The sequence below is a fragment of the Peromyscus californicus genome, unplaced genomic scaffold (genome assembly GCF_007827085.1).
Source record: "Peromyscus californicus insignis strain IS unplaced genomic scaffold, ASM782708v3 Scaffold_7__1_contigs__length_154581171, whole genome shotgun sequence".
In the NCBI taxonomy this organism is placed as follows: domain Eukaryota; kingdom Metazoa; phylum Chordata; class Mammalia; order Rodentia; family Cricetidae; genus Peromyscus; species Peromyscus californicus.
In genome coordinates this window covers 23,986,347-24,058,435 of record NW_026294595.1, presented here as the reverse complement: position 1 = coordinate 24,058,435, position 72,089 = coordinate 23,986,347, and the positions used below count along the sequence as shown (strand labels likewise).

The 72,089-nt window shown below is 37.6% G+C and overlaps 1 pseudogene; it reads right to left on the bottom strand.

Moving 5' to 3' along the window:
* Positions 1–29,529: 29,529 nt before the first annotated feature.
* LOC128100421 (protein FAM32A-like) lies at positions 29,530–45,250 on the bottom strand (annotated as a pseudogene).
* Positions 45,251–72,089: the final 26,839 nt, after the last annotated feature.

The following is a 72,089-nucleotide window of genomic DNA, read 5'->3' as shown; positions in this document are numbered from 1 at the left end:
TCAAAATCCTGATTAGACAGTGAGGCCTCCTCCAACTCTATGACAGAAAGTTAGCAAATGAGGACTTTTCTTCAGCCCTGGAATTATTGTATTTTATGCTGCAAATAGTAAAATGTGCAATGATTACATGTATTCGTTCATTTTATTTTATTTCAAATAACTTCTATAAATATAAAACTGACAAAGTGTTGATATGTGAGTGACATATCCTTCATTATTAATGAGCATATCCTTCATTATGCATTCATCTTCTCATACAAAGACACGTTTTTACTCATATATAACAGAAAATAAAAACCTTCTAGGATTAAAGAAAGACAAAATGCTGAATGGGTAGTTCATCTTTTAGATAACTCATTGTAAAATATGTAGAAATATACATAATATGTACATAGATACTCAGATATGTATACACCCTTGTGCAATTATGGATTCTATTTGTGATTATAAAACATAGTAACAAAACTGTTCTTTCAAAATACATTACTAGGATGACAAGATGGCTCAGAAGGTGAGGGTGCTTATAGCCAAGCCCAACAATCCAAATACCGTCCTCAGAATTTACTCAGTAGAAGGCAAGAACCAATTCCCACGAGTTTACTTCTGATCTTCAGACACATGTAGTGGCGTTCAAGTACCTACCTACCTACCTACCTACCTACAGATACAAAACAAATAAGTAAATTTGTAAGATTCAAAATACATTGCTAAAACATATAGTGAACCTCACTTCTGTAGAACTCCAAATTTTAGAGAGCTTACAGGCCTATGTTGTTTTCAAGCTCAATTTTAAACAGAAATGAGATCTTAACATAACTAGGTAAGATTCCACTAGTCAGTAGTGTATTGGTTGGGCTTACTCAGGTCATGAAGCTCCTGGCTACTATATTAATGCAGAATTTATTAGCATCATTCCTGTTGTTCAGTAAATGTGCAACCATTTTTCTGGCACCAGAAAGACAGTGAGGAGGGCTACATGAGACTGCCTGTCTCACGATGCTTGTGGGGCAGGTGTGCATACCCATAACTGGAGAGCTGGGGGGTTTCTGGAAAGGGAAGACTGATGAGCATCAACACACTTGCACTTGTTTTAACTCCCTGGAAAGGATGTCTAGCATTGAAATAGAGAAAAGTAAATCACTGGTACCAGATGCAATGGTTCAGTTTTGGAATCCTAGTAATCAAGAAGATAGGGCAGAGACGTCATGAGTTCAAGACCAGCCTGGGATACAAAGGAAGAATTTGTTCATAAAAAAGACACAAACAAGAAATGTCAAGTACAAACAAGATACTTTAAGATTAATAAAATTAGAATTAATGAATTAAATCCAGGCATTAGGTTAGGGGATTTGTACACATCCCTTCATGCATGTTTTGTGCTACGAGTCTGCTACTAATCTTATAAGCTCTGGGCAGGTCAAATATTGTGAGAAAACTTAATTTCCAAGGTAAATTGTCACTCAAAAGTGTCAGAGAAGTTTGTCTGTCTGGATCTTCTCATCTACACATGTTTTATGCTTCCCTAATACAAAAGTCTTATGTCTGATCAGCTGGCAAATTCTTTTGGCAGCCGGCAGCTGTTGTGGTCTTTTTCTGCATCTGAATTTAGCTCAGGCCAGGGATCTGCTTTTACATATATATATATATATATATATATATATATATATATATATATATATATGTATGAGTTTTGTTTTTAATTGTATTTGATTTTATTTTAAGAAAATGATTAAATTTTGGAGTGCAGTTCCTTAGTCTTCTGAGATGCATTTGAAAGTTTCCTTTCTGCCATCCTCCTTGTTATTCTTCATCCTGGAACTGCCTCATCTTCCTCCTTCTATATGTCTATCTCCCTGCTTCTTGTCTCCATGCACTGGTGTGAGCTGTAAAATTCTTCTGAGGATTTAGGTATACCCTGAGGAGGATAAGCATCCATCCTGGAATTCTCATTATCCCTCTACTGCACTTTCCCACCATAGCACTTCCTCAGAAGAACGGACCTCTTCTTGGCACCTGGCCAGTCGTGGATGTAGTACAAATTGGAACAAATACAATTACTTAAGTGATAATGTGATTAGTCTGATTGTCCATCCATCTTTCTATTTATAATATTCTAAACTTTTTTCTAGAAATTATCTGTCTCTAAAGTTTGAAGAGACTTCAAGTTTTATTTTCTCCCAGAAAAGAGGCTATAATGCCTGAGTCAGGTTACAACAGTGGTACTCCCCAGTGCTCCCACTCGTCTCTAATTTTATTGTCTCTAATTTTATTGTCTCTAATTTTATTGTCTCTATACTGAAAGTGTATTTCACACAGCATGTAACATGGGTTTCATTTTTGTTTGTTTGTTTATTAGTTGGTTTTTAGAATTCTTTGGATAATGTATATCTTTTTATGTGATAATGTGTCATTTACATGTAATCTGAGTATCAATATTCTACCATCCTAATCCATTGTGAAGAAAATAGTAAAAATCACAAACATTAAAAAGTATCTGCAAGAAAGGTACTTGCAGCAGATCTGTAGTCATGATTCTTGAGCTAACTTGATACCTTTCTGTCAGTTCTCCTTGGGTCATTTGCCCTTTCACTGATTCCCATATGCAAATGTGTAGAGCATGGTATGACAATTTCTGCTTTGAGTATCTAATTGACCCTTATGGTGAGTATTGACCCTTTAAAGTGAGTATTGGCTTAATAACTGAAATTAATGCTTCTTTTGTATTAACTTAATATTTTTCATGTTTCCAACTAATCGCTTCATTTGGCTTAGTGACTTTTGCGGGATATTTGATTACATTATGTGAAAGGCACCTTCTGATTGGTTTAATAAAGGGCTGAATGGCAAATTGGTGGCAAAAGAGGATAGGTGGGACTTCTGGAGACAGATAGGAACTCTGGGAGGAACCTGAGGTGCAGGGATTCACCAGCCAGACATGAAGGAATTGGAACGTACTGTACTGAGGAGAGGCAACAAGCCACATGGTGGTACACAGATTAATATAAATAGGTTAAGTTGTAAGAGTGAGCTGAGAATAAGCCTAAGGTAGGCCAAGCTTTCATAAGTAATAGAGAGTGTCTATGTCATTATTTGGGAGCTGGCAGTCCAAAGAAAGTCTGTGGGGCATGCAGGATGACAAGGGCCGCAAAGATGGTGCTGAGAGAAAGTTAAACAGATGGAGCCCAAGTTGTTTACACTGAGATTTGATACAAAAATCAGACAGGATGATGTCAGTACATAAACAGCTCATAGACAAAGGAATAAGTATAGGGCAATCTTTAAAAGGACTGGTTGGTTCCTTCCCCTCCACCCCAGGGTTCTGAGGTTTACTGCTATAAAAGATGCTTACTGCCTAATAATAAACGAGTGCCTGCTTGACATGACTCCCTGCTGCATCTGATTGTCTCTGGGTAAGAGGAAGGCTGGGAAATGGGCAAGTGGAGCACTTACCTTTCCTTGGTTCCAGACTACCTCCTCAGAGGCGATCTAAGCTCCCGGTGGGGAAAGACCCCACAAAAGTCTGCCTATACTTGGTGCCCAACGCAGGGCACATATATCCAAGCATAGGATCTGAGGTGGGTAGGAGGGATGGATTCTGGATGCAGAGTCAGACATGGCTTATTGCTCACGTTGTACAGAGGTACAGCTCCTTTAAGAGGACCTGATGTCCAGTCCAGCATTCAAGCAGCAAGTGTGGTACTCAGCACTGGGTAGAAACATCTACCTCAGTACAGACCCACCAATTTGCTGGTCCTGGGGCAGATAGACACAGCTCCTGACAATGCCCACAGGCATGAGGTTAGGCTCTCATGGAAAGGCAAACAGTAGCTACAGATCAGAACTAATGTGGTAGCCTTCTGGACCCACCAGAGGGAGGCGGAGCCAACTAACAATGCCATGTGCTAAGCAGAGTTCTGTGGCAGGTAGCCTGGCCATTTAAGGTTTGGCTCATGTGCTCAGAAAAGGCAGCAGTTATGCAGAAAGCCAGGTCCAGACCGAAAAATAATTCTGAATAGGTACTGTATGCTTGAAAATGTGCTTATATCCTAAAGAAAGAAAAGAAAAGAAATATAGACAGTCATAGTAAAAAATAACTAACTTAAAAATAATAAAATGAAATCTTTAATAAAAGAGTAAAGTAATATAAAAAGATTAAGCCACATAAGGGTGGGAAATACACAGGGCATCTGGATCCTATATAGTGCTTTCTTAACTTTAATTTTTTTAAATGTGAATGAGCAGAAAACATCAGCTACTGAGGGGCATTGGGTTGTGGAAAAGACTTCTGAATTAAACCATCTTATTTATTCTAAGGATATCTTAATTTCAGACTGGAAGTCAGAAAATGTGTTGCGTTGGGGGAGAGTTTATGCCTTTGTTTCCACAGGGGGAAAAAAGCTGTGAATTTTTTTCAAAATTAATAAAGATCATATTTGACTCAGGGGACCTGAAGATCTGGGCTTCAGACATAAAGGAGGAAATCATGGAAAAATAACCATACAGGTGATGCATATATGCTGATCCTTCTACATTGGAACAGCTCTGAATTGGATAAGACATGATAAATCTTGTTGGATACAGAATCCTTGTGATTTATTATTACATGCCATTCTTTCATATGGTGTGGTTGGAGATTTATATTACAGTTTTGATATGCAGCCCAAATTGACTTATAAAGTTTACAGGGGAGGAAGCTAAACAAAGGAGGTTAAATTAAAGGTTTCTTTCTTTCTCTTCTTTCTTTTCTATCTAGTATTAAAACATATGGGGGTTGGGGATGAAAAGAAAGAGAAAGGGGGATATAGGAGCTATAATATAAAAGAGTAGATTATTGAATTTCCTAAAAAAACAACTACTAGTTTCAAATATTTTACATTGGTATGGATTTTTTATATTGATACAAATTTAAGATTATTTTTGTTATAACATATTGTATGTATGTTCCTACTCTTGTTTAAGGTATTGTATCTATCAGTTCATTTAAAAATGTAATGTAAAGTTCTAATCCTTGAAAGTTATTATTACAAACTATTTAGGATAACTAAGAAATGCAGGTTATTACAAACAATGCTGATATGAACATAGCTGAACAAGTGCTCTTATGGTGTGGTTGAGCATTTCTTGGGTATATGCCCAAGAGTGGTATAGCTGGATCTTGGGGGAGATTGATTCCCAATTTTCTAAGAAAGCGCCATATTGATTTCCAAAGTGGTTGTACAAGCTTGCATTCCCACCAGCAGTGGAGGAGAGTTCCCCTAACTCCACATCCTCTCCAGCATAAGGTGTCTTCAATGTTTTTGATCTTAGCCATTCTGACAGGCGTAAGGTGGTATCTCAGAGTTGTTTTGATTTGCATTTCCCTGATGATTAGGGACGTTGAGCAATTCCTTAAATGTCTTTCAGCCATTTGAGTTTCCTCTGTTGAGAATTCTCTGTTTAGTTCTATAGCCCATTTCTTAATTGGACTGTTGGGCATTTTGATGTCTAATTTCTTGAATTCCTTATATATTCTGGATATAAGTCCTCTGTCAGATGTGGGGTTGGTGAAGATCTTTTCCCATTCTGTAGGCTGTCGCTTTGCCTTGTTGACCATATCCTTTGCTCTACAAAAGCTTCTCAGTTTCAAGAGGTCCCATTGATTGATTGTTTCTCTCAGAGTCTGTGCTACTGGTGTTCTATTTAGGAAGTAGTCTCCTATGCCAATGCGTTCAAGACTACTTCCTACTTGTTTGTAATAGCCAGAACATGAAAACAACCCAGATGCCCTTCAACTGAAGAATGGATAAACAAAATGTGGTACATATACACAATGGAATACTACTCAGCAGAGAAAAACAATGGCATCATGAGGTTTGCAGACAAATGGATGGATCTAGAAAAAATCATCCTGAGTGAGGTAACCCAGACTCAGAAAGACAAACATGGTATGTACTCACTCATAGCAGGATACTAGACATGAAACAAGGATGACTTGTCTGCTACTCACATCACCAGGGAGGCTACCTGGAAAACAGGACCCCAAGAAAGACACAGGGATCGCCCAATAACAGAGAAATGGAATGAGATCTACATGAACAGCCTGGACATGAGTGGGGGTAATGAAAGGCGAGGGTTGAGGGAAAGAGAGCTTGGGGGAGCGGGAGATCCCAGCTGGATCAACAACAGAGAGGGAGAACAAGGAATAGGAGACCATGGTAAATGAAGACCACATGAGAATAGGAAGAAGCAAAGTGCTAGAGAGGCCCACAGAAATCCACAAAGATACCCACACAACAGACTGCCGGCAATGGTCGAGAGACAGCCCGATCTGACCTACTCTGGTGATGGGATGGCCAAACACCCTAATTGTTGTGCTAGAAACCTCATCCAACTACTGAGGGATCTGGATGCAGAGATCCATGACTAGGCCCCGGGTGGATCTCTGGGAGTCCAATTAGCGAGAATGAGGAGGGTTTATATGAGCAAGAATTGTTGAGACCAAGGTTGGATAAAGCACAGGGACAAATAGCCAAACGAATGGAAACACATGAACTATGAACCAATGGCTGAGGGGTCCCTACTGGATCAGGCCCTCCGAATGGGTGAGACAGTTGATTGACTTGATCTGTTTGGGAGGCATCCAGGCAGTGGGATCAGATCTTGTGCTCATTGCATGAGTTGGCTGTTTGAAACCTGGGGCCTATGCAGGATCGTTTGGCTCGGCCTGGGAGGAGGGGACTAGACCTACCTGGACTGAGTCTACCAGGTTGACCTCAGTCTGTGGGGAAGGCTTTGCCCTGGAGGAGATGGGAATGGGGGGGGGGGGGTTGGGGGGAAGGTGAGGGGGACGGGAGGGGGGAGAACAAGGGAATCCGTGGCTGATATGTAGAACTGAATTGTATTGCAAAATAAATTAAAATAAATTAAAAAAAAAAGAAATGCAGGTTAATAGTATCTATAGCAATCAAACTTGTAGTCATGATGCCTATCTTTTCAAGTTCAAACACAGATATATTTTAGATATATAAGTGGTCTTCAAACACTTCAGAGTTCTACAGAATATGGCATTTAAAATGTTTTAATAACATAAGGCTTTTCATGACAGTGAGATACATCTGCTCCTGGCATCGCCAATCTACTTAAAAGAAGATGGTGGGTATAAAAGAACCTCCATATTATGCTTGCTTTAAATGTGCCAAAGCTAGCCACTGGGAAAGAAACTACCCTTTCCTGGACTGCTGACAGTATGCTGTTCAAATGTGAAAAGCAGGACACAAAGGAAGTTAGGTGCCTTACTTTGCCAACACAAGGTAGGTCAGTACTTCAAAATTCCTGATTCACAGAAAAGTCTGTCACATATTTTATGCCTATAGGCTGAAGATGGATGCCACAACATTGCAGAAGAACCTTGAGTGACTGTCCAGGCAGCCAATTGTCTCTGTCACTTCTATAGATTTGGAAGTTGCATGCTCTGCACTTCTTGTTTACTCAGGTAATATTTATCTTTCTCGGGCCTCTGATGGGATTGAAGACTATATAGTTATAGCTTTACAGTTTTTCTTGTTGCCAAATTCAAGAAAGTAAGCCACAAAAGAGATGTAAAGTTTATAAAGGTTGAGAGGCATAAAAGTTACATCCACAGATTGTTAAGCTCTCGCCCTTCATCATAGAGGATTCCTTTCACAGTAGTTGTAGACTATTATAGAAATTCATAACTGGTTAAAATGTAGAAAATAATGGCAGCTGGAAGGACAGACCAAACTGAAGCATATACAACTACACATATTACACCTAAGGCTCAGGGAACATCAAAGAAGAGGAAACAGAAAGATTCTAAGAGCTGAAGATCAGGGAGTTTGCTGCAAGAATATGTCTTCTAGATATGACAATGGGACATGAAATCTCAGAAATATGACTCTGTAAACAAGACCTGAACTAAAAGATGAGACAGCCTACAGAATGATGAATAAACCTTTGTGAAATATAAACGAAAAACATACAACCAAGCTATAAATGGGCTAAAGAACTCTACAGAGAGTTCTCAGAAAATGAAATATAAACACTAGTTGATATATCAATATGGATAGGGGAAATCTCCCAAAGCCCTACCCTAGTTGAAAATCTGCAGGCAATTAAACCTGCTGAGAGAAGGAGAATTAGTCTTGCCCAGAGATGAGCAGCCTAAATAGTTACTGAATCCCAAGTAGACAGCCCTAAAAATATAAATATAAGCAACATTATACAGACCCAGCATGTTGCATTTATGTATTTATTTGCTTATATATTTATATAACAATAATAACCAAATAAGAGGCCATGAGTTTGAAAAAGAGTAGGGTGAAACATAGGGTGGGGTAGGGAAGAAAGTGGGAGGGATGTAATTATATTTTAATTAAAAAGTTAAGAGAAAGTATAAAAAACAAGAAAAAATATGTTCACCATCCTTAGCCAGCAGATAATGCAAATTAAAACTACTTTAAGATTCTATCTCACCTCAGTCTGAATGGTTCAATATGAGCAAACAAATGTTGGGGAACATGTAGGAAAAGGGAAATCTTCATTCACTGTTAGCAGGAGTTTAAACTGTTATAACCACGATGGGAATCAGTATGGGAGTTCATTAAAAACTAGACACAGACCTATCATATTACCTAGCTGCACCATTCTTGAAGATAAACCCAAAAGATTCCACTATGAAGTGCGTGTTCATTGCTGTTCTATTCATAATATTTAAGACATAAAAATAGTCTAGATAGCCATCAATTAATGAATGAATAATAAAACTGTCGTATCTGCACACAATTGAACTTTAATCAGCCATGAAAAGTGAATTTATGAAATTTGCATATAAATGGGTAGAACTGGAAAACATACTAAGTGAGGTAACTCTGACCCAGAAAGACAAACATCATGTGTTCTTAATCATATGTGGATCTTAGTGTCAAAGTTTTATATTTCTGTGTTTAAGTTGGAGTAGCTTTAAATTCCAGGAAAATGGAAAGGGACTGTTGGTAGAGAAGGCAGAAGATAGATCTTAAGGGAATATGGATAGGAGAGAACACAGGTGACATTAAGGGAAATGTAGGATAATTGGAAGGATCATGTTGGGAGAGTATAGAGGAGGAAGAGATGAGGGAAGGATAAGTAATTAAGGATATCTGAAAAAGCTATATGGAGAATTACTATTTTATATTATATTTAAATATTTATATACTAAATTGGTTTTACCCTACACAGGGGATTGTGATCCTCCAAGGATCCATAGGTTACCAAATAAAAATCCCATTGCCAGATATGGGACATATGAGGGGACCTTCCCTCAAGTTGTTGGCCAGTGAAACCTCTAAAACAATACAAGCTCTTGTCATTGCTCTTGGTTACCCACCAGAACTTTACAAGACCCTTTTTGGTGATGACACCACACACTTTGGTCACAGGACATGGAGAAATCATAGTAGAACTGACCAGGCAGCTGTCTTTCTGCTGACTTACTTTCACCGAACTAGAAGGTGCTAAGCCAGGTGTTGGTTGAAAAAGGCAACCCACAGTCTTAAGCAGCTGTGAATCCAGAAAGTTATAACTGTCAGTGTAGCAAGAAATGCCCGTTGATGAAATGGTTGCATGAATGTCATGAGGGTAACAAAGTAGTTTCTGACAGAAGTTAAAACCCATTCCACAGGAGTAAACATATGCCTGGTTTTGTGAATCTGGCCAACAACCCATGGCTGGGAAGCTCATCAGTTCTGGGGGATGAACCAACTACAATTATTTTGTTGAGTGGTCAGGATCAAATTGCCTTTTAAATTTATTTCTCTCAACCAATAGATTAATGTAGCTCTCAAACTTCATTAGAGAAAGTTTTTGTTTTGTTTTTCATTTGTTTGTTTGTTTTTGCTGTAGGTGTCTAATTCAGAAAATCACACGAAGCCAAAGTAAAGAGAGTAAGTTTTGCTTGAGCGCTGAGCCACAAATGGAACAATCCATGTCACACCACTTTTCCCAAGCAAGATTCAGAGAACACGGGGGAAGAGGAAGCCAGAAATTTTAAGAGACCAGGAGAAAACAGTGTTTGCTGCACATGATATGACTGCTGCCCTCATTAACTCGTAGCAGCTGTGGTTTCCTGTACAAATCCTCAATAAGATCAAGCTAGTGAGGGTGGTACAAACCACCCAAGCCAACTGTGGCCCACACTCTCCTGATGTCCAAGCCAGCCTGCCATGCACTCGAGTGGGCACGGGGGAGAGCAGATGCTGCCCAGGCTGACTGAGTGCCACTAAGAAGGAATGTGTGATGGAGAGATGGGAAAGATGGAAGAGAGGAGTGGTGAATGGGCTGTGGAGAGAGATGGAACTGGAGTCGTGAGGGTGATGACAGGTGTGAGATAGGGTTAAGGTTGATGGAGGAACATGTCAATACCAGTGGGGCTAGTGGGCGGGTGTGCAGCAGCCTGGAGCTTGTACAGACATGGACTCAGCCCCCAAACATGCTGCCTGGCCATGTAATTGTCCTGGCTCCTTGGCAATAATGGAGACCTGAGGTGAGGAATGGTTCACTTCCTGGTCTGGACCTTCTCTAAGGACCACTTGTGATCAGTGATGCAACTGAGAGCCATGGGTAGGTCAGTGATCCTGATGCAGCTGGGGACAAGGTTGATATCCAAGGTCCATGTTATCACCTAACACCATTCGGATGTCCATGGTCTATGCAATGGCTGCCAACTGGGGCCGTGGTGATATCCAGCTCTGTGCTGCTGCCGAGGACTATGACTGGGTCCAGGTTGTGAGACCCTACTGCAGCCAGTCTGGGTCTGCGTTGATGTCTATGGCCTGTGTTGCTAACAAAGGCCATGCAGATTTCTGTGGTTTGTGCTGCAGCCTGAAACCATATTGATGTCCACGAGACATACCACTGCTGGGGGCCATACTGATCTGAGTGGCCTGTGTTCTTAACTGAGGCCATGGTGATGTCTAAGTCCTTGCTGCCTCCAAGGGCTGTGTCTGGGTCTGAGGCCTATTGCAGTTGGGGTTTGTGTTGATATCCATATCCTGTGTGTATGCCCATTGCCTGTGCTGCTGCCTGAAGTCATGTCTTCCTGTCTCTGGGCCATGCTGCCCAAGAGGATCATATTGATGTGAGTAGCTGTGCTGCCATCTGAGGCCATATTGATCCCTATAGTCCAAGATGTCTCTAAGGGCCTTGTCTGGGTCCATGGTCCTACTGCAGCCAGCAGCAGTGTTCATAATCTGTGCCATCAGCAGAAACCAGGCATAAACCCGTGATCCACGTCCTCACTGACTGTAAAGAGCAAGGAGGCTACTTTTGCAGTGACATTGATGACTGCAGATACATAGTTGAGAAAGGGGGACATGGAAGGCTTCTGTGACAACCCCTACCCCCACTCTAATGCCCTCCGCCCCCAAATAGGTAATCTAAATGGGAAGCCATGGAAGAGAACCCTTAAAAAAAGTATGATAAGGATGCTGAAGGGTAGCTCTCTACAGCTAATTGTTTCTGACAGGGGTGAGAGAAAGGAAGGACTCAGTTTTATTTAAGAGGTAGTCCACTGAGAGTTTGATTATGCTCCACTCTAGTGAGAATATAAATAACACAAATTGGACTTGTTTTTTCCCCCTTTTTATTGTTTTTTTTTTTTTTTTTTAGGGGGAGGTCACAAGGATAGGGGGCAGACATGGAAGGATATGGAAGTGAATATGATTGGGTGTAGGATGTGAAATTCCCAAAGAACTAATAAAAAATATTGTTATTAAAAAAATTAAGCTAGTAACTACTCAGACATGGAGGAAAGAGAGACTTAGGATGCCTACCCCTAGCCAGTGAGATATTGATGGTTGATGATTGCTGGAGGCTGGCAGTTTTCTTTAATGAAATGGTTCATGTTAGATGAACCATGACCCAGTGGATGTCCACACATTCATGAGCACAAATTTGATCTGGTAGATTATAAAAAGAAATAATAATAATAATAATGATAATGATAACAACAGAAACAATGAAGAAGACATAAAATTGGTAGGGGAAATGGAGGCGTGGATTGGAGATCACAGGATGAGGGAGGGGTGTGTTGTAGACAATTATTTTAGGGTGCGTTACTTTTGTTTACGTTGCATTTGTTTAACTCTGTGAAACTGTGTTACTGTGCCTGTCTAAAACTCTTGAGTTTTAGAACTGAATGGGCAGGAGCAAGGCAGGAGAAAGGGACTGACAGGCAGAGAATATATAGAGAAGGAGAAATCTGGCAGGAGAAAGAAGTAGCCAGAGAAGGAGAAAGACATCAGGGGCCAGCCTTTACAACAAGTCACTGAGTAAGAGTAAGATTTACAGAAGAGAACAGGGAAAGCCCAGAGGCAAAAGGTAGACAGGATAATTGAAATCAAGGAAAGCACTGGGTGGTGGTGGTGCACACCTTTAATCCCAGCACTCAGGAGGCATAGTCAGGCAGATCTCTGTGAGTTCGAGGCCAGCCTGGTCCACAGAGTGAGATCTAGGACAGGCACCAAAAACTACACAGAGAAACCCTGTCTCGAAAAACAAACAAACAAACAAACAAAAGAAGAAAAGAAATCAAGGAAAGCTGGCAAGAAACAAGCCAAGCCAAGGCCAGGCATTCATAAGTAAGAATAAACCTCCATGTATAATTTATTTGGGAGCTGGATGGTGCCCCCCACCCCCATACAAAGAGCAAAACACAAACAATAACAGGGGTGGAGGATGAATGTGATCAAAATACATTATATTTATGTGTGAAATTCTTAGATAATTAATAAAAATTGTGTGTTAGAATATCTTCATTTGTTCATATTTTTGAAAGTGATCACTTGATATAGAATGCTAGGTCATAGGGCTTCGCTGCTAAATAGTTCCACCGTGTTGCCCTGATGTCTTTCCCTTAGCCATATTTTTCCTGGGGTGGGGAAAATCTTCTTCTAACTCTGTAATACCTTTTCTTCTTACTTATGTTTAAGAAGGTTTAATAAGTTTATTTCTTGTAAAATGCCGTGTTTCACATGTGCAGTCTTGGTTTTCAGTGAGCTTCTCAGTACTCTAGAGAGTACTGTCTTTTTGCTTTTGTTTGTTTTTTTTTATCAGATTTGAAAGATATTTGGACCATTTGGTTTTAAATACATTCTGTCTAATATCGCTCTACAGAAATTCTTAATTATATACAAATAAACTACTTTGAAATGCCAAAAGGACCCTAATGATTTGTCTATTCATTTAAATTATCAATTTTTTTTTGCTTTTTTGTACTTAATTTTCATGTTTCTATTGGTGTATCTTCAAGTTTGCTGACATTTTGTTTTGTTATACCTGACTTGAATTTCATTTCATGCTGCGGGCCGCAGGATTATATCATAAGAATTCAGCTGGTTATGGCGAAGTCACTACCTGGAGGGATCAAGGATTTCCTCCAGAGGAAGCCAAATTCCAAGGAGCTTTTGGTGTTACTTGGTTTGTTACATATCAGCTGTTTTCTGTTATGAAAATCATGTGTGCCTTCATAGTTTTCCCAATTGACTTTTCCCTAAGAAGGGCTAACAGTGTGGACTGATCACTCTCTGGATATACACATTCCAGGTATTTGGAGAACAGCCTCAGAAAAGGCTTTCTCTGCAATCAGATATCTCTCTTAGCCACTTTTAAGGAGTAGCAGTAATAACTGTCCACAGGAAAGCCTCCTGATTTAAGGTAAATTCCACAAGGAGACACCGCCTAGGTCAGGTGGATGTTAAGGAATAGCTTTACACAATTTAGCTCGGTCCCTCCTTTCTTACAGCCTTACTAACTTTATAGACCTTTAACTCCTTTCCTAACCACTTCTAGGAATATTTAGATAACTTTCTGTGCTGACAGCTATGCTCAGCCAGAACCCCAGTTCAAGCCTCCCTGTAATTATCATCATTGGCAGCATCAGGCCAGGTCCATCCCCAGATGGAGGAAAGTACCTTATCAGGGATACCTCTGTACTCTCTAAGAACAGACTTAAGCATCCAGACTACCTGTTTGAGAAGGCCTGGCGGATGTGCCAATTAAGCTTTACTTCCTCCTTCCCTAAACCTTACCTTTAGTTCCAGATCTACCTTTTGCTATCACCAGAGGCATCTAGCTGTACACAGGTTGCCTAGCGACTGAGCACACTTTCCCCCACCCTGCAGAAAAATGGCAGATAGTTTGGACAGATAGGAGCCACAGGAAAAAAAGAAGACAGTTTTATTTTCTCCCATTGAACTAGCAACTTATAGATTCTTAACATTTTCACTAATCACTAAGACTATAATTGAGCACATAAGACTCCCTCTTCTTAGATATTACCCGAATTTAGCCCTTAGTCAATTCATTTTCCCCATTAGTCACTTCCCTTTGGGGTTGCAAATGATAATTAATGGTTATTGCCTCTCAATGTGATTCTTATCACCCCTCTGTTTGACCCTGGAAGCCTGGCTTTATATACCAGGACTTCCAGGGCATGAGGATGGAGAAGAGAAAAGAGAATGGAAGAACTAGACAGGTAAGGACTTGAGAGGAACAAACAGATAGGGAAGAACTAGATTGAAGGGCTAGAGGAGAGTACTAGAGGAACGAGATGGAAGATGAGGAAGAGTCAGATGGGAAAGTACTAGCTGGGTAAGAACAAGGTGAAAAGGACCTAGATGAGGCAGAATTAAGATGAGAAAATTAAGATAGAACTTAGAGGGAGCAATAGATAAGTATAGAAAGAAATCAGGCAAGAAAGGAGTTAGGCACGAGAACAGAACTGAAGCTGTGTATATAGGATGTTATGCCAGAGGAATTAAAGCAAGTGGACTATAGAGCTAGGTGTGCTGAGATTCCATTTTCCTGAAAATAGTCCTTGCCGTTAGTAGTTCTCTCTCCTGAGCCCCTGGGATGTATAATATTAAGGCTGGTACCTCTAATATTATACAAGAATTTCATACTTTGGTCACTGACACCTTTCTTACATGTTAAAATTTTCATCTGAAAGTCCAGTTTGGGATATTCATGTATTTCTTTCATGATTGAATCTCATAAGCATTTGAATATGTTATAAGAATCACTTTAATGTTTTTAATTAATGTTCTAAGAACATAACTTTGTGGTCAGCCCGAATTGATTGACTTAGCACCAAATTATTGGATATAGCAGATTCCTTGAATGTAGCTTTTTATGTTGAGGATATAATTGATATGTGTAAATTTTTGAATGCTGTATATTTATCATAATACTACAAATACTTTCAAGATATAGTCTGATAAAGTTGGATGTTTCAAAGTTTTATTTTTGAGGTTTGTTAGGCAAGACCTAATAGATATTCAACATGCATCTAATTTCCCCATACTGAGGCAAGATTTTGATCTGTCCAGTCAGTGCCCTGTGAAGGAATAGCATGTCTTTGCATAAAACAAACCAATCTATGACATGTTGGCTATAGGACACTAAGCACCAAGTTTCATACATGACCATGTAGTCAGTCTGGCAGGGTAGAAATGCACAAGTGAGGAAATGCAAGAGTTACAATCAGGAATTGAGGAAAAGGCACGTGAAAAGCAGGCTCAGGTACCAAGAGTAACACAGTTTGTGTCCGTGGCCCTTTATAGCTTAAGGCTTTTTTATAATAATCTTAGAAGTATTTTCCTTTATCCTCTCTTTTCTGCCTTTGTTACATTAAATGGCTCTTGTCCCACATTCATTTTTAATTTCATCCTTCTACCGTGTTAATATGTATATAGTCTCTTAATTTTAGTAGTGTGCATATTTGATTACAGCTCAAATATGAGCTATTTAAAATGTATTTCTGAAAAATGTCACGTGAGAAAAATGAGAGAACTACAATCTTTTAAGACAAAAAAAAAAGCAAAAACAAAAAACAAACAAAAAACCCAAAAACAAAAAACTAGCCAGGCTTATAGGAGTTTAAACATTTTATTTTATATACCTGTCATTGAGCATAAGGGTTTTGATGAAAAACATGAAACAAAACATTTTCTTCAGAAAGATGGAGTATTGTACATTTATACGTGTGTGTGTGTGTGTGTGTGTGTGTGTGTGTGTGTGTGTGTGTGTGTTCTGCTTCTAACATAAGCTGGGACACTTTTCATATTTACTTGATTAGGACCTAGTAATTAAGCAAATAGGCAAGTAGCACTTCCACCACACCACTGCTAGGCCATAAAATTCCAACTTTCCTTTCAAGCAGAAAAAAAATATCATCAAACATAAAATCCTGGGATAAAACCCACAATATGAAAGTTACTGCCTTAATGAAATATTAAAATTGCATCAGGAATACTCTTCTGGCATTAAAAATAAACAATAACATTTCTCCCTAGTTATGGTTCACTTTGATTCTTTAAAAATTAATTATTACCTCTTTAAATATTTGATTAAATTAGATTTCAGTGGGCTATGGCTACCCACAAAACACATGCTACTGTGTATAAATTCTCATCTCAATTCTGATATACTTTGTCATGTTATTATTTAATTCTATGATGAATTCCTTGAATTTTACCTCAGTAGTATTAAAAATGAACATAACCAAAGCTACTATTTTGAGTATAAATATTGTATCCTGTTAAGAAGCATCATAAAATATGAAGTATGACAGCAATGCCTGGTACCTCCCTATCATATATTATCTGAGTTTCTCAGTCATTAGCAATTGAACTTTTGAAAATTTCCCTCAAAAGTCCCAGGAGTCATTTTGCTCAGCTGTCTATAATACACATGGTTTTCACTGCCAAGTCAAACATTTCTGGCACCTATCTTCACATTAGTAATAAAACCACATTTTCAAGGAAAATGAGGATGTTTGATATTGCATTCAATTTTCCTAGACTCATGGAACATTGTCTACTACATTCTATATTTAAAATGTTACATACAGTTGTAATCTTACCCCTAGCACAAGGAGTGAGTATTTTACATCACAATTACTTTTCTTTTCAGAAAATTGTCTTAGTACAAGTCATAGCTGGCTTAGATTTTCACAACTGCCCATAAGTTGTTCGATTTCAGATGTCAGTTAGTGAACTTTGGCAATTATACTTCAAGGAAAGAAAAGCCATTCTAACTTACATCCATACATCTTAGGGAAAAGGGGAAGTGCTATAGATGTGACTGGAAAGTAAACATTTCTGGGGCCTTTGACTTACACAATATCTTATTCAAACCAATTTCCCATACATCGAAACCCTAGAATTCAATGATAAATGGCTATTTTCTTCAACCTAAATTAGCGTCACTCTTAGCATGTATGCTTCTAACTCTTCTCTCCAATCCAGTTTCTACTTTTTAACATTCCAGTTTTACCAATGGTGCTACAGTCTCCAAAATGACCGGACCTGTAAATGTTAAACTTATTACCACTGCTGGACTATCTAGGATCCCCCATGTTCATTCTGTTTCTTGGATGTTGCTTGAGTACCTAGCTCACTGTGAGAATGACTTTTACAGTAATGAGGCAAGAGCAGAAGCCATGTTACTGGTCTTAGCACTCTGGCCATGATGTCTCAATAAATTCCCCACTTAAAATTCATCAGTAAAAAAAAAAAAATCATTCCTCAAAGATGTGAAGTAGAAGATTCATACACATCTCTACTTTCGGTGGTTGGCCATTATAATGAAATAGTAGCCTTTTTCTGGTTAAAAAAAAGAAGTTAAAGAAGAGGAAGCTAAATTGTTACAAAGATATGTGAGTTTGGGCCAGTGAGGTGGTTCCATGGGTAAAGATGCTCTAACAAACCTGGGGACCTGAGTTTAAAACTCAGAACCCAAATAATGAAAGGAGAGAACTGACTCTAGCAAGTTTTCTCTGGTCTTCACCTGCAGGCCATGGTATCTATGCAGCAATTTTTATACACTCATGTAAAGTAAATAAATAATTGTAAAAACAATTTTTTAAATAATATGTGAAATTAAGCAGTTCCAGAAAGAGAGGTTGATTTTATTTTCTAACTTCTCAGGCTCCAAGTTCAGTCCCCAGGGAAACTCAGACATATATACATTTGTTTGCTTGTTCTCTGTTACCCTTGGAATAATATCTTATACTCAATAAGTATTCATTGGATAGTACTTGATATCCTGCTTAATACTAGACTGTCTTAGGGTTTGTACTGCTGTGAAAAGTCATCATGACCACAGCAACTCTTACAAAGGAAAACATTTACTTGGGTAGCTTACAGTTTCAGAGGTTTAGTCCATGACCATCATGGTGAGACATGGCAGCATGCAGGCAGACATGCTGCTGGAGGAGCTGCGAGTGAAGAAGGAGCTACTTTTTGATCCTGCAGGCAGGAAGTGGTCTGAGAAAGGGGCGTGGCTTGAGCATATCTGAGACATGAAAGCCCACCCCCACAGTGACACACTTCCTCCAACAAAGCTATACCTACTCCAATAAAGCCGTAACTCCTAATATCGACACTCCTTATGAGCTTATGGCAGCCAATTACATTCAAACTACCACATGGACATACTTTTAAACCTAGTGAATAGCATTAATTCATTTTCCCCTAAAGCTGGAATTGAGGGAAAAGATATTTACTAAATTTATTCTAGGAAATTGTATATTGAAGAATAGAAATAAAAATTCCAAAGAAAACAAATGCCTTTTGGTGAACATTTATAGCCAGAGAACTGAGGTAGGTCCAGAATAAAGGCATGTCTCCATATAAATGTCATTGTATCTGATATATTAAAAAAGAGTAGGTATATATTTGTGCATAAAGGAGCTGAACTGGGAAGTGTTTTAATAAAAAGCAGGAATAGTTTATGTAAAGTTTTCCCAAGTCATAGATAAGTCTGAAGGCCAAAACTCCAAAACATGAGCCAAATGGCAAGCAGACACAATGCAGCATCCACTGGAAAGATTGCACCGGGCAGTTTGGAATTTATCTTAAGATGGCTAGAATTCAATAAAAGGAATTGAAAGAAGTGACTTGAAGTAATATATTCAGTTTAAAATTTTGAAAATATTGTTCTACCTTCAACTTTCAGAAAGATTTGCTAAGAGACCACATAGAATATGGTGGACAAATTAAGTAGTCAGTTTGTTCTCTCCCAATGAGGGAAGCACGTTAACTTCTTTTTTTTTTTTTTGTATTTTATTTTTCAGAGCTGAGGATTGAACCCAGGGCCTTGTGCTTGCTAGGCAAGTGCTCTACTACTCTACCACTGAGCTAAATCCCCAACCCCCACCTTAGCTTTAAATCTAGGCCTTGCCTTGTGATTGTGGAAATGAAGATGTAGTTAGAAATCAATCAAGTAAGACTTGTTCATTTGTTTATAAAAACAAGGGAAAGATTGAATCATATAAAAATATGTCTATGCTTTCTGACAATTATGAATAAATTAAGGGTGGTATCTCTTATTTTGGTGATCTGAAATTTTCCTGGTTTTAACAAGTGTTAAAGGTGAATAAATATCCATGTGTCAGCAATTAGACTGTTAGATTCAATTTAATTAACTTCAGATTCCAGGAAGGCTTAACAGTCCTGCAGTGCTTTATGTCTTTGGTGTGTGTGTGTGTGTGTGTGTGTGTGTGTGTGTGTGTGTGTGTGTGTATGTATGTGTGTGTGTGTGTGTGTGTGTGTGTGTGTGTGTGTGTGTGTGTGTGTGTGTTTGCATGGTGCATGTGTGTATTAGTTAAATTTTTTTTGTTGCTGTGATAAAGACCATGACACCATGAGCAAAAGCAATTTTGGGAAGAAAGGATCTACTTGGCTAACAAGTCGAAGTCCATCATGAGGGGAAGCAGGGGCAGGAAGTCAAGGTAGAACGCTGAAGGAAGAAGATGATGTAATGACTATGGAGGACCTCTGTTTACTGGCTTCCTTCTTCTTGGAGAATTCAGCCTGCTTTCTTATACCACCCACAAACATCTGCCCAGGAATGGTGCCACCCACAGTGAATTGGGCCCTCCTGCTTCAATCATTATTCAGGAAAATGTTCCCACAGACTTGCCTTAGGCAATCTGATGGACACATTGTCTCAATTTTAAGTTCCTCTTCCTAGATAACTGTAGCTTGTTTTAAATAGGCAAATATCTAATCAGGACAAGAAGCATCATCACAGGGAAACAATCATTGAGTCAAAACGGGGAAAAACGAAAGGTAAGATGGGCTGGAAACATAGAAGAATATCTTCATATTCCAATGGCTAGACTTGTAAAAAAAAATAATGAGAAAAATCTCAGCAGGAGCCTGCCATGAAATCAAATCAAATGAGTGTTTCAAAAAAAAAAAAAAAAGAATAGTAAGGAATAAAAATGCTCAAAAGAAGGCCTGAAAGTCCCTTGTGTGTGGTGCTATGTCCTAGAGAAGGAATCTTGAGCTACGTAAGAATGGAGAAAGGAAGCTGAGCACTAGCATGCATGCATTTATTTCCATGCCACAATAGACTGCTGTGGAATGTCTTTCTATATGCTGTGAATATGTGTTGCTCTGATTGGTTAATAAATAAAGCTACATTGGACTATGGCAGGGCAGGATGGAGCCAGGTGGGAAAATCCAAGAGAAATAGAAGAGAAGAAAGTAGAGTAAGGTAGATGCTGCTAGCTGCTGCCAGGAGAAGCAAGATGTAAAGTACCAGTAAGCCACAAGCCACGTGGCAAAGTATAGAATTTTAGAAATGTGTTAATTTAAGACATAAGAGCTAGCTAGCAAGAAGCCTGCCATGGCCATAGTTTAAAAATAATAGAAGCCTCTATATGTTTATTTGGGTCTAAGTGGCCATAGGAACATCAGGACACAGAAAGTCTTCCAACTACAATAGGTGGCACCCTGGAACTGTGAGCTAAAATAAACCCTTTCTCACTTAAGTTTGTGGTTGTCAGAGTATTTTATCACTATAACAAGACTGAGTACTTATATGAGTTAAGTGATCATTACATATTTTCAAAAAGGTTGTCTTTTCTATCATATACCAGGAAGGTAATTCAACTCCACTGCTTCTTATATTCAGCCTTTAACTTAACCTGATCCCTGCATCTTGTTCTATTCATAAGTCTTGCACTTTATTGAATTCTTAGGACATTATTATTCATCACATTTTATACCTTTACCCTTGATCAGACCCTGAAAAAAGTGAGACTATTCCTATAAATGCTAACATAATGCCATGTATTTAATAAGCACTTGAAACAAGCTTGCTAAATTTAATTACCTAATTACATAGGCAAAAATGGGATGCATTATTAATTTTCACACATCACCTGGAAAGTCTTCTCAGTTATAAGGTGATGTAGGTGTTAGGAATTGATAATATTACTGAAGATCTAATTTTAATGGATGAACTGGTTATCTAAAAATTTTCCATCTCTCTTTTTAAGTGTATGAGGAATGGAAGTTATTAACCAATTACAAAAGAAGAGCACAGTTAACCTGTGTCAAATAGAAAATCATTTACTCTAAGGATACAAATGTGTGGGATTGCAAGAAAAACTCCAAACCAGATGCTTGGACACAAATATGGCCGTAGTTCTGGATTAAAGTCAGCACAAATGCCTCAGCCAGGGGTTCTTCTCTCTTGGTCTCTAACTGCCCCAAGTCACTCAATTATACTTGCAGATTTATGTGTCTACTCTTCATATTATTCTTATTTACCTCACTTCCCTGTTCAAAATTTAGTGGGTGTGACTATGTGTATATATTTATTCTCTTTGGCTTCATAGTTGCCTTAACTATGTTTTGTTTCTCCTCATTCCTACATTCTGAAAACATGTGGTTCAGTCAGAGCCTCTCCAATATCATTGGTGCCCTTTTAAGTTTTGACATCTGTGGATTTCCCCATCCATCTTTCCTCACTGATAATTTATACACCAGAACAAGAGAATCTAATTGATCCAGATAATCATTGTGAGCCAGATCATATTACAACTGGGTATAGAAACATATTTCATGAGGTACTATTGGTGAAATTATTAAGGCCACTCCACGTAGTTAAAAGGAGATTTATTTAATGGCGTAACTTACAAATTAAGGGATAGGTAGGTCGCGGGGTCTGGGGAAGGTGTATCGCAGTCCAGCGGTGTTCTCTGGAGCTCTGCTTGGTCCACCTCTCCAGTCCAGGGTCCCGCAACAGAGCGAGCGCCCACCGATCCAGATCTCGGATCCCCAGGCGCCTCCTTTCGCCCCGCCTTGTAGGCATGACAGTTGCCGAAGTCTCAATGGGGGTTGGAACTTCCAGATCAAAGCTGGAATGGCTACCCACTACAAGGTACTGTCCTTAGTTTTCCAAACAGATTTTACTAGTCAAGAAAACCTGTGTGTTTTATCTTATCCTTTCCTCTTTAAACTCTGGTGCTAACTTTAAATAGAAACAATATTGTATAAACTTTGAAGGATGCTGTTTAGACACTGAAGACTTTTCCTTTAGCATCAAATATTCTCAGGGTAAAAATAATGAATAACAAGAAATAACAAAGGGTTTTATTGTGACAATTCAAACCAAAGCTTTGATAATATGATTGTGAATAAATTATGAAAAATGCAGTCGTGGAGAAGCAGTGAAAGGTAATAGATTAAGAAAGATGAAATTTCAAAAGAGTTACCCTAAAATGGAGGAGAGGGAAAAGTTCTAACTCAACAACACACACTCCAAGTACAAGGAATGGATTACCTGTTTTTGAGTTGTTGGCCAGCAGAGTCTATAGATCCCCCAAAATATTACAGGATATTTTCAACGCTATTAGTTACCCTCTAGAACTTGACATCACTTACTTGAGTCATGAAATGGGAAAATCTAGCTCATGCTCAAATGGAAGCTTCATCCCTAAAAACTAGCTTTTATAGTGCTGGGAATTGCTATGTACTCTACCTGAGGAGAAAAAACAGTCATCAGTGTTACACAGCTGTGAACACAACAAGCTATAATAAATGACCTGCTTGATAGAATATACCCACTGGTGCAATAGTTATGGCACAAGTATTATAGGAAAAACCAACTACTATTTGATTGGATTTAAGGCTCATTCCATAAGATGGAACCCATACACAACACTGTCAATGAGACCAGGAACTGTGGCTGGAAAAGCTATGCATTGTCAGATAAAATCTACTATTGTTCTGCTAATTGGACATATCAATATAAATGGCTTCTGATCATATATTACCATATATAGACCATTCATTCATTGCTGAAACCTAATCAGAGAAGCTTCATTTTGGAGTAGATTCCAATTAACAAAAATCCAGAACTGGTCAATGTACAAAGAATATGATACATTAGAATTTTCAACTTTATTTTATTTTTTCTTTTTCTTTTTTGTTGTATTTTTTATTTTATAATTTAATTTATTTTTACATATCAGCCACGGATTCCCTTGTCCTCCTCCCTCGCCCCCACCTTCCCTCCAGCCTACCCCCCATTCCCATCTCTCCAGGGCAAAGACTCCCCTGGGGATTGAGTTCAATCTGGTAGATTCAGTTCAGGCAGGGCCCGTCCCCTTCTCCCAGGCTGAGCTAAGTGTCCCTGCATAAGCCCCAAGTTGCAAACAGCCAGCTCATGCCCTGAGGACAGGTCCCGGTCCCACTGCCTGGATGCCTCCCAAACAGTTCAAGCCAATCAACTGTCTCCACAATAGACTACTGGCAATGGGTTAGAGAAAGCCTGAACTGACCTACTCTGGTGATAGGATAGCCAAACACCCTAATTGTCGTGCTAGAAATCTCATCCAATGACTGAGGGAACCGGATACAGAGATCCATGGCCAGGCCCCAGGTGGAGCTCCAGGAGTCCAATTGGCAAGAAAGAGGAGGGTTTGTATGAGCAAGAACTGTTGAGACCAAGATTGGAAAAAGCACAGGGACAAATAGCCAAACAAATGGAAACACATGAACTATGAACCAATAGCTGAGGAGCCGCCAACTGGATCAGGCCCTCTGAATTTTCAACTTTAAATGGGAGGTCTGTATCATACTCCTCCCCTCAGTGTTCTGGGATCTATGTATAAGAGAGGGCAGACTGGGGGAAGGTGAGGGGGGCGGGAGGGGGGAGAACAAAGGAATCCATGGCTGATATATAGAACTGAACTGTATTGCAAAATTTAAAAAATAAATAAATAAATAAATAAATAAATAAATAAATAAATAAATAAATAAATAAAAGAGAGGGCAGAAAGATTTTCAGAGCAAGAGGTATTTGGTGGCTTCAAGGAAACAGTATTTTCCTGACACAAAGGGAAGATGCACATTTGAACTCACAGAGACAGTGACAGAATGCCCACGATCTGCAGAAGCTCAAGCCAGACAAAAACACAAACTGGATTCAAAGGAGAAAAAGAGAGACAGACAGACAGACAGATAACAACAGAAAGATTGGGAAAGAAGTTTGAGTGGGTAGAGAAGTGGGGTAGAATATGAGAGGTGCTGGGGAGATGAGGAATGTTATCAAATTACGTTGTATGGAATTCTCAAAGAATACACAAAAGCTATAATAAAAAGAAATGAAAGATGCTGCAACATTTATTATGTTATCTATTCATTTTATTTGTTGTTTTGTATAAAATACTGGAAGAGGAGATTGAATGAAAACTATTTCTATTTTCCAAGTACACATGACATGACAGTCAATACCGTCATGAAAGTGGGCACAGTCAAAAATGACCGCCAGATATGACATCCATGCACAAAGATGTTAGTATTTGACTTTGTTGTGTGTAGTCAGGCAGTTTTTTTATTTACTTATTTTAGTGTTGGAATTTTGATGTGTATAGTGATGTATTTTCCTACTTCCATGACTATCCTAAATATAGCATAAAATAAATATTAATTGTAAAAACTGTTAGTTCACAATTGACATCAATTTTTCCCCAGGGTGGTAGAGGCATCTCCATGGGTAGGAATGTAAGAATCTTTACTGCCCAAGCATGAGAATGTGGATTTGGATTCCAACATTCATGTAAAAAAAATATTGTTGTGTTTTAACTCAAGTATGTAACCCTAGAGCTTCTTGGGACAGACACAAGAGACTCTGTAGGGCTGGCTCCTCCTAGCCTACCTTCAGGCTCAATTAGAGAACTTGTCTCAAAAAATATGGCAGAGAGAAACAGAGCAGGGCATCCAACATCTCTTCTGGCCTCTGGGTGTTATAGGTATATATATATATATATATATATATATATATATATATATATATATATATATATATATATATATATATATATATATATATATATATATATATATATACACACACATATATATAGTATGTTTGTGTATTCACACAAAGTAATTGTTTTTCATTTTTATTTCATTTTCACTTTAATTTTTGACCATATTCATTTAACCATGAACTAAAAGTCTATAGAAAAAAAAACTTAAAATGTCTCAATCTATCTTCTCTGTAAGATACCCCAAATTAATCACAGTGAATGTCAATACTTTAGACAATGGTCTCAAATGATCACCATAACCAGTTAGCAGAAAGGTTTTCTAGGCTATTATTGTACACTGAGAGAATATATTCTTTATATGGGTACATATTGTTGCATGATAGCTTTACTTATTGAAAATCTGTCCTACCCACTTTTGATCCCAAGCTTTTACTTGGAAAACTACTTAAGATTATATTGCTTTATTTGGTCTCTGTACGGAGATATACTCAGAATCTAAACTATGGAATTTTGCCAGGAACAAAAGTGGGCTCACTGTTACTTTTTTTTGTTTTGGTTTGGTTTTTGTCTATTTATTTTTCTTTATTACGAAGTTTTTTGTTCATTTTACATACCAGCCACAGATCCCCCTCATCCCTCCTCCTGCTACCATCCAGCTTTCTCCCCTCAAACCCACACCCCATCTCCTCCTCTGAAAAGATAAGGCCTCCCATTGGGAGTCAGCAAAGTCTGGTACATTTAGTTGAGGCATGTCCAAGCCCCTCCCCACGCATCAAGGCTGTGAAATGTGTCCCACCATAGGCAATGGGCTCCAAAAAGCCAGCTCATGCACCAGGGATAGATCCTGATCCCATTGCCAAGGGCCCTTTAAGCAGACCAAACTGCACAACTGTTTCACTCATGCAGTGGGCCTAGTCCAGTCCCATGAGGGTCCATAGCTGTTGGTCTAAAGTTCATGAGTTCCCACTAGCAAACTTGGTGCTAGGGAAGTTCCCAGGAATCCACAAGGATGACCCCAGCTTAGACTACTAGCAATAGTGGAAAGAGTGCCTGAGCTGGCTTACCCCAGTAATCAGATTGGTGAATATCCTAACTGTCATCATAGAGCCTTCATCCAGTAACTGATAGAAACAGATACAAAGATCCACAACCAAGCACCAGGTCGAGATCCAGAAGTCCAGTCAAAGAGAGGGAAGAGGGAAGACAAACATATTTGAATCAGTACTTACTGAGGTCTTCCTAATACATACAGAATTCAGGGTAGGTTTTTTTTTTTTTTTTTTTTTTTTTTTGGTGTTTGTATTTTCCTTAAGAAGAGTGTCAGTGCCAGAAGTTCTCTTTTTCTAGAAGGTCTACCTATTTTAAAGGAGAGCTAATGAACCTGGAATAAACCTATTATATCGGGAGGCAGAGCCAGGCGGATCTCTGTGAGTTCGAGGCCAGCCTGGGCTACCAAGTGAGTTCCAGGAAAAGGTGCAAAGCTACACAGAGAAACCCTGTCTTGAAAAACCAAAAAAAAAAAAAAAAAAAAAAGAAAAGAAAAGCTCATGAAACTCCTAAAGACTAAACAGCTGTCCATATACAGACTGATTCTACATTTTAACTTCCTTTTTCTTATAGTATTTTACTTTTGTATTAACATAGATTAGGTTAACTATCATAAACAATATTTGAAAATTAAATTACAATCCTTTATATTTACATTATTCTTTCTAGAAGGATTTAGTTATGAGACATTGTATTATTGATATTCAGACTTGCCCTGAGAAAGAGGTAGAAATGATTGTGTTGAACCAAAATTGTTCTTACATTAATTCTACAATGGTAGATATATTTATTAGGAAAGATGTAAAGACTCATCAGGTATTGGAATGATGGCTCAGGGGTTAGCAGCCCTTGCTGCCCTTGCAAAGGACCAGGTTTCAGCTTTCCATATAATTACAACTTTCTGTAATTCTAGCTCCAGGAGATCCATTGCCCTCTTCTGGCTTTCACAGGTAACAAGACATGGTATACACACACCAGGCATATGAGTATACACATATACTTATAAAATAAAATTAAAATCAAAATTAAAAAGACCAGTCATGTGAGTCAGCCTACCTTACTGGCATATATTGAGCAGCTGATATTTACAGACAAGGATACTTGGACTATAAAAGAAAACAAACCAAGACCCCTGCTTCAGTGGACAGGAGTGTTTTCTGTTTTCCTTCATACTAACGCACTTGAGTGTAATGGAAATGAACATGATAATACTACAGAGAATGTGACCACTGAGTGGTGGGGATATTTAACAGGAACATCTAACATTACTTACCAGAAGAAACTTCATCAGGAGACCTGCAATTAGAAGCAGGAGGTGGAGAAGACATACTATCTAGGTAGAGGGTCTTAATATGAAAGAATCCCAAGATTGTCAATTCGAAGGTTCAGAAGTGACAAAGTAGTCACCATGGTTGAACCAGAAATCATAGAGGATAATGATGGTTTGAGCTAAAGCTCACCACCATGGTCTGAAGAGATAATGAAGATGCATCTGTTACATACATATATGTGCATATATAATATATGATTGTGTGTTATAGTCATGCATGTATATATTATAAATATATATTATGTATATATACATAATAAATAAACATTTATATATATTTAACATGGTCATTTGAAAGTCAGATAAGTCATTATATATATATACATATATATATATGTGTGTTTACATATAGTATTTAAGAGATTCATTTTTTTAAATAATTGTCTGTTCAGCCCTATTTTTCTATTGTCTGCATTCAACTTTCTCTGTATACTTTATCAACCAAACAATGAAATCACCACACTACTCCTCTCAATTATCTTATTTATCCTTTTACTGAATGAATACAATTATTTCCTAGTATACTAAATATCAATTTTATGATGCTGATGCTTAAAATTTTTTTCATTATCAAGGAGAATGTCCTCTCTCTCTTCTCTCTCTCTCTCTCTCTCTCTCTCTCTCTCTCTCTCTCTCTCTCTCTCAAAAGAATAGCATACCATTGCTTTTTGCTCTTTTACCATGCTGAATGCTTTGGGTATTCCAATTTATGAGCTTTTTTTCAAAATGTAATTTAACATGGTCACTTAAAAATTCAGATGCCATATTTGTTTTGCTTTATTTTAATTATTTTTCTCTAGCTTAACTATAAATCAACATGTGTCCTAAACCCTTACATCAGAATTAGTCCTTGTTCATATTTATCTAATGCTTCAAAGAGAACATCTAATAAAAACTTATGTGCCAGTTAAATCAATGAACTTTCCCCCAAAATAATTTCTGTCAGGAAACTATAGTTTTAGGTAGCAAATTGTATTCTTTATTTCACAGGCAACGACAAAATTTATAAAATAAAAATATGGCATGATATTGATTGTCAAATAATGGACAGACGTTTTTGGACTTCAGAAGAGATAAAAAACTGATGGGTAGGAAGGTGACATCCTTCACACACCCTTGTGAACCATGGTGTAGTCATTTACCACATACAGCACTTAGCCACTTCCACAACTTCTCTGACAAATTTTACCACAAAACCACAAGCTCCTACAACTGCTTGACAGAAGTTCAACTTGAAAAGGTTTCCATCACTGTGGATTTTCTTCATGTTTCCAGCTAGCAATCGAACTGAAGCCTGTCACAGCCTGGGTGGGCTTTATTCTCAAATACTCTGGGGTCCAAATAAAGGGATAGGAAAAACAAGGAGAAAATGAAAAAAAAAAAAAAAAAAACAGAGCCAACAAATAAGACAGCTCACATGGCTGTTGTTTGAGACACATATTTGACTGCTCTTTGTAAAACTGAATGTCTTGTTTTCCAAAGAGTATGATCTGGTACTGGAGGGCAGATGATATTTTCCAAGCAGTAGCAAGGTTCAAAATTAAACATGTAAGTCATCTATGTTTTGAGGTGGTCAGTATGGGAGAAGATTAAGCACATTCCTGGTAGCTGTTGAGTTGTGGAAAAAGATGAGGCAGCAAAAAGAATCATGCCTTTAGATGTGTTGGGTTCAGTCAGGGACTGTAGTATTGAAAGCAATACTTCATTCTCACAGAGATGAGGTTACTAGAATACAAAGAACGTGTGATCCTCAGAAGGAGAGCAGACTGCACCATTCTTGCCTTAGGTGGCTGTTCTGTTCTACAAGCTGTGTGGTCTCCTGCCCCAGATGGAGCACCACCGTGGATTCAAGCCTCCTGTGGTGGTCTAGTGGTAGAATGCTGGGAGGAGCTTCCTGTCCTAGAGTTTGTCATGTGGTGCCAGGACAGTTTCAGACAGCTTGGTGTCAGCAGAATGCCCAGGGACAGTGCAGAACTTTCTAGAAAGCAATGGGAGCAACATAGGCTTAGCCTTTGCTGCCCTGGCTGCCAGCCTGGCTGGGTATTCACTGGGTCCTGCTGACTGTGAGAATGCTGTAGAGTTGCTCTGTGAGCATGTCCAGGTTTCAGTTGAAGGTTTCTGCTCTCTGCTTGTGGGTTTTTGATGCCTTCTCCTGATTCTTTGAATTGGCCATTTCTCCTGCATCTTCTCCAAGGCTGCCCGGGAAGGCATGGCTTTGTCTAGTCAAGCTTCTCCTCCTCTTTCTTGCTCCACTTGCTTGTCATCATCCCCTCTAGCAGCGAGTTCCTATGTTTGTTTCCTTTTCGCTTCCTCCCATTGAGCTCTGTGACCCCTTTCAACTTTAGAGGGCCCTTCTGGGTCTGCTACCGGCCTCCATGGAGCATGCCAGCCCTTCTATGAATATCACAAATGGTTTTCATAATTAGATAGAAAAAACTGAATAGTCAATGGGTGGATAAGCTATATGAAACATGATAATTTTATTGCTTCCTACTATGCTACAACACCATGGGATTCAGACTTGTAATTCTTTTATGAATCTAAATAATTTCATTGACACCTGTCCTATTTCACACTAAAAAAATATGTGAAAAGATTTTTTCTTTGAGGAATATGAATTGAGGGAGGTAAATTTTTCCTTCCATCATTTTCAATTTTATCTTCACAAACTGCTGAAGTTCCCTGAGTCACGGTTACATCATAAATCATACGGCGAAAGTAGATTACTTTCCTTTTAGGAATAGTCTAAATTTTCAAGATTCCCCCTTGCTGTTGATTTCTAGTTTCTTACCACAGTGTTAAAAAAGGCATGCTTGATATTAGTTCTGTTCTCAACTCATTAAGGCCTGTTTGAGGATCTAGCATCTCTGTCTGAGAAAATGCTCTTTGAACACTCAAAATTAGTGTAGATTTTATTGCTTAATAGAGGTTATAAAATTACTTTGGAAATAAAATCAGTTAATTTTGATAGATCATTCAGCTTTTCACAAAAATGTACTATATGTTCCTTTTACAACTGAAATATAATGATTACAAAATGAATTCTGTTCAGTTTTATCTTACACATTACAAACAAGACATAAAACTGTGCATGTGAGTCCTCCAAATCTCCCATTTCTCAGCCAGAACCAAAAGATAGGGATGTGTGTGTGTGTGTGTGTGTGTGTGTGTGTGTGTGTGTGTGTGTACTGGCTTATTTAATAAAGCAATGCTAGTTCACACTTCATTTAGCTAAATAAAAGATGTTTACACTTCCTTTAAGACTATTGCTCTTCCAGTCTCTCTGGCAGCAGATGTAAGAGAATAACATCCTGTTTTGAATGGTCAAAGGTTCCTAGGCTGCAAGAATGTTGTACTAAATGTGTTTAAAGAAATAAATGGCACACTTCTTTGAGAAAGACTGGATGGTATTTAAGAGAAGTTCAATCTTTACCATTTGATTTTCTGTTCAGTTTATTGTTATCCCCAAACCTTCCTGCATTCCCAGACGGTAGGCAGCAGTTTTTGAACTGATACCATCCTTATAGGTCCAGCTGAATATTTTCATCTTCAATGATTAGCAGTGAGTTTGGTTACAACTGGAATATTTAATTCTGCAGAAATATAAATAGCCATTCTAATGCATGTATACAGTATGAATATCTTAGAAGGAATGTCTAAGAGAATTTATGAAAACCAAGAGTCAACATGACATAGCTTAACATCTTGTTCATTTTTCTATGATTTAGTAATCGATTAAGGGGATAACACTTTTAACATTTTCATTATGGTCATTGAAGTAATAAGACTTTTCCAGCCAATCACCAATCATCTCTTTTGAGAGAATTAGAAAATACAAGAAAAGAGAAATCAGTTAGTGCTCTTTATAATACTTACGTATTAAAACTACCTACAAAGGCAGTGCCTTATGACAAGCATTTGCTGTCAGGCATGCACTATGGGTCTTGAAGTTTGTGTTGATTTCACTTAAATTAAGTTTGTTTTGACTCCAGTAAATGGGCCTAATTCAGATCATTCTACAGGCCTCTGATCTTCTTTGAAATGCATTTATATTTAAGGTATGTTCTTCTCATGCCGAAATACAGGAGTACAAGAATATAAACTGAAATACAGGAGTGCAAGAATATAAACCTAATAATATATGCACATGTCAAGATTTATGCCATGTGCTGCTCTACAATCCAATGTGTCCAAATAAGACAAGAAATGGGGAAGAAAAGTAAACCAACCCTGACACCACAAAATTGGAAGCAGCATAGACAATTAGTGACACATATATGAAGCAAACTTTAGTTTCCAAATAAAAAGCATTACTACCATTGTTCCCTGAGTCTTGATAACAGTGCTTTAACTTGTCTTTCAAGCTCTTGGTCAGGAGTCCAAGCCACTCCCCAGACAATATAGTCTATTACCATTGTCCTTGATTGCCTTCCAGAACTTGAAGGTAAGATGCTATTGCTGAAGATATTGCACAATTCAGAAAGAGGACTTGGAAGAAACAAACTGAAAATGTCCTGAAAGCCTTCTCCATGAAGACTAGCTTCATAGTACCAGAAAGAGCTATAGAAGGTATCAGTGGAAAAAAGTAATCAATAGTCCAATACAACTGTAATATCTATAAAGAACAACTGATCAGAATGGCAAGATATCCCATAAGGTGCAACAGTGGCACTTCTATCCTGGGAGTAACCAACTCATCTAATTGAACTTAAGGCTCACTGAATAGGAGGAAATTATTCCCAGATACTGTAGTTAACCCACTGCCCATAGCTAGTGAGGTCATGGTCCCTAGAGGCAAACCTATGGTTGCTAATTCTCTAAACCAGTATAATTTCTAACTGCATTCTAAGAACTTATCTTTATCCACAGGCAAATGCAATTCTCAATTTTCATCATGGAAGCTTCTTTTTACAGTTGACAAAAACTACTACATGTTCCACAGTTTGTCAAAAATGCATAGGATAATGGCCATTGGGCCCCAAGGCACAACTGGTAAGTGTAAAAATTTAACTCCTATACCAAAGGCTCAGGGAACCTCATAGAAGAGAGAACAGAAAGATTGTCAGAACCAGAGCACCTGCTTCTGGATAGTATCTTCTACATATGACCGGGAAGTTGTACCCAGGAAATTGCAACAATATGGTTGCCAAAACATTACCTGAAGAAATGAAAATACCAATTGATACACAACGTAGATAGGGAAAATCTCACAGGACCTCAACCTTAGATGAAAATCTACAAGTTGTTAATGTTAAGAAAGGGATAATCAGTACACTCAGTTTCACAAAACAGACATTACTAAACGTCAAGCCATACAGAAACAACACATTGATAAACAGAGATTTAGATATCCCTTGAGCACTAGTAGAACATGCAGAAAAAAAGAGAAACAGTGTACCTTAATGAAGCCTTATAAACCCATGGATTTAACAAACACTTGCAGGATATTACACAAAAGCATATTCTTCTTAGAAGATTATGGAACCTCTCCAAAATAAACCACATATCAAGACACAAGGCAAGTATCACAAAACATAGTTAAATTGAAATAGCATCCCATATTCTATCCACAATGGAAGAAATCTCTCCATCAACAGTAAGATAAACTCCAGAAAGCAAACAAAATAAAGGAGACTTAATGACACATGATGAATGACGAATAAATCATTGAAGAGATTAAGATTGGAATAAAAATTCCCAGGACTGAATGAAAAGAATAACATAACATACTAAAATATTTGAAATATAATGGGCAATCCTAAGAGGAAAGTCTTTAGCTCTGTATGACTACCTAGAAAAACAAAATCTGGGAGCTCTCAAACAAGCAGCTTAATGATGAACCTTGAGGTGGGGCAGTGGCTGCAGGGGGACAGAGAACTAAACTTTTAAGCAGCAGATAGGGAGAAATATGTGAAAAAGTCAAGAATTAATAAAATAAAAATGAAAAACTACTAAGGTTATTGAAAGGTAGAGTAGGTTCTTTAAAAGAAAACAAGATTAAAAATAAAAACTCTTAGTCAAATTAACCAGCAGAAAAGGAAGACCCAAGCGAACAGAATTAGGTATAAACAGGGAGGAGACATTACAAGAAATGACAATGAAATCCAGGAAAGCACGAGGCCACACATTAAAAATCTGTAATCCAATAAAAGGATGGACAAATTTTTAGGTAGATATGACTTACCAAAATTAAAGAAAATGAACTAAGTAATTGAAATAGGTCTATAACCAGCAAAAAATTTGAGGTAGCCCTAATGAGTCTCCAAAGTAAAAAAAAAAAAGCCCAGATTTATTTATTGCAGAATTTTACCAGATCTTCAAAGATTAACTTATACCAATACTAATAAAATTACCCCATGAGACTGCTGGCAATGGTCAAGAGACAGCCCGAACTGACCTATTCTGGTGATAGGATGGCCAAACACCCTAATTGTCGTGCTAGAAACCTCATCCAACTACTGAGGGATCTGGATGCAGAGATCCATGACTAGGCCCCGGGTGGATCTCTGGGAGTCCAATTAGCGAGAATGAGGAGGGTTTATATGAGCGAGAATTGTTGAGACCAAGGTTGGATAAAGCACAGGGACAAATAGCCAAACGAACTGAAACACATGAACAATGAACCAATGGCTGAGGGGTCACCAACTGGATCAGGCCCTCTGAGTGGGTGAGACAGTTGATTGGCTTGATCTGTTTGGGAGGCATCAGGCAGTGGGACCGGGTCCTGTGCTCATTGCATGAGTTGGCTGTTTGAAACCTGGGGCCTATGCAGGATCGCTTGGCTCGGCCTGGGAGGAGGGGACTGGACCTACCTGGACTGAGTCTACCAGGTTGATATCAGTCTGTGGGGAAGGCTTTGCCCTGGAGGAGATGGGAATGGGGAGCGGGCTAGGGGGAAGGTGAGGGGGGCGGGAAGGGGGAAAACAAGGGAATCCGTGGCTGATATGTAGAACTGAATTGTATTGCAAAATAAAAATAAATAAATAAATAAATAAAAATTACCCCATGAAATAGAAAAGGAAGGCATGCTTCCAAACTCTTTTTTTTTTTGTATGAAGCCAGTTAAATCCTGATGCCAAAACTAAATAAATGCATATACATACAAAATTACAGAGTGGTCTCCCTGATGAATATCCCAATTAGAAAGATGAATTCAAGATGCTACCAGTCATCTGATTAAATTGGTTTCAAACTAGAAATGCAAGGATAGTTTACCACTTATAAATTAATAAAAGCAATGCATCATATAAATAGACATAAAGACAGACTTCACATTATTATCTCAATAGATACAGAAGAGGCCTTTAATAGAATCTAATATCACTTCGTGATCAAAATCCAGAAGAGACTAGAGATGGAGGGAGCATATCTCAATATAATAAAGGGTATGGATGACAAACATAAACCCAATATTATACTAAATAGGGAAAGATTCAAAGCATTTCAACTAAAATTAGGAATAAGACAAGGATGTCTACTCTCTTTGCTCATGTTCAATTTAAAGCTTGAATTCTTAACTAGAGTAATTAAAAAAAAGGTAAGTCAATAAAATGGAAACAAATAGGAAAAAAGTCAAAGTACCCCTATTTGAAGATAATATGATTCTATATATAACATATCCTAAATAATATACCAAAAAGCACTCTTAGAGGTAATAAATACTTTGAGTAATGTTGATGTGATACAAAATTAACTCACAAAAATTAGTTGTCTTTGTATATAACAATGATAAATATATGGAGAAAAGTTATGGAAAAAAATCCTTTTAGTGTAGCCACTAAAAGAAAAGTAACATGTATTGCCTAGGAATGACCAAGAAAATAAAAGATTTCTGCAATGGAGTCTTTGAAACCTGGAAGAAATTGAAAAAGATGCTAGAAAAGTAGAAAAACCTTCTGTGCTCATAGAAGAAAAGAATATATATTATGAAAATGACTATCTCATCAAAACCAATCCATACATTCAGTAAAATTCCAGGGCTTTTTTTCACAGATAGAGAAAAAAAATACTATTTAAAGATATAGGTGGGAGAACCAAAGGACAGCAAAAGCAATTCTGAACACAAAGAACAATGAAGAAGGTATCACTACAACTGATTTAAAAATATACTAGAGAGTAAAAAAACAACATCGCCCTTGCACAAAAACAGATTCATGTGTCAACACAGTAGAATAGAGAACCCAGATAGGAATATACACAACTATACCTACCTGCTTTGGACAAAGATGCATTAGCATCTTCAACATAGTGCTAGAAAAATTGCATGTGAAGAATAAATCTAGATCCCTATCTTTTACCTTGAACAAAACTGAACTCCAATGGACCAAGCAGTTCAACAGTAAACCAAATACTCTGAATATGCTGGAGATAAAAGCACTATGCTTCAACATAGGCACAAGTAGAATCTTTCTAAATATGACCCCAGGAGCACAAGAGAGATGACAGGTGACAAATGGGACCTAATGACATTTCATTGCTTCTACACAGCCATGGAAACTGCCAGTTGAGTGAAAGCAGACCCATAATATAGGAAAAAAAATCTGCCAGCTCTACATATAACAGAGGATCAGTATCTAGAATGCATAAAGATTTCAAAAACTAAGCATCAAAGAAAATAAAAAATCCAGTTGAATTGGTTTACAGAGAAATGAATATGGATGCTAGGAAACACTTCTTTAAATCTTCAATATCCTTAACTACAAGGGAAATGCAGATCAAAACTACTTTAAGATTCCATTTCACCCCAGTCAGTATGGCCATCATCAAGAATGACAACAGATGGTGGCACAGATGTTGTGAAATGTGAACCCTTATATGTTGTTGGTGGGAGTATAAATTAGTTTAAGCCAGTTTGGAAATCAGTCTAGAGGTTTCTCCCCAAGTTAGAAAAGCTCTACCACACATCCCAGCTACTGGGCATATATCCAAAGAAGTTTATATCCTATTACAGAATATTAATACATTCATTTTCATTGCTGCTCAATTATAAATAGCTAGAAAATGGAAACAGCCCAGATGCCTATCAACTGATGAATGGATAACAAAATGTGGTACATATACACAATGAAATTTTACTCAGCTTTAAAGAAAAGTGAAATTACAATTTTGCAGGCAAATGGATGGAACCATAAAAAATACTGAATGAAGCAACATAGACCCAGAAATATAAATGCCACATGTTCTCTCATATGTGGATCTTAGCCTCAAACCTTGAGTTTCATGTTTTACTTGGAGCATCTGTGGAAACCAGTAAGTTAGAAATCAGCTGCTATATGGAGAGTACTTAAGAGACTGAGGAATAGTACAGCGCATAGCTAAAATGAAAATGAAGAAAAGAGCACTGTAGGAGGAAGTTTCAGTAAGAAAGGAAATGGAGGATTGGGGAGATGACTGTGTGTTGGAGGGTGCGGATTAAACAAAATAAGCAGAGCATGAAAACTCCATATGGAAAACCACTATCTTATAGCACCTTCCCCAAACAGGCAAGCAAACAAATACAAAACTTCAATGGCAAGGCTAGACAGATGGCTCAGTAGTGAAGAGTTACTCGCTGTTCTTGCAGAGGTTCAGGGTTCAGTTCCTAGTACCCACATGGTGGCTCACAACCATCTGTAACTCTGGTTATAGGGAAATCTGTCCCTCTCTTCCAGCCTCTATAGGCAACAGGGAGGCATGTGGTGTATATATACAAATGCAGGCAAAACAACTAAAAACTTAAATAAAAAGTAAATCTTAAAAAAAACACTCAATGCCAGATATTAGATATTTCCATTTGAGTTATTGGTCAGGGAGACCCCAGAGACTGCCCTGCCAACAATGCAGGCTATTGTAATTGCTATTTGTTGCCAACTGCAAATGGATGACAAGGCTCTACTTCTGAAAACACCATACATTTGGTTGCAAGAAACAGAGAAATCAATTTTAATTGGCAAGGAAACTACGTCCTGGATGGCTAGCTTTCAAAACCCTGGAAGATTTTATCAGAGCTGTTGGGGAGAAGCCATCAGTGATCTTACCCAGTGTTGGCCATCACATGCTATAATATCAATTTTCCCGGCAAGATGTTACTATTTGTGCAACAGTGGCACACCTTTGCTGGTGCAAACAATCGTTCTCTAATCAGATTTGAGGACTGCTGAACAGGAAGGAATTCATACCTGGTACTGTAAACCTGCTCAAAAATCCCATGCCTCCAGTATTCATAGGCCCTAAGGGTAATTATACTAATATTGTTTTACTAAATGGTGATTTTGTCAAACTTCCATCTCAGTATCCATGTTTATATTTGTAGATGTGTTGTGCTTCACTTAACTTCAGTGAGAGAAGTTTCTTTTCCAGTGAGTAGCCCCTAATGTAAATATGCGTAATTGGTTGAAATGTTGAGAATAACTCACTGTAAGTGCTCAGCCATCCCTAAATGAGCCATCTATATCATCACTGCATACATACTTATCACTACACACACACACACACACACACACACACACACACATACACACACACACACACACATGCACGTGCAGAGAGGGGGTGAGGAGGGAGGGATGAAGGGGAGAACATAACAAAAGGGTGACAGAAAAAAAACGTAGAACCAAAGGATGAAAGGAACTTCTGTGAAATGCTGCCTTCAGGGCATGGCATAGCCATGAGTCTCACGAACCTACAGCAGCTATGGTTATAAAGAAGACCTGCACAAGATGAGTGTAGTCAACATCCCATTATAGATGGGAAAAGAGTTTCACAAGGTCCCATCCTAAGCTCTGTAGATACTGATAGTAGATGGATGCTAGGGGCAGAGAATAATTTGGGGGCCATATGTGACCACTGGTTAGTTACCAATGATCCATTGGATGGCCCAATACCCATGTATATATGGGCAATACTAATTGAATTCAGGGGGATATGAAAAGAAAAGTAAGGCATGAATTTGTAAGCAAAATGTGTTCAACAGAGATTCTAAAAGAGGTAAACAGGAAGAGTGTGGAGAAAAAGAAAAATGAAAAATTAGAAGTCAGAAAAAGGTAACAAAAATAAAAGTATACATATATCACATACGTATATCACATATGTGTTTCATATATGTGATATATGTATGTATATGCATATATGTAAGATAAAGGTAAGGGCATGATCTGAATTTAAGGATGCTGTAGTGAATGAAGTAAACATCTCTAAAGGTCACAGGCAGAGTAGCCTTGATGGTCTCAAAGCATGAGTCAGGACTTAGAATTAGGAAGAATCCCAGGTCTTTCTGAGAACACTCAGTGCTTCTGCTGCTGTGGAGCCTCTGAGGAAGGATGCAGAAAGAAATGGCGAGGCTGCGGTTGGTAGTGGAAATCAAGTGGGAAAGTTAGCGCAAACTCACTGCACTCCAAGGGAAATGACTCAACACTTCACTCAAATTTCATCGTTTTGTTGAAAGCAGGAGGCACATAATCTGTCAGTCTCTTTTCCTTCTAATTTCCAACATTTTTAATATTGTATAGCACATCAATATGTCTAAGACTATATGATCTTACATGAACAATATCGTGATTGAGAGATCCAGTAACTGCGGTTCACAGTTTCATGTTCTCATATGCCTCATCTCCATCACATGTAAAGTATGGTAATTAGAGTGTCCCGCTTATGTGGTGCTCTGGAGGCTTCCTTTACTTAATAACATAGAGCCTTCAAAACAAATACTAAATTAAGATTGCCTTCACTGTTTATAGTTTAAGAATTTGTAGATATTAGAAACCTAATATTCATATTGAACTTTCAGGAGGATGGTTTATTATATAAGAAAGGGGGACATTCAATTTCATATAGATGCTCATTTTAATCCACACTAGTTGTATAGTATTAGAAGCCCTCGATACTTTTAGTCCATGATACCCTTATACAATATCTAATATTAAATCTAATATTCAATCAAAAGCTCTAATATATATAACATTAGATCTAATATTAGATATTCTCTAAGAGTATCACTTTTTTTAAGGAGTATTTATAGAAAAATAGAAAATCTATTCTTCAAAATATATTAAATTGGAAGGGACTAAAGTATCTCAGGACTTTCTGCTTCATGTGTGAATAAGATTACTAGTAAATTGGTTATTGAATAATGTGTATTTCATAGATAATGATTTTAATTATTAGATACCATAATACACTTTATTAATAGTTTTCCAGCAGCTTACATGGAACCCTAAAATGGAGAACACATGACAATGATGAGATATAAAAATATTGATTAAACATCATTACTCTGAATATTTTTTATCACAAGTGCTATTCTGGGTAAAATCATTCATATCTGAATTAGGTAAATACAACTTTATCATTGGGTCCCTCTGAAAGGGGGAAAAAATCCTAAAATTTGGGAATTTTCGGTACTTTCATCCTTGGATCTAAATTTGAAAAATATTACAACAAAGGAATGAAGGCATGCTGAGTTTTAGCTGGAGCAAATCCATCTTTTATCTAGATTTTCTGCCTGTAAACTCTGTGATGAGCAAGTGCTTCATTTCTCCTGTCTTGAAATTAGTTCTCAAAATTTTTCCCATTACTCAGGTTCCCATGAAGCCCGAGTCTCATCATTCTTTATTATCCCTGGCTGTGGGCAGCAACTGTGTTCTGTGTTCTTTGAGTGATTACGGAGGTGACACCATAGTGATATTCTCTTACAGAATGGTCATTTTAAAGGCTTTGAAAGCTCAAAGGCTCAAGGATATCTATCAAGAGATTCTTGAGAACACAATCAAAATCTCCCTCAACACAACAGAGCTACATCATCTAGCCTTGATCTTTAGACTGAACTTACACATCAATGAGCATTTGAGGAAGAATGGAACTATGGTTTTTGTCCAGGAAGTAGCAGGGATAACTGTACCAGACCAAAATGCCACACTACTATTTTAAGTTAGTCTCAAGTAGTATCTTTAATTTCCAAATGAAATAATCTTGGAGACATTAGAAAGGACTTTTCTATTTTAATCAAGACTACACAAAGATGATCTGTGATATGGATAATATATATTTTTAGCATTCAGTAATCACATTTACTATTTGTTAACACATAATGCTATTTGAGATTATATTTTAAAGTGGCATGAAAAGTAAAAAGGAAAAGAGTTCGTCAGAAGTGTTGACAAGATTTTTAACTCCTTCTGTTTCCTTTGATAGTTTTCTTAAATAGAATACATAAGCAATGCAACCCAAGCGTAAACACATCTCAGTTTATGTTTATTCTGCTTTTATTGCACATTTGAAAATTAATAATTCAATGTTCTAATATTAGCTGTCATCTTAGCTGTGATAAAATTAATAATTCATCAAAATGATATCAAACAAATGGGGCCTTTTTGTTCTGGATGAGAAACAATCCCTTCAGTGTTGAAAAATTACAATGGTAAATTTATTTCTTTTATTTTGGGTCAAATAATATTTAATCCTTTCAGCTATAATTCCAATGTTTTCATTTTAAATATAGAAATCTGCATATGTCACAACTGATGCTAAGAAACAACCTTCGTCTTGTTCCAGAAGGTTGTTTTACCCTTGCTTATATCTTGGCAGATACGTCTTCTTCAGAAAAACCACAATAAAAGAGTCATGTTTTAGAAAAGTTGAATATAAATGAAATGAATTCTTTATTCGTTCTGGCTGATGTAATCTTCTCCATTTGCAGTCTAGAATTTGCTGTCTGCCTAAAACAGGAGCAACAGTTGCAACAGGCAGAGACTGAACAATATTTCTGAATATAATAAATTTTCTTGAATCTTTTCACATGTATTTTTAAGTTAAAATATGTGATAGAACAGTTAAGCATCTATATTTACTTATAAATGTGATCTTAAGACACGTGCTTTCAGGAGTTTTTAATTAAACATATTTTAAGGATAAAATTGTCTCCATTTAACCTATCGTGACTGTTCTGGGTTTCCTAGACTTCGAGTAGAAGCAGTAGTAAATCCTTTTACTTAAATCCTACTCGTTTAATTCCCATGCTGTTTGCTTAGAGGTTTCAGTGGCATAAAGAAGAACATTGCAGTTTATATTAAGGCCAGAGTTACCAAATCTTTTCAGGCAGATGTTATGCACTATATTTGTAAAACAGGAGTCTGTAATACATCAAAGGATGTTAGAGGTTTTACTGAAAATTCTACCTTACGAACTTGCAGGTCTCAGTGAATCATGACACACATTTCTGGGTATGCTAAGAACAAGTATATGCCCTTGGTGAGCATGAATAAAATGTAGTATATGCCCTTGGTGAGCATGAATAAAATGTGTCATCTGTCTCTTCACTGTGAGGTAAACTTTGCTTGGATTCTAACTTCTCTAGTATCAATGTTCATTGATACCATTTGGAACACTTGCTCAAATGTGGAGCTCCAGTCCAGTTTTAGAAATTCTTATACACAGGACAAGCAGTGGAGAACCAAATTCAAAATTTAAAAGGCTCACCATAAATATCCATACACCAGTGGTCTACATATTATAACCATCTATCACTTGACCAGACAGTTGCAGCAGAGTTTCAATACTAATATGAAATCTGTGCTTATGAGATTCTCTCTAGTTCTTGAAAATATTTTTTATTTGGATAGTAAATAAAATGGTTGCCCTGTCAGTGGTGGTGCATAGCTTTAATGACAGTACTCAGGAGACAAAGGCACGCGGATCTCTTTGAGTTAGAGGCCAGCCAGGACTAAACAGTGAAACCCTATCTCAAAAAAAAAAAAAATGGTTGCTCTGTTCTAGGTCATACTGTAAAGAGCACAGACTCATCACCTCTCACTGCAGCATGAATGCTTTGTAGAAAGCACACTGGTACTATATTCTAGACCAGTCTTAGCTTCTGAGCTATCAAACAGTTGTTTTTTCCTTTTTATTTCTTGTCACCCTACCTTCTGTATTACCATCTCACTTTCTCTTTCTCAATACACTCAGGTTTCTGTTGTTGTGTATGGAGATTATGCAGTTAAATGCACATGTCAAAGTTACTAGTATCCACACTAAGGCATAGTTGATTAAATTAAAAATTTAAATGTGAATCTGTTATGTGCAAAAGATCCTGATAAATATGTCTGTGAGAACAAAATAAAAGAGATACATTAATAATGGGAATTTACAGCCTTGTATCTTTTACTCCCATTTTTCACATATTAACTAGAAGTGTCTTCACAGCAACAAAACAGTCCTAAAATGTTTCCCTTTCAGGTAGAGTACTTTTCATTTTAATAACTCTTTTAATGCAAATTTTTATTTAATACTTCTGGTTTTTTTCACCAACTATTGAGCCAACAGTATATGGGAGGTGCTATGTTTTAATATCCCCTCCAGAAGAAAATTCAGTATAACTATTTTGCAATAGTTAAGAGGTGGTGGGTCATGATGGTTGTTGGAGGGGAGGGCATCTACATGACCCAAGATGTGTGCAGATCAGAGGATAACTTGTGATAGTTTGTTGTCTACTTCTATTATTTGGGTTCCAGGGACTGAGTTCAGGTTTTGGCAACAAGCACCTTCAACTTGCTATCTTGATAAGCTGGTTTTGCTTTCATGTATCGATTATTGCCATTATCATAGTAATGAGTAGATTATTATTGGAATGGGTTCCTGATAGAAGTACAGTTGGGCTAGAATTTTTCTTTCTGTACCCATATAGATTAACTTTCCCTTCTGCTATATTAAACACCAGAAACAGTCTCACCAGCCACTAGTACTGTGCTTTTAGATTTCTGGCTCAGAACTGTAAGGCAATTAAGAATTCTTGTTTTTAGGCTACTGGCAATGGCCAAGAGAAAGCCCAAACTGACCTACTCAGGTGATCAGATGGCCAAACACCCTAACTGTCATGGTAGAACTCTTATCCAATGACTGATGGAAGCAGATGCAGAGACCTACAGCCAGGCCCCAGGTGGAGCTCCAGGAGTCCAATGGGCGAGAAAGAGGAGAGATTGTATGAGCAAGAGTTATTGAGACCATGACTGGAAAAAGCACAGGGACAAATAGCCAAACTAGTGGAAACACATGAGCTATGAACCAATAGCTGAGGAGCCCCCAACTGGATCAGGCCCTCTGGATAAATGAGACAGTTGATTAGCTTGAACTGTTTGGGAGACCCCCAGGCAGTGGGGACTAGGACCTGTCCTTAGTGCATGAGCTGGCTGTTTGGAGCAGGGGGCCTATGCGGGGACACTTTGCTCAGCTTGGGTGAAGGGAGGAGGGGACTGGACCTGCCTTGACTGAATCTACCAGGCTGAGCTGAATCCCCAGGAGAGTCCTTGCCTTGGAGGAGAAGGGAATGGAGGGTGGGTTGGGGTGAGGGCAGGGCAGGGGAGGAGGGAGGACAGGGGAATCCGTGGCTGATATGTAAAATTAAATTAAATTATAAAATGAAAAAAAGAATTCCTGTTTTTTTAGTTTATCCAGTGTGCAGTATCTATTATTACAAGAGAAAACTGAATGAAAAACTAATATACTAGGTCCTACAAAGCACAGACGAAAATATAATCCATTCTTGAGAAGATAATTTAATATAAGAAGTAAATAGGTAAATTCTTCATATACATTGTAATGTACATTATCATATAGTCATATGGAAAAATGCTATGGAAAAACATAAGATGTCTAGTTAATTTAAGTTTCACTCTAAATAATCAGTAATATCTTCTTTCATTGACATCCAATTAATAGGACATTCTGTCAGGACATCCATTACTAAGCAATTCTAACTGAGGACTATAACAAAATAATATACAAATGAAATTTTCCTGAGAGTTTCATTCAACTTTCCATATACATTGATGAAGAGCCTACTACTTGGATGCTAATTTTCTTGGCAGTGAAGCTAACAGATGATATAAATCATGGACTCTGGCCTCAACAAACTTACAGACATGGTATAGAACATAATATAAAAGGTGGTGTGGAAGAGCAGCTTCACCTAAGGATTCTAGTTCTGGATAATGAAACAGAGAATAGACCTACATCCCTCCCTGTGTCAATGTAACAAGAGAAGGATGAACAAATAGGTAATTGTAGCTGGAGAGCTTCTCTCCAGGTCCCACCAAGCCCCTGCAGTCCCACAATCCACGTAAAAAATAATCACTCAGATGCTTATATTACTTATAAACTGTACGGCCGTGGCAGGCTTCTTGTTATCTACTTCTTTTTATCTTAAATTAACCCATTTCTATTAATCTATAAGTTGCCACATGGCTCATGGCTTACTGGTACCTTACATCTCACTTGTCATGGCAGCAGCTGGCAGCGTTTCTTTGACTCAGCCTTCCTGTTCCCAGAATTCTCTTCTCTGCTTGTCCCGCCTATACTTCCTGCCTGGCTACTGGCCAATCAGCATTTTATTTATACAGAGCAATATCCACAGCAGGTAATTTAAATTTAAAAAAAAGTCTTCATTTCTTTCTTTCTTTAATGTGTGTGTATGTCAGGGGAGGGAGGAAGGAGGAAGGGAGAAGAAGGGAGGGAAGAAGGGAGGGAGGGAGAGAGAGACTTCAGGTGTAGGAGTGTTACAATGAGCATGTGGAGGTCAGAAGGCAACTTTCAGAAATCAGTTCTTGCTTTCCACTTTGCCAAGGCAGGGTCTTTTGTTTCTGCTGCTATCTTCATGACAATACAGTTTGCACCTCCCACCTCACCACAGGCGTGTATCTACATCCTCACACCATCCCATCCAGCTTTTTATATGGGTTCTGGGAATGGAACTCAGGTAGTCTGGCTTGCACAGATAGCTTTCTCACCTGCTGCGTCATCTCCCAGGTCCCAGAATAAATTTTCTATTGGCTACAAATTATTTAAAACTGATAATTTTGGACTTAGGCTTCTAAAATATCAACCTAGAGACTTTCCCATATACATCCATATTTAAAATTGCAGTTTTTCCTCCCATGATTTTGTTTTCAAAGTATTTTTCTTATGATAATTTCTTACCAGATTCTCAGAACACAGTAATAGATTAGAATTTTATCTCTTCTTCTTCTCTTGATACACTGACACAGGATGGGTTATGGATCTATTCTCCATTTCATTATCCATTTCTATTTTTGCAGAACTCAAAAATCTGTTTTCTTGTGTCACTGAGCTCCGTGCAATATGTCAATTTCTGTTTCACCATGTGATGCTTTTTAAAGTCTTCAGTGTGGTGCCTCTCGCCAAAACAGGTGAGATAGTAACTGGGGATTCTGAAATACTTGTTATTTTAATTTTTTCTTATATATTTCTCTACTTAAAACTCAGTAAATATTGAACAACTGTCTTTTATCTGGAACTGATATGAAGAACTTAGAATTTGTGAGAATGTGCTTAGGAAATACAGAAAACAATATTCCTTTAAGTAATTAAAGAATTGTATGTCTAGAGTATATGGGGTATCTTAGCACACAAGTGAGCTGTTAGGCAATACGTATCCAAGAAATTATAGCTCATTCTGAGAAACAATATTTCAAGTGACACTGGTTTAAAAATTGAGCAGAATTCCAAGTTAGAACTCAGTATCCTCCTACTTTTTTCTGTTTTCGCCTAAGACATAAATAAGAGCTAACATGAAAAAGAATTTTAATAGCTAATAATGCAATGATTGTCTTCTGGAGACACAAATATTGCATGTCTCCATTATGTATCCTATATTCTTGGTACTATTACTTAGAATTATGAGTCCTTTATACTCTTAGGGTAAATAATATCCAATAACCCTCAAGTCTGACAAGTTAAACTTGCTAAGGAAATTTCCCAACTACAAACTTTCTGATCTGCTGTTTCATCTTCCTACCAACCATGCACATGTATTTAGCATTACTTTTTATTCGTATCCAAATCTATTGATTCACAAGATAAATATTGACCTGACCTTGCCTTCACCTCAGTTTATATCTACTTCTTAAGCCAATAAATCTAGAAACTGATCTGACAGCAGTCAATATTAGTTGAATTTTTTAAATAGCAGCTTTGCTGTGAAGTAATAATTCAGTATTTTATAGTTTCTGCCTCAAAGAAATAAAAATGCAGTGTAACTCACCAATTGTTTGAGTAAAACTATTCCTATGGCATTTGATGCCAAATGCAAAGCTCCCCTTGGTGCCAAAGAGCATCTCTAATGTCCATAGATCTTCTAATCTCAGATCCAAAGAGTTTGAAATATTTTACTATTCTTGCTGGTGGCAATTGTACATCAGTGTCCTGCTTAAGTTCTAATTATAATTAAACCATATAATTAGTCTTCAGGTGACTGATGCTGTTTTGTTGGTGCACATTTCCCTCTGGACTTATTTCTACCTGAGGGTATAATAAATAGATTCAATAATCATCCTGGACCTTAGAAGTTAAAGGCAAGAACACATTTGTTACTCCATTTATCAGCTTGTTTTGATCTTTTCAGAGTCAAGGAGATATAAAGCTATGGGTCAAGATTTGCATATATTTATACTGTGTGTCATGGAAGGAAGCTTAAGGGGTTGGTCATAACCAATGCACCATCTTTTACAATTTATTGCTGTTCTTAAGGCCATACCACTCATCTTTTACTCACACAGTTTCCCAGTGCTTTTGGGGATAGATGACATACTCATACTTCAGAAATCCATAATGAAATATGCCAAAGTGGTTTTTCTAAACTTTCATTTCCATGTAATAGAAAATAACCTGTTTGAAGATTGTATTTTGAAAATAATCAATACCTGGTTATGTTATAAAGAAACATATTGTAATATTAAAATACACTTAATCTGGTAATTATTTAGAAGTTGAGACTACATGTCATAGAAATAGAAATGATAATGAGTTTAACTTAAAAATCTTATATAGTTCATAATTCTACTCCATCAGTTAAAAACATCCTAGTACAGGCTGTTTCATAGTGTGTGGTATAGAAGACAATTACTAATAATCTTATTGAAAATTTCATCCATTTCTACTAAATGACCACTGAACTATAGAGAAATCATGAAAATTGGGGAAAAAAAACTATAAGGGAGTCATAAATGCTCTAAGAAATGCTGATACATGACTGAAAACCACATTGGAACACAAGAGTGCAGCTAAAATCCACTGCAATAAATACTGAAGTTTTTAAGAGCAAGTGTTGTATATTGTTCATATTCCTATCTTATATTATAGTCATGTGAACGTATTGCTCTCAATCAATTCTTACACTTATACAACAGATATATAATGTTATCAGTTATCTTTTCTTAATAATCTGTACCATCATTTATTCAAATGAGACCTCTAGATTTGAAAGAAATACAGAAAATACAACTGCTGATTGCAAATTCATTGTGACCTGAGTCTTTTTGTCACACATTATTAGAGACAAGATCACAGGGAAACAACATATATGTAAATGTTGGGACTATAAGATTAGAATTATTCTTAATTGGTTCACTTTTAATCCCACAACTTTATACTATATGCCATTTGGTTTATCTGTATGACATATCATACATTCCATCTCAATGATTTTTTATCATACACAACATGACAGCTACCATAAGGAATATTAAATACAATGCCTATTTGAAAATGGTACTTATTAAGAAAAGGAGAAATTTGGGGATTTTTAAGATGTAATTAGCAGTAATTACCTAACTGAAATTCTGGTGGGATTATTTGTGATGTTTTGTCTATATTTCATCTGAACTCATATTCAGAAGAATAAAAAATAATTCAAGGAACCCCTCATCACATTGCTGAGTTCCCTCCACTCTCAGACTTTCGGAACCAAAAATGGTGAGAGAGACAGTTATCTCCAGACAACTAGCATTTGAAATTCAGCAAACTGAATCCTCCTGTTACCTAAGAGTCTTCCTATTTTTCATACTTAGTTTTGGTTAGCAGAGAGTGCTGCTTACACTATCTTTCATTTGTGTAAGTGAAAAATAACTATGTTTTTATTACTTAAAATATTACAAAAAGGGACAATATGCTAAAAATATGCAGTGAACAAATATCATCTGTACAGACTGGAAGAGAACCTTCATAAATTAACCTTATTAGTGCATTACTGTAAGCGAATGCCAAAAAAGCTCCTAATTTGCATTAAGATAGATTTTTCAGGTTGGCTGCATGATTTAATTAAAGAAAAGATTAAGAATCATTAAACAAGCTGCTCTACCTTGCAATAACAGAATTCATATCTGATTCAGGTTAACGAAAACACAGATGGTGATTCAGTAACTGTTGAGTTGCTGTAACAGAATGAAAATGATCCCATTAGTTCTCTGGAAATGTGAGGGAATTTGGAAATTAGTATGCAGATACATTGTATGGTGCTAGACAGCTTGGTCTGCTCGGATCATCGCTGATTATACTTTGTTTGGGTTGGCAACACTGAACTTAATAAATGAAAAAATGTTCCAGTATACCACAGTTGGAAACTGTTCAAGGTTGAAATAGGTGTGCAGGCTTTCAAAAGGAGAGAGTTAAGTAAACAAATGTCAATCAATGCAAAGCTAGCTACTTTTTTTTCTTTAAAGAATATGTCTGCTCTTGAGAAGCAAGTGTCATAAAAATGGAAGGCCTTTACTGGATACATATGTCTGCGTGGTATTTATTATCACAAAAGCATTTTAAATGCATAGTATCAGTTGGAAGGAGACGTGTAAGCATTTTAATAGTTTTCTTTCTGGCAGAAATAGAAAAACTCAGTCGCTGTGAGGATTACTATATTTTTCACAAAAGAAATCAATATAATTCTGATGGAAAATGTTATGACAGGATAAAAAAAAAGTGTAAGTATAATGGCTACTGAAAGTTTAAAGGTGTCAAGAAGAACCACAAAGTAATCCTCCAGGAGCCTTCTGGGAAAGAATGACTTAGAACAAGTGGCATACTTAACCATGGCAGCTGACAGAAATAACCAGTGCATCAAGGGCTCAACTGTACCAGCAGCCTCCGTTTTTCACACCTGGTTCATGCCATCAGTCTGTGTGCTCAGCATCTGACCCCTCTGAATGCATCTCAGGAGAGTGCAAAAAGATACACATGGTCAGAGGCCCTCAACGGCAGAAGCAAATGACCCTTTTCTACTAACATGCTATGGCAAAGCAGATACAGCATAGTGTCAGTTAAAGAGGAGTTTGATCATGTGCTCTTTCCAGTTACTAACTTAAAGGCCAGACATAAAACATGTTCAGGGACTTGAAATAAAGATGGAAGTTAAACAGTTGAGATTGTAATGTTCCCTATTGATATATGTAATAATCTTTCCAGAACACTGTATCAAGAATTCTTCTCAGACACTACAGATTATCAATAAGATGATATTAATCTCATTGAGAACATTCCATTTTCAGGATCAGCACCAACAGGCTGCAAGCAGATGCCTTTTCTCTACTATTATTCATTTTATTAAATCATTTAAAAGTAGATTTATATCACCATTTTTCTGAAATTTACATACTAAGAATTCTATTCTACAACGCACAATAACTTCAATACTGGCAACATTTGAAAGTGGATTTTATAAATATGAACATTGTAATCACAAATCATTATTCCACAGTCTGAGGTAACAAGGCCTTTCTGTGGTATTCAAGCCAGGTATCTAATAAAATCATACTATCGAGACCAAATATCACAAACCACTTTCTGTACAGTGCAGGATGCAAAGTCAGCAGTCAGGCTATGAAGATTTGATATAACTCCTCTCCTCTAAATGCAACTTTAACTAGTTTTAAACTTTTTGTTGTTTTAAAATATTTTGCTATGGTTTCTTAAGGAGCTATATTAAGAACAACCATGAGGAGTTGGTGAGGTGGCTAATCTGTTAAGAACATGTACTATTCTTCAGGAAGAACCAAGTTCACTTCCCAGCATTCACATCAGGTGGCTCATAGCTTCTGTAACTCCACCTCCTGGGAACTGAGACCTTTTTATGGTCTCCACAGGTACCTGCACTCAAGTACTCACACAGGGGGCAGGGGAGATGCACACATGCACACATTTTTTAAAATAAAGCAAGTCTTTAAAAAATGTTATAACACACTTTGAGAATGTGACTTAGACATAGAATGTTTGGTGCTATTTTAAGTTAGGATGCTTGAGAAGGAACACAATATGATAGCATAGTGTCTTAGTTATAACTTTAAGGGGAGGCACTTTCACCCTAAGGATGCAATGATCCTTTAGTTATATTTTCACAGTGTTATTTATAGGTGGGTATTCAGTCCCATTTCTCACTGTCCTTTAATGACTTCAACTAGATTCTTATGCCACATGCCAGATTTGTTCATTATCTTTATGTCTATGCATCTGCAGAAAGGCTTTAAGCCAATGAAATAGAGATTTTTGGAAAGAATTGTGTACGTAACTATGTTTTCATGCTATTTAAAATTACTTGACCCTTTTCCTCTACAGAAACTCTATGCTGTAGTAAATTGGTAGGTTCTTCTTTATTGTTGAGAAAGTTCTTTATGGTGTTATAATATTTTCCTTGTAATGACTTGAAGAGGAGATAATTCACAAAGCTAGAAAAAGAAGACATAAGAAAGAAATAGTAAGCACCTTTATTTTATCATAAGCTTTGCCATAATATTATTTACTGTAAAATGTTAATTCCTATGGATTAATATATTCCATAAAATTAAGCAAATCTCTACCCACATTTTAGGTGAACACTCCTACATATATACTTAGACAAATAGATAATAATATATGTCAAACTATATAAAGTTTAATTTTTATAAGATCATTAAAATTAAATATATTAGTATACAAATACACTTAAATATATATGGAAGATAATGGGAGATTGTCATTTCCCTTAGCTGATTAAATTCTCATTACTTGAGATAGTATAAAATTTGCATGTTTCATAACATATACTAGCAATATCACAGATTTTTCATTATTCACCTATGTATCATTTCCTGTTAGTACTTTCATTTCATCTATCATGATGTTGATATTTATCTCACTTGTCATTGCTACATAGGACTTGAACACAGAGCCTCTGCTGCTGTGTTATTTCCCTTCAGTTATGTTAAGCCTAATCAGTACAGTTGTTTCAATCCTACCTATAGCTATTATAAAGACATATTACACAAGCTAGAAGCAATTCTATCTGCCATATAGTGTACTAGGTTGATCTTGATTTATGTGTTGCGTTTCAGTATTCTTTAACTTCTTTTGTACCGTATAGTCCACTTTTCAACTCTGTATCCTCTAACTCTTACAATTTCCCACCAGGTTAATTCACAATATTTCCCGGTCTTTCAAAGGAATAATTTTGATGTCCCATTTAGGCCTGGATATTTATTCTCAGCATTTTGACCAGTTTTGAATATCTGTATTAATTGTTGCTTACTGCAAAAAGATTTTCAGATGAAGTCTTACAGTATCATTGATGTATAGATGTAAACATGGATATTATATTTGGAAGATACTTTGATTACATGTCCTGTGCTGACTAGTTTTATGTCAATTTGATACAAGCTAGAGTCATCTGCAAGGAGGCAATGTCAGTTGATAAAATGCTCCCTTAAGATCCAGCTCTTGGGCTATTAATTAGTGATTGATGGAGAAAAGCACAGCCCATGTGGGTGAGCACACCCCTGGTCTGGAGGTTCTGGGTTCTAGCAGAAAGCAAGTTGAGCAAGCCATGATGAGCAAACCAGAAAGCAGTGCCCTTCTGTGACCTCTGCATCAGTTCTTGCCTTCAGGTTCCTGCCCTGCTTGAGTTCCTGCTCTGACTTCTTTCAGTGATGACCAGTGATAAGGAAGCATAAGCCGAATAGACCCTTTCCTCCTCAAGTTGTTTTTGGTCATGGTGTTTTATCACTGCAATAGTAACCCTGAATAACGCATGTCCACTTGACAAAACATTAGTAGTAGGTTCCCCTCTAGAGCTTGTGACAGTCCTAGCCATAGATTTTTGACCAAGTTGTAGAACTCAATATTTATTCCCTCTCATGAATCATGCCTCAAGACCAAGATGTTTTATTTACATCTCTGACAAGCACTATGAGCAGGCATATCTTTGTGTAACAGGCTGATACTGTAGCATGCATGATGCACAAACAGGTAAGGCTGCTGATGCCTTTTCTTCCCAGCACCAGCCTGCACAGCACCTTCCAGCACCATGAGAACTGACTAGCAGCAAGACAGCTTCCAGCTCAGTTCCACCGTCTTTTCTTTGTGAACTATGTGTCCCGTATCCAAATATGTAGAGTCTTTAGCAATAGGATCTTCCCATCTAGCTCTGGTGAGTGACAAGGAACAATGAAAACAGTGTATGTTGTTTTAGGAGTTATGGGGCCTTTCTGGGACAATAACACATAAAAATTATCCCACAGCTATCACTGGAGTTTTTCTTTAAAAACCTCTGGCTTCTGGAAGAAGAGTCATAACCCAACCATATTATCCAACCATATAAGACACTTCCAATCAAACTGTTTTTATTTTAATTATATTTTCTAGTTGCTCTATAAATTAGTAGGTTTCTTTTTGTCTTTTTCAAATATCGTTAGTTTTGAATAACTCTTTCCTCCACCTCATGCCTCACCACCCCATCCTCATATTTATTTGTTTCAGAACAAATGTGCTACAAAATATATCTGCTTATGATATGCTTCTCTGGGTGACTATTTCCATAATAGAGTTTTCTATTATGGCGATAAGAGTTTCTCTGGCACAAATGTGTGGAGGGATCCAAGATTCTAAGCAACTAATTATTTGGCCACCAAGCATGCCTACCTTGAAGAGATGGTACCCTACTTCTTGTGAAGATTATAGACAACTACTTTTTTATTGTGTTATTATTTAAGTGTTGTGATGTGAGGGGGTATTTACACCCTAGTATATGTGTCTTCTCCTCTGGAGCTGGAGTGACTTGTGATCCATTTGTGCTAGGAAGCAAACTTTGGTCCTCCGCAACAGGAGGATGTGCTCTTACCTGCCGAATAATCTCTTAATCTCAGGTAGGTTACTTTTTAAAGCAATAAAGGATTTCTGGAAGAAAGAGACTCTGATATTAAAACTGCATGCAAGTTGTACAGGGAGCTCCAGGATGCAGCTTCCTTAAGATGTGGTCTGTGCTGGAATGGATCACGACTGGTCATCCATGCCACACTAGGCTTGTAGAAATGTAGCTGCCTTTGTGTCCTCTTCTTTGAAAATGAGCCCTCCACCACACTCCTGTAGGTAACTATAATAACCATACTGGTTCATTAAAGGAAAGTTGAGGGGAGTCATGGCTTTGACCTATTGTGATGTTCTAGCTGAGGTAAATAGACATCTGTTTGTATCTCCCCAGAAAAAGTCATACAACACAGAATCTTATTGTGCAGTCAAAGCTGGACTTGAATGTGCAAGCCTCCTGCTTCTGCCTCCCAAGGGCTGGGATTCCAGAGTTGTAATATGGAAGATCTCATTCAAAAATTTTAAACTGACCTATTCAAAAAATAATTCCTACTCAATAAAAAATTAATTAATTAAGAAAAAGTAAAGAAAACCAAGTCAGGTTTTGTTTTAATATTGCCTTGTTCTTGGAATTTTGATATGCACATACTCAAAAATGTTTATTTATGTGATATAATTAAATCATTTTTACAGAAAGAGATTAAAACATGCTTACTAGAATTTTTTAAAGCATGAAATGTAATTTTGTTACTGTTCTCTTATGGAGATGATGGTCTGTTGTCTGCATTTTATCTTCATAATTAGAATGAAAACAAAACTTTAGTTACACAATCAGATCAGACAATATAAAGAACAACATCAAAGCAAAACCACAAACAAATAACAACCACCAGAAACCCAGGAGGCTGAAAGTCACCAAAGCAAGCACGTGTTGAACCAGTCTGGAAGAGCCATACAATTCACAGCATTATATGTACTTAATGGGTTATATTTGGGAATATATATGTATATACATAGACATTTTATATGACATAGCAATTAGTGTTAAATGAATTTATAACCTTGAGAGAGATCAAGGAAGAGTAAATAAATGGTATGGAGGGAAAAATGGGAATGGATAAATATTGTAATTATATTATAATCTCAAAAAAGTTTAAAAAAAGAAAAAAGAGCTACGTAATGTATGTGCATAAAAAAGTCCCAAAGAAACATATTATTATAAATAATTAGTATATGCTAATATAAAAACAGCATAAAAATTTTACACCCAGGACTTAGTTATCTGAATCTTGAAAACTCATCTTCTTTGGAATTTGAAACATAATAAGAATTCAAAATTAAAGTACCATTTTATTTTAGGCAGGGTCTCATTTTGAAGTCAAGGCTGGCCTGGAACTCACAACCCTCTTCAGGTTACCAAGCACCAGGGCTACAGCTGTTCAGCGGTTTTTATCAGATGTTTATCTAAGATTATGTTTATCTCAGAAGTTGGGTTGGGTGTCAGTGTCTCATGCTTAGTGAGAAGAGCGGACTTAAATTCCATCTTCCTTTTTGGAATATCATATTCATGGCTGATAAAGTAAAAAAAAGCCGGTGACCCGGAAGGAGCTCTTTCCGTTTAATGATTACACTCATCTCTGACTGAAAAACTAACAAACAGTCCATGTTAATGTTGGATTTGTATGTCTAAAGTGAGTAGGTGGGGAAGAAATGGTTCCTAGGTTCCAGATGTGGGCTGTCTTAGAGACAAGAACCCTCCTATAGCTTTGGGTTGCCGAGGAGGAAGACTACCCAGTAGGATGATGGATTCTAAAAGAAGCCTGAGAAGAATGAGCATAGAAAAGTTAGGAGCTGAGAAGGACAAGCAAGGAAAATGAAATACAACATAGAAGCCATGGAGTTTCGGCAAAATAACACTGCAGACCAGAAGAATTCACAAAGTCCTCAGAAAACACAAGTTACAGAATCTGCCAGGCAGAGAGTTTAATGCCAGGAGACCCCGCTGTTCAGTACATAGGATTATAATCTTTCCCTACATTCACTCGCCTTTGAATCTTTAGAAGGTCAGAAATGAGTGTGCTGGAGGTGAAGGGAAATCCCAAATCAAGTTCCTAGTACCCAAACTTCTCTTGCCAGATATAGGCTTTGGCTGGGAAGAAACAGAAATATTGAATGCTAGATCAAGTCAGGAATCAACACTGTTATACATAATGAAAGTTCTGTTGTCTGACTTCAAAGTTTATAAGTTAGTGGAACAATGAAAGCCCAGAAGGAAATGGACCCAATAGAAATGTATCTAGTGTAGCCAAAGGAATCCTGTACAATAACACAACCTCTGGAGGCATCACGATCCCTGACTTCAAGCTCTACTATAGAGCTACAGTAATAAAAACAGCTTGGTACTGGCATAAAAACCGACATGTGGACCAATGGAATCGAATTGAAGACCCTGACATTAATCCGCACACCTATGAACATACAATTTTTGACAAAGAAGCCAAGAGTGCACAATAGAAAAAAGAAAGCATCTTCAACAAATGGTGCTGGCAAAACTGGATATCAACATGTAGAAGGCTGCAAATAGATCCATATCTATCACCGTGCATAAAACTTAAGTCCAAGTGGATCAAGGACCTTAACATAAATCCAGCTACCCTGAACCTGCTAGAAGAGAAAGTAGGAAGTAGTCTTGAACGCATTGGCATAGGAGACCACTTCCTAAATAGAACACCAGTAGCACAGACACTGAGAGAAACAATCAATCAATGGGACCTCTTGAAACTGAGAAGCTTTTGTAGAGCAAAGGATATGGTCAACAAGGCAAAGCGACAGCCTACAGAATGGGAAAAGATCTTCACCAACCCCACATCTGACAGAGGACTGATATCCAGAATATATAAGGAACTCAAGAATTTAGACATCAAAATGCCCAACAGTCCAATTAAGAAATGGGTTATAGAACTAAACAGAGAATTCTCAACAGAAGAAACTCAAATGAATGGCCGAAAGACATTTAAGGAATTGCTCAACATCCCTAATCATCAGGGAAATGCAAATCAAAACAACTCTGAGATACCACCTTACGCCTGTCAGAATGGCTAAGATCAAAAACACTGAAGACACCTTATGCTGGAGAGGATGTGGAGCTAGGGGAACTCTCCTCCACTGCTGGCGGGAATGCAAGCTTGTACAACCACTTTGGAAATCAATATGGCGCTTTCTTAGAAAATTGGGAATCAATCTCCCCCAAGATCCAGCTATACCACTCTTGGGCATATACCCAAGGAATGCCCAATCATACCACAAGATCACTTGCTCAGCTATGTTCATATCAGCATTGTTTATAATAGCCAGAACATGAAAACAACCTAGATGCCCTTCAACTGAAGAATGGATAAACAAAATGTGGTACATATACACAATGGAATACTACTCAGCAGAGAAAAACAATGGCATCATGAGGTTTGCAGACAAATGGATGGATCTAGAAAAAATCATCCTGAGTGAGGTAACCCAGACTCAGAAAGACAAACATGGTATGTACTCACTCATAGCAGGATACTAGATGTGGAACAAGGATGACTTGTCTGCTACTCACATCACCAGGGAGGCTACCTGGAAAACGGGACCCCAAGAAAGACACGGGGATCACCCAATGATGGAGAAATGGATGAGATCTACATGAACAGCCTGGACATGAGTGGGGGTAATGAAGGGCGAGGGTCGAGGGAAAGAGAGCTTGGGGGAGCGGGAGATCCCAGCTGGATCAACAACAGAGAGGGAGAACAAGGAATAGGAGACCATGGTAAATGAAGACCACATGAGAATAGGAAGAAGCAAAGTGCTAGAGAGGCCCACAGAAATCCACAAAGATACCCACACAACAGACTGCTGGCAATGGTCGAGAGACAGCCCGAACTGACCTATTCTGGTGATGGGATGGCCAAACACCCTAATTGTCGTGCTAGAAACCTCATCCAACTACTGAGGGATCTGGATGCAGAGATCCATGACTAGGACCTGAGTGGATCTCTGGGAGTCCAATTAGCGAGAATGAGGAGGGTTTATATGAGTGAGAATTGTTGAGACCAAGGTTGGATAAAGCACAGGGACAAATAGCCAAACGAATGGAAACACATGAACAATGAACCAATGACTGAGGGGTCACCAACTGGATCAGGCCCTCTGAGTGGGTGAGACAGTTGATTGGCTTGATCTGTTTGGGAGGTATCCAGGCAGTGGGACCGGGTCCTGTGCTCATTGCATGAGTTGGCTGTTTGAAACCTGGGGCCTATGCAGGATTGCTTGGCTCGGCCTGGGAGGAGGGGACTAGACCTACCTGGACTGAGTCTACCAGGTTGATCTCAGTCTGTGGGGAAGGCTTTGCCCTGGAGGAGATGGGAAGGGGGTGCTGGGGGGAAGGTGAGGGGGGCGGGAGGGGGGAGAACAAGGGAATCTGTGGCTGATATGTAGAACTGAATTGTATTGCAAAATAAAAATAAAAAAAAAAGAAATGTATCTAGTGAAAGGGAACATTATTTTTCTCTGACTAAATAAATTTTAAAAGGACAATGGCAATCAGAAATAAATTTTTACTACAGGCTTTTAAGTGCCCACTAACACAGATTCTTAATGTACAAATGAATACACACACATCAAGTTTATTAACCAAATAATACCAAAAGGCTGCAAATTATTTCCAAAATTATTCAATCAGTGCTGTAATGAGACTGAACACCTGTTTCCATTTCCCTATACTCTTTCAGCTATTAGGAATTGATACATGTACAGAACACTTAATTTTAATTATAGCAATATTTCTGAACCAGAATGATTTTGTGCCTAATAGATATTTGGCAATATATGACATTATTTTGGTTGTTACCAAAAACAGTAACTGGAAGTTTGGCTGGTACCTAATGAGTAGATACAAGAGTTGTTTAGCAACACCCCAGAGTACATGAATGGATCAGCATGTTCATAATGAAGGTTAGCCTCAAATGTCCATGGCTTTGTGATCAAGGAATTCTGAGTTAAAAAATATTTAGAAAATTATTGTAAGCAGGCAAGAAAGCTGATGAAAGATATCACACAGATGTGGTGATATTTTATTTGTGCTCTAATAAATAAAGCTTGCCTGGAGATCATAGTAAAAACCAAGCCATTATAAGTAAACACAAAAGTTATGCAATGTTAGCACACGCCTTTAATCCTTTAATCACTTGGCAGGCAAGGATCTGTCTGGATCTCTGTGAGTTCAAGGCCACACTGGAAACAGAGCCAGGTGTGGTGGCACATGCCTTAAATTCCAACACTAGTTAACCTTGGAGGTCTAGAAGTCTGTACAAACAGACAGGAAATGACAGCTGGACAGGAAGAGGAAGTGATGTAGCTGGGCATGATGAGCAAATCAGATGAGCAAATTAGATGGCAGAACAGCAAGGCATATAGGTGTGGGTAGACAGGAAGTAACTCCCATTTAGAAGCTGAGATATCAATGAGGTGAGGTTAGCTTGTTCCTATTCTTCTGATCTCTCTTAGGCTTTAACCGATATATCTTGCTCCATGTTTTTTTATTTAATAAGACCATTTAGAAATTCGTCTACACACAGACCTTAATTTTAAAATCTAGACCTAGTAGTCTACAGACTGCCTTTGCAGCTCTTACTCTTTGTAGGTTCCACATTGTAGTACTTCCTCCTCTAATTGACAAGTTCTTGAACTATTCAAATACTTAGTACATGTTTCCCCACACCTCTTTCTTCACTGCTTAGGGTGAAATTCTACAACTCATAAAACAGTCCAGGGAAAATGATCACCTGGCTTCTTCCTAACTCATTCACAAACTCATTGTGTGTCTAATTATTTTTACGACAGAAAACCAAAAGTCCCCTCCCTTCATCGTCTATGTAGTTATAAGCAACTAGAGTTACTTGGCTATAACCTTAGTTTTGACCTACTTGTAACTGAGCAGTTTAGCTGACAAAATCACAAGAGTACCATGTTATAATTTTGCTTGTGTCCCGTATCTGCACAATAATGGCAGCTTGGCTGAGTTGAGTATGTGGTCTGAAAGTAGGCAGCCACTCTTTGATTAAGAGAAAATCAGAATTTGAAAAATGTGCAGAGAGCTGAAATCAGAATTAGTCCCAAATAGTTCCTGACCTTAGATAAAATTTCCTAGAAATCTCAGTTTACTGATGCCCTTTGCCTACATTATTATGCACAAAGAAAGATATGCCCCTTCTACTGAAGCATATAATTTTATTAGGAAATTTATGACATGAAAAGAAATCAAACCATTTAATGTCTAAGGGGCCATTTTTACACAGGGGACAAATGCCTGCTATGTGGAATTTATTTGAGAAGATACAATGCAATGGAAATGTCTCTTCAAATTCTTAAAGGAAACAATTCAGTGTTAGACCAACTGAGAGTAATCAAAAGCTGTAACTGGCTAAAACAAATGTATAGATCCAGAATGTAAATGTTGCTTGTATTTCATGTTGGTCTCAAATATACTATGATCATTTTATTCTCATCCCTTCATCTGCCATCACTTTTTTCAATTATATTTTAAAATGCCTTAAATTCCTAACTGGAATATGTCTATATGATGTGTTGAATTGCTAAAATTAGGCCTACAGGGCAAAGCTGCTGAGTCGTGTGTGTGTGTGTGTGTGTGTGTGTGTGTAGATATAGATGTATATATCCAAACCTTTTTGCTTATTCCAAACGTATTGTGTTAGTCTGTGGCAGAGGTAGAGCTGAGCACTACCGACTGACACCACTCCTGTCAGATCACACATTATACAGAGAAATTCAGCAGGAGTTATTACAGAAAAAAGAATTATCTCTCACCCTGGGAGGTTTGCCCTTCTTGAGAAAGGTTGAAAGAAATACACAGAAGCTCACACTAATACCCCTCACAGTTTACCAGACTGTGAATACAACACATCTGGAGAGGCAAGTCCATGGGCACTTTTGAGCAGCAGTCTGGAAGGGGTATATCGGAGAGATAGAAGTAAAAAGTGTTTGCCTGAAAAAACCATTCTGATTAAGAGCCATAATACACAGCCCTTAAAACTGCCAGTGTTATCCAGCCACTGGAGCACTGGAAGATAATATGCTTACGTTTAAAATGCAGAATGCACCTTTCTGGTGCCTTTATTTTACTGTGCCCTGGGAAGAGGGGAACTTTTGTAAACATTCATTTATCTTAATAAGATTGTGCTTTCATAAAAACCCCATTAATTTTATGATAAGTTTAGAGGGGACCTAAGGGTAAAGCTAGCAGATAAACTAAAACGCTCTATCATCTCTTTCCCACAATGCCTCATTCTCACTATGGAAAGAAATTTAAAAGCATAGCCACTTTGATGTATCTCAACAGTAACAAGAAATACTAAGTTGCTATATCATGGGCAAGGACAACAGGAAAGTATAGAGTAGTTTATACATTTGCTGAGCAAATGTATTTCCCTCTCCTTACCAAGGAAGAGTGCTAGAGAACATAAGTGAGTAAAATGTAAGGAAAACTACCTGAATGAGAGAAGAACTGACTGATAACTCAGTTGCTTCATGTGAAAATGAATCAAAGAAACGATATTGAGAGGTGGGAGTATGTCTGAGATAAGGTTGGACAACCGACACTCTTAGAGTGGGGAGAGCAGGGATAATACTGGAATGAATCTATATACCTCAGGTAATAAAATAAAACTTACTAAAATTTAACATAAAAATATGACTGTCTTCAGAAGAAGCAAAAGTGGAATATACATTATAAGTTCCAGTGGTGTGTGATTGGCCCTTTCCTGACAATCTGCATTGTAGTCACAGACACCAACATATTTCTGGTTAATGCATTCTCTTCAAGAGCTCTGGTACAGCCTGAAATTCCTACCTCTACAGTGCTACATATCATGCTTGTCTGCTGGCCTACTTCCAGGAACAAAGAAGCCAAAGGAATTAACAAATGTCTCTGAGTCCATGACAGAAAAAATGATTTCAAGTTCATGGGAGGTGGGAGGGGACTCAAGTTCTAGATCATTGCTCCCACACCCCTGACAGTTGGTATGTCAGAAACCACAGAAAAGAACAGGATCCACAACTTCTATCAAGTACAACATACTTTCAGTAGAATTTTCTTCTATGCCTTTCATCCTCCCACTAACCTGGCTAAAAATAGATAGCTATTACCAATGTCCCCAGAATATGAAGAAAAGGATATCACAGCTCTGTAGTTCTTAGATGAATACAACAAATCTTTAGTAAGATAAAGTGAGGGAAAGATACTTCTCAAAATCTACACCTGTATTGTGGCAGAACTATCTGAAAGTCTTAAGTGAAAAATCCCCAAATTAGGCTAAATTAAAGAAAACAGACAGAAGTACAGAAAAATTGAAAACTGTGCAGAGCATGCATAGAGCAGTTGGTGACTATACTTCAAAGTGGGGAAGAAAAAAACAAAGAGAAAAATATTATTTCCTGTGATTCACAGCAAACAACAATTTAAACTGCCATAAAAATTAGTACCCAATGGTCAGTAACTTAAGAAGTAAGAGAGTAGTTGAAAAGTAGTTAAAAGAGTAACAGTACAAATAAATGACCAAGCACGATAATCATAGGAGACAGGTATAGAATCTGAGAGGTGAGGTGGCAAACTGAACTTAGAGGCAGAAGAGAAAAGAAACACAGAATGACACCCTGTAAGAAACATGGAGAGTACCAAACCTACACCAGAAGGCACAGAGACAGAAGCAGGTACCCAAGACGACACAATTGATAGACCACAGAGGAGCTAGGTAGGGCATTCTCAAATGAGTTGTCCCATAAATAAGGGTTTGGAAAATGATTGGTTAGTATAAGTCAAACTAGGCAAACAAAGGTCGAGGTAAATTCAGAGCAAAAGAAATTGTAGTCTCCTCCACTGTACCTTTTGTAAACAACATTTATCAAGTAAAACTGAAACAAAATCTGACATTAAATCTTCTCTGGAAGGATAGGTCAAGTCAGATAACAAAGACAACTGCATTATGCCTAATGGGTGATTACCACATCCCCATCATATTTTGCTATAGTCAGATTTCTTTGGACTGCCAACTCCCAAATAATGAGACAGTCTTCTTATTAAGTATGAAAGCTTGGCCTTAGCTTAGTCTTGTTCCCAACTAGCTCTTAAAACTTAAATGAACCCGTTTATATTTATCTACCATTAATTGCCATGTGACTCATTACTTCTTCTCCATACTGTAAGTCAGACTCTCCTCCTCACAGCCCCACCCCTGGGTATCACTGGAGAATTTCCACCACTCTTCTTCCCAGAGTTTCTGTCTCTGCCCAGAAGTCTCGCCTATCCTCTCCTGCCTAGCTATTGGCCGTTCAACTCTTTATTAAAGCAACCAGAAGGTGCCTTGGCAGAGACACATCTTCACAGTGTACAAAAAGATTATTCCACCACAGTTGGCTTGCATAATTAACTAAAAACCCATGGTAGATGCTAACACCACACCATTTTTAAAAGGAGCAACTTGTTCAATCTGATATTTTTTTTTAAATAACAAGATTTTTTTTAAGTGAAAAAAGAGGAATCTACCTACAGAAACCTTAGGTATGTTGTAGTAATAATTGCTTGGGGAAATAGATGCCATTGCTTATTCTGGTTAAGTGAAAGAGCTTTTCAGATAACTGGACAGAAACAAACCCAGCTAGAATCAGTATGTTTCTAATAGTATTCACTATTCCACAGAGGTTGAGGGAACTCTGTGTGAACATGACTTAGTTTCAGGCCCAAAATGGAACAGAACAGACAAAACAGTTCCCTTATGCAGTTAGCCTTATCAATAACTCAGTGTCAGAGACAGGACAATATGTACGAGATCAGAGAATATTAAATGCAGGCCTAATGCCATTTAAATACAACATGAAAGAACGGACTTTTTAAAGCATGAAAATGCCCAGGAAATACAGACACAGGCTTCTTATGGTTCCAGTCAACCAAGAAGCAACACCAAATAAATAACACAGGAATGAAGAGCCTATTGTAACAGAAAAAAAAATATGAAGAGAAGCATTCAGTAAGCTTAACTCTAAAGGAATTGTGAATATTTATAAGAATTCTATCATGAACTAAAACAAAATTATTGTGAATTTCACATTATACCATTATTTCTGATTTAGAAAAGAAAATCAATCAGTTAGAAGAAATAGACACAAAGAATGAATCACCATTTGTTTATTCAGTAGCAGCAGTTTTAAAATATTGACCTTAGCTTTGTAGATTTCATAACTTGTTCCGTGAATTGAGCAGGATGTTTTCATAACTAGTTTATCTGGAAACAGTGTGAAATGCATTTCAAGTTCATCTTATTCAATAAAAACTCAATGTTCATACTATTTTTTCTACTTTTAAAAATTGCTTCTGTTTTAATCCATCTGTCCATTCTTATAATTTTGGAGCAATATTAACTTTCATCCAATAATAGCTATTTCTAAGTAATGTGCTTTGAATTTGTTGTTTTCTTGTTTGTGTTTGAGTCTTTTAGTCTCTACATAATTGTAATAAAGTGAATCTCTTTTTAAAATAGGGGTGTTTTAAGCATTAGAAGTTATGTTTTGGTGTTCGTTTTGCTTTCTTCACGTTTTCTTATATATTTACTTTTTTAATTCTTTATACGTATGTGTCTGTGTGCCTATGTATGTATACACATGAGTGCATGAGTACCCAAGGAAGGCAGAAGAAGGAGTCTGACACCTTGGGGCTGCAGTTCCAGGCAGTCTTAAGCTGCCCAACATGAGGGGTGGGAATCGAACCCTAGTATTCCAGAAAATGAGGAAGCACTTTTAATCTCTGAGCCATCTCTGTGACTCCTCAGATTTACTTTTATGCATGTTTTTTTTTTCCCATTACATTTCCACATTTGCCGAAGGGCTTTAATTTAATCTTTAAACTCCAGTCACAAAAAGTATCAAGAAACATCATTCCTTCTTAACAATGAGACACAAATAAGATACAATCACTTGGATGCCAGGTGAAGGCCTCAGTTCTAGAGAATGAAAGTTGCAATTTTCAGGCAATAAGGGATTAATAAAAATCATGTTACAAAGCACCAAGGAGAACAAAAGGCCCTGGAATTTAAGGAGATTGTAAAAATAGCCTTGGTGCAATTACAAATCCTTTAAACTCTGTGAATGTGGGAAGTGAACATTTCTTGAACTAGAAACAGAATCTGCAGTCCCTTAGGATTATATAAAGTATAACGATTCCAATGGTTCAAACTAGATATCCTTAGCCACACATGAGAAGGAACCATGAGATGTCTGTCAACAGAAACATGAAATAGATGACACTTCCCAAATGTTGGTTCTCTCAGGTCCATTTACAAGTAATCCTTTTAACTATTAAGCCATGGTTCTTTCCAAAACAAGTGCCTTTAATTTCCTATGTTCACCTGATCTCATTTGGATTCCTTTGTGATACTGAAATATTTTCTATACTTGAATGATAAACAATATGAATTAAGATCTTATCTCTAACATTAATTACACTGACTACATTTCTAACCATAGAGAAAATATACAAAGAGCCAGGTATTACTGTGTGATATAAACATTCTTTGAAGATCAATAATGTCTCAATTCCTACTAGATAAAATGTTCAGTGAGGCTATATCAATCTATGTGAGCCCTTTAGTATATCTCATTCCCAGGGTTTCTCACATTTACCTCTTAGAAGTCTTGCTTATATTTCTCTGCTGCTGCAAACAATCTTCTTTATCCTTCTGAAATACCTGGCTCCTACTCTCTTTACAACCTAGTTTGGGTTCCTGCTAGTCTTCTACAAAATTGGTTTCTTCTAGACCTAAGTAAATACTTCAAATAGCCTTCTCAATATGATGTTTGGCTGGCTAGCCATTATGATGGTTTTCACAATGCCTACCACAATTCTGAGTTAGAGATTCTATCTTAGGTTAGGGTTTACATCATTTGACATTATTAATCTAGAACCACACTCTTGAAAAGCATTGTTAAGCAGTGAACCTACTACTTCATTTTCATTTACTTTTTCCCTCCCACTATTATTTTCTCTTTCATCTTCTAATTTTTCAATCTCTAATGGCCAAGGCCATCACAGCTTCCTCAATTCAGCCTTCAGATGCAGGCAAGCTAAATAATGCTGATGGTCTTCTGGTTAGAAGTTCTGCTTTCACAGAAAGTTCCCTCTCTGATACACAGGAAATCAAATAAAACTACAGGCTCACTATAATGTGTAGGCATATGAGGCATAAGTCATCAATACTGCAGCTCATGAGAAAAAAACTAGCGAAAAAAAGACAATTAATAAAAACTAAAACCAGGAAAACAGAAACCTGCCCCACTCAAGATTTTCCACTCTTAATCTGCAATGCCCTTTAACTTTCCTGAGACAGTAGGTCTTTACTGGCACTCTGGTTCTCAGGGGAGCCTCTGTAATAGAGTTCTTGGCTCCATTAGGAAGACATATTTGTATAAAGTGTAAGGGATTGTTCAGAGAATACTACAAGGTAGTGTATCATCAAAAAGAGGGGAGAGTAGACTGTAGGAACAGTCATGACACAGAGTAACACACACAACCACACACACACACACACACACACACACACACACACACACACACTATTGTTTATGTCACAACAATAAACAGTCTTTCCTCTCCACTCTTTCAGGGTGTGTAACCCTTTGAGAACACCCAAGATCAAGCATGCCTGTCAAAGCCCCACACCACATCATCACGTTTCTCATGGCTAAGAGCCAATACTGTCATCACTTGGTTTGTGCTGCTTAGGACAGAAAACGTGATTGTTCAGTAACATGTAATCAGCTTAAAAACAAATCTGGAAGACGTTACTCAAAGACTAGATGATATCCAGGCCCTGAAACTCTGAGCAGACAAAGAAAATGAAAGATTCCTTTAAGATAAAAAGCTCTATCTGTGGCAAGGAACTTGAGACATCGGAACAAGTTTCAAGTCGATAAGTTTCTTAGTAAAGCTTCAAGAAACAGAGGAAACAATCCAAATAGCCCAGTCACTTCCTTAGAGCAGTCAAAAAAGCAAAGATCCAATTTCTGCAACTGTAATCTCTATCTTCCATGCCCAGAAATAACTTACCATGTATTACTCAGGGAAGGCATCCTCCCACAGGAAGAGAATTACACTTATGAAAAACAAGGGTAGCAGATCTAACATTTGAACTTTGTCCTGGCTTATATGATCTGTGACCCCGAGTATCTCATCTGGTTTATTAATCTAGTTTTTCCTTTATGTGAACAAGTGGAGGCAGCAGCACTAGTTCAGCTAACTTTTTAAGCAAACATTTCATTTTCTTTTCATTCATGTTTTCTACCCCATCACATCTTACAATAGGATAATGTAGGAGACAAGAAATTTATGATATGGCATGGGATTGGAGAGGGAAACATAAAACGCCACAGCAAATACATTAGTAATAGATTGCTCTCCAACTTGTAAAATCCTGTTCTCATCTACAAAGAAGGGTTCTTAAAACTTCTGAATCAGTCTCTGTCTATGTACTGTCTTTATCCTGGGGACTGGCTTTTAGTAGACTTCACATAAGGATTTTCAGGACCTCAGCTATGAACTCAAATGTGAAAACATGCATGAAACCTATCTGGAGCAAAGTCACTGAATGGGTCTGCAAAATGCAAAGTACAACTTGGGGAGGGAAAAGTTCTTTTGCCCTAAGCTTCCACATCACTGTTCATCATTGGAGAAAGTCAGGACATCAACTAAAGTAGGGCAAAAACCTAGAGGCAGGAGTTGATGCAAATGCTGCTTACTTACTTGGTCAGCCTGCTTTCTATAGAAGCAGCAACCACCAGCCCAGGGGTGGCCCCACCCACAATAAGCTGTACCCTCTTACATAAATCGGTATAATGTTACTTGTATGTATGTTTTCAATGCTCATCCTTTGGTGTTGGACAACCAATTGGTGTGTTCACCCACGTCAATTGTGTAAGATCACCTTTCCTGGTCCCAGCTTTCCTCTGCTGTCTATAATTCTTAGAGGAGGATTAAGACTTCATGAGCTTTTTCCTGTCCAATTTGTCATGTTCATTGGTGTCATCACTGTTCAGCTCACATTTGGGCAGTCATATTGATGAGATTTTATGTCTTTAGCTTCTGGTATTGCCAGGAGACACAATCTCACAACCGAACTCCTGATCCCTCTGGCTTTTATAATTTTTCATGGCCCTCTTCCACCATGTTCCCTAAGCTTAGACACACACACACACACACACACACACACACACACACACACACACACACACAAGTGTATACCCTAAGTCCCAATGGGCTACACAACTTCTATTTTGATGCGTTGTGGTTTTCTGTAGTGGTCTCTGTCTATTGTAAAGAGAAGTTTCCTAGATAATAGATTAAGACTACACTTATATGATAGTATAAAGACAAATGTTTATTGATTGTTATTGGAGATTATGCTGGTTTAGTAAATTAATACTTGTAGATTCTCCTCCAAAAACCATGATTTCACTAGTACTTAGTAGTTACCTAGATTTCCAGTACCAGGCATGGTTTTCTTCTTGTTGAGAGAGTCTTGAGTCAAATTAGAGAGCTGTTGGTTACCGCCAAGGCATGTGTGCCGCTACTGCAACCTTAGGGTTATTGTGCCACGCTAGTCATTGATCTGGTTCATAATGTCTGGGTAGGACCCTTAGGTGCCTCCCTCCTTTGGAAGCTTGTATAGTGCTTCCTGGTACCATGGAAGGCAATTCTCAGGGTAGGGCATTCAGGTCAGTTTCAGTTCAGGGTTTGTGGGCCCAGATTCTGTTGTTCATGGTATCTTTGCAATGAGCAAACAAGGGCAACAACAACAGGTTTTATGTTTTGGAAATCTCTTGGAAAGTCCTGGACAACAAGTCAAAATAGTGTTTCTCACATCTGGTATTGGGGTTTTTGTTGGGTATTCTTAAGAGTTAGTCTTTTCTGAAGGGTTGAACTTAAAAAAAAAGAGAGACTTTATTTATGGGTGATTTAATTTTCAATATATGCTAACATGAAGTATGAAAGAAAAATGAGTAGGATACAGGAAAATAAAATTCCTGTATGCTTAAATTTATGGCTTGACATCTCACATGATGTACACTTAACTGATGCTCAATTTAATTTAGATTTTGAATACTGATTCATAGGACCAAATTGAAGAAATTGAAGGAATGCAATCTCACATGAAGTAAAGGTTGGGAAGAGGTAAAAATGTAACAGAGGGGAAGCAACTGGCAAAGCCAACATGGAGAACAAAACCGATGTCTACCTAAGAGCGTTTATTGCCCTAAATACAATATGTATATTGTCTATATATTGTCATACATATGTGCTTATATATATTCATATATATCAAAACTTATTTTTGTTTATACTTTACACAAATTTTTTTGCTTATCTTTTTAACAAAATCATTTTATTGTAATAAGCTCATAAGTAAAACATGTGTGATGGCTGGATTTAGAATTCTTTGACTTTTTAACAGTACAGAGTGGTATGCATGCTATTAGAATCCACATTTTCTGTTTGAATGTTTACCTTTCCTTGGGTGGTAATTTTCTCCAAGATAAGGTAATTTTCTCATAACACTGACCAATAACAGTGAGCCACAACTTCTAGTCAGCCACTTGACTATAAGATTAAACATCTCATGTTGTTTGGACCAGGAAGTATTCATCCTATTTTAGGCAGCTCTCTCTAGAATAACAGTGCACATAGGGTCTGTACGCTGTAAAAGATCACTTACCAAATGGTTTTACACTATAGATGCTAGGTAGTTTGACAACAGCTTTGCATGGGTTGGGTAGGCTGGGAAGACAGTAGGGGCTCTGTCTAGAAAGATAAAAGTCAGGCAACCTAAATTTGATTCTGAAAGCCTGGAAAGTAGCTCTGAATGCTAAAGAAGCTGAATTCTGAAGTCAATAAAGATGGAGATTATAGCAGTAGATGCAGGGGCAGTCACAGCCAAGAGAGTAACAGAGGCAAAGACAAGCAAGCATGCAACAGTACTTTCTTCTAGGATCTCTTCATATCAGGACTGCTTGTTGCAAGATGTTGCCTGCTTTGAAGGAGAATCCTTCTCCATTAGCTAATCCTTTCTGAAAATTTCCTCACAGATTCATCCAAAGGCAGTAGTTAATTTCAGATCCCATTAAGTTGATAATCAAAACTTAAGCCCTACAGAGTCTCTCAAATATTGAATATTTAGTCTCAGATGCAACTAGTGTTCAAAGTAGAACTTAGGAGAAATGGATTGGGTCATAAAGGAATTATCCACTGATGAATTCAAAATCTGAATAGACTTAAGGATTGGTATGACAATAAAAGCATGCTCTATAAGATGTACCTTGGTCCCAACCCCTTCCTGCCACTCCTGTTTCCAGGCTGCTTTGAGGTGAGCAGCCTCTTCTACACTATACTCTCTAGCCTGATTTTCTTTTTTGCCACAAGTCAAAAACAATGCAACAAATGAATGAGTTATGCAAGCCCCTGAAACTAAATAAGTATCTAAATAAATCCTTCCTTCATTGTATTTATCTCTTAGGGTGACAAAAGTCTGACTGCCATTGACACGCTCCAGCTCTGTGCTGCTAAACCGTAGTGGCAGGTAGGTTAAGTTTGTTCTGTGCATTTTCTGCATATATTATTTCAACTCAACAAGCTTATCATAGCATAGCCCCACCACACTCTGAGGAGAATCTGTATTAATTTAGTCTCTTTTTAAAGAACTTGCTAATTAGATCCTTTAACATCTCCCAACTACAATAATTCCTAGGCTAGTTGCTAGGAACTGTGACCATCTCCTAGCTTTTCTCCCTCCCTTTGGGACTCACCAGACCCAGGATCCCTCCTTACCATGGACTTTCTAGCTGATGCATATGGTGTGGAGATAAGGGAATGCATTTTCACTCAATATATATATCTATATCTATATCTATATCTATATATATCTATATCTATATATATAGATAGATAGATATATATATATATCAGATGAAAAGTAAAGAACTTGCCTAAGGTCACACAGCTAGTAGAGGCTTGATTCCAGGTTGACTGGCTACCGACTCCAAGCTTCTGTTCAACAAAAAGTATTGTTTCCTTTTCAAAACTATCTGTGCACATTTATATCAAGTTAAACAATAGTCCTTCCCTTAAGAAACTGGCAATTTAACTGAGTACTTAAAATCCTAACAATTAAGGTTCTGGAGGTAGAGTATAGATCCTCAGAATTGGCAACCGATATTTCTTACCTGTTTCCCTTACAGGATGATTTATACTATGTCTATGCATCAGTCCTTCCCCTTAGCAGACAGAGGGTTCTTTTGTTTAAGTTATAACTAGAATGTATTCTTACAAGCTTACTAACCATTTGTATGACCAGGGCACTTAATTACTTCAGCCAGGGCAAAATAAACAGATATGTGCTTACCTCTGATAATTTCCTCTCCAGTCACTGAACCTCTTGGAGACCTGAAACAGGTACAATGAGCTTGGTTATGCTCATCCTGATCCTAGTGAAATTTTCCACTTATGATAATAACTTGCATTTACACAGCACCTGCCTGTTTTCCAAGCCAGGCTTTATGACTTCCAAGGTGAGCATCTGCTAGCTGAAATGTGCAATTAACAAAATGAAAAGCAGGAGGTGACAAGCTAGAACAACCTTCAGGAGTTTTATGTCTCTACAGAGTATTGACTTAGGCACTCTGAGTTATGAATTTTTCTACACATTCTATCCTACTTCAGGGATTTGAATAATGATTATAATTGTTGTCAATTTTTATTCTAGAAAATTCAAATTTTTACTCTCATAAAAATCCTTGAAGGTAAATGAAGTCAATATCCCACTTATGTGGTGTGAAGATTGAGATTGAAAGTTAACTAATTTCTCAAATGCATAAGAGTATGTAGCAAACTGGATGTGAGTTGCAACCTAAAGGAAGTTCTGTTCTATCCTATTTCTTCACTACAAACATCTTTAGATTGTTGGCTTTAACAAAAAATGTTTTAACAAAAAAATGATTTAACAACAACAAAAATGTTATTGTGCTGCTCACTGATTAATAGGCCAAGAATTCAGGAAAGGCATGACAAGGCAGTGTAGCTCTGATGATGTGGCACCCATGAATTGGCAGGAGCTAAGTTCCTGCTCCAAGAAGGCTCATTCTCTTGCATGGCTGGTGCCACATAGCTTCTTTTCTCCTGATGTCTCTCTAAATATGCCTCATCATTGAGAGCCCGGGCTTCCCATTTTATATAGCTTCTTGTTTTCCAATGGAAGCTGATACCCAAAAGCAAGCGTTCTCAGACAGAAGAAAGTGAAAGTAGAAATCCTCTAAAAAGAAGACTCACACTTGCCAAAATACCACCTTTTGTATTATATGATCAAATCAATTAATGGAAGCGCAGATTCACCAAGAAGGAAGTCAGCCCCATGTGAAAAAAGGAGTATTGCCGGGCATTGGTGGTGCACGCCTTTAATCCCAGTACTCGGGAGGCAGAGACAGGCGGGTCTCTTTGAGTTCGAGGCCAGCCTGGTTTACAAAGCGAGTTCCAGGAAAGGCACAAAGCTACACAGAGAAACCCTGTCTTGAAAAACCAAAAAAAAGAAAAAAGAAAGAAAATAGAAGTATCAAAATATTGTACCATATTTAACAACCAAATGTTGGCATTGC